The sequence below is a fragment of the Prionailurus viverrinus genome, chromosome E3 (assembly GCF_022837055.1).
Source record: "Prionailurus viverrinus isolate Anna chromosome E3, UM_Priviv_1.0, whole genome shotgun sequence".
Classification (NCBI taxonomy): domain Eukaryota; kingdom Metazoa; phylum Chordata; class Mammalia; order Carnivora; family Felidae; genus Prionailurus; species Prionailurus viverrinus.
Genome location: NC_062576.1, coordinates 17,334,951 through 17,407,039, shown reverse-complemented (window position 1 = coordinate 17,407,039; position 72,089 = coordinate 17,334,951). Strand labels below are relative to the sequence as shown.

The 72,089-nt window shown below is 40.1% G+C and overlaps 1 protein-coding gene across 4 annotated transcripts; it reads left to right on the top strand.

Annotated features, from left to right (window-relative positions):
• The first annotated feature begins 27,200 nt into the window (after positions 1–27,200).
• Positions 27,201–71,383, top strand: ITGAM (integrin subunit alpha M). Of its 4 annotated transcripts, none has more exons than XM_047839111.1 (30): positions 27,201–27,291; positions 28,819–28,927; positions 32,650–32,753; positions 33,068–33,138; positions 33,285–33,402; positions 39,429–39,559; positions 40,000–40,145; positions 40,884–41,037; positions 42,989–43,139; positions 43,777–43,850; positions 45,563–45,692; positions 45,979–46,121; positions 58,231–58,371; positions 58,463–58,672; positions 62,830–62,960; positions 63,055–63,218; positions 65,302–65,456; positions 65,554–65,685; positions 66,195–66,268; positions 66,485–66,626; positions 66,718–66,840; positions 67,341–67,420; positions 67,685–67,768; positions 68,111–68,186; positions 68,707–68,814; positions 69,000–69,083; positions 69,217–69,330; positions 69,417–69,518; positions 69,745–69,855; positions 70,280–71,383. In XM_047839111.1, exons 1-30 carry the CDS (start codon positions 27,264–27,266, stop codon positions 70,346–70,348), a joined length of 3,459 nt encoding a protein of 1,152 aa, XP_047695067.1. In that variant the 5' UTR covers positions 27,201–27,263; the 3' UTR covers positions 70,349–71,383. The 4 variants fall into 4 exon arrangements, with proteins under 4 accessions (XP_047695067.1, XP_047695066.1, XP_047695068.1 ...); XM_047839110.1 differs by having other exon boundaries at positions 58,460–58,672; XM_047839112.1 differs by lacking the exons at positions 45,563–45,692; positions 45,979–46,121 and having other exon boundaries at positions 58,460–58,672.
• The last annotated feature ends 706 nt before the right edge of the window (positions 71,384–72,089 follow it).

The following is a 72,089-nucleotide window of genomic DNA, read 5'->3' as shown; positions in this document are numbered from 1 at the left end:
CTCCCACAAAGCCTATGATATGACTGTTTATCTGACTTGCCTGAAGTTTGACTTACTGCTTGGCAACTGAGGGAGGATGTGGAACAGTCTAGAATGCTTCTGAGTAAGTAACAGGCAACTTTGAGGCCAATACCCCCTTTATGTATCATTGGGATTGTGCTAGCCATATCATTGGTTAACTCAATAATATAATTATAATATAATTATATCTAATGTTGATTGAATATTCACTACATGCACTGTGACGTGTATTATCTCATTTAATCATAACAACAATTCCAAGAAGTTAAGTACTATTATTACCATCATTTTCTAGATGAGGACAAGGACTTAACTTGCTTAATTAAGGTCAAAAAGTCACTTATTGAGATATGATTTTTAACCCCCTTAGTCTGGCCTCAGACCTCAAAGGCTTAATAAGATTGTTAAGAATGGCATTCAAGTGGATCTTTTGTCAGCAGTAAGTGTAATGGAAACAATATTTTGTTATATGTATTTTTCCAGAACCTTCTCAGAAGGTAGATCCTGTGTGTCTAGTTCCTTTAAATGTGGTGAGTCAAGAAAATTGAAGAGGTTTAGACAGAGGTAACTTGTCTGGGTAGGTGGCAGAAAGAGATTTGGAGAGATGGGTCTGGGAGATTATATTGGAAGAGAGGAGCCATGATCCTAGGTGCCATGTGGGGCATGGGAGATTAAGGAGACCCTGCTACCTTCATTCTCTTGAAAGCAAAGCCAAAATACTAGGGAGAAGAAACATGGTAAAGAGGATTTATGAAGTTGAATATAGAGACTTGAGTATGAGCCTTGAAGATCTCTGGGGGAAGAATAGTCCAGTTAAAGGGAGCAACCAATGTGATGGCCTTAAGATGGAAGTGTGCCTGGTATGTCTGAGGAACAGCAAGGAAGCCAGCATGGCTAGAGTGGAAGGAATGAGGAGTCAAAGAGGTGGTGAGCTGAGAGAAGTAAAGGTAGGAGAATGGGACAATATGTGCACAGTCACACAGGGCACTATTGCCATTGACTGAATGTGGGAGAACATCTCCACAATGGTGCCTTGGCCATCTGGCACAGCCACATAGGCCACACAGGCAAAGGCTTGAACCACAGCTTGTCTGATTTTTGGTAGAACGTCTGTGATCTTCCCAGAAGAGAGAATATGGGAGGGCTTTGAGGAGCTGCTCTGGGGCCATCTCCTGCTTGCCTCTCTCCTTCCCTTAGGAGGCCATGATGAGCCAGTTTCTGTGGTCTCCCAGGTTCTGATGAAGTATAAAACTTTCTTGGGTAGAGAATGGAAAAGCGATAAAAAAAAAAGAAAGAAAGAAAATAAAATAAAAAGATAAAGAAAAAAACCCCCAGACAAATAAAGAGAAGTAAAATTTCCTTCTAAAAACTTATATTTTTTTAAAGTTTATTTATTTTGAGAGAGAGAGGGAGAGTGTGTTTGCATGTGCAAGAGCACTAGCAGGGGAGGGGCAGAGAGAGAAGAAGAGAGAGAGAATCCTAAGCAGGCTGTATGGAGCCTGGCAAAGCTTGAACCCACAAACCCTGAGATCATGACCTGAGCTGAAACCAAGAGTTGGACACTTAACTGACTGAGTCATCCAGGAGCCCCTGAAAGCTTATTTTTTTAAAAAATTTTTTTGCCACTTATTTATTTATTTATTTATATGAAATTTATTGTCAAATTGGTTTCCATACACCACCCAGTGCTCATCCCAATAGGTGCCCTCCTCAATGCTCATCACCCACTTTACCCTCCCTCCCACCCCCCATCAACCCTCAGTTTGTTCTCAGTTTTTAAGAGTCTCTTATGCTTTGGCTCCCTCCCTCTCTAACTTTTTTTTCCTTCCCCTCCCCCATGGTCTTCTGTTAAGTTTTTCAGGATCCACATAAAAGTGAAAACATATGGTATCTCTCTTTCTCTGTAGGACTTATTTCACTTAGCATAACACTCTCCAGTTCCATCCACGTTGCTACAAAAGGCCATATTTCATTCTTTCTCATTTCCACGTAGTAGTCCATTGTGTATATAAACCACAATGTCTTTATCCATTCATTGGTTGATGGACATTTAGGCTCTTTCCATAATTTGGCTATTGTTGAAAGTGCTGCTATCAGCATTGGGGTATAAGTGCCCCTATGCATCAGTATTCCTGTATCCCTTGGGTAAATTCCTAGCAGTGCTATTGCTGGGTCATAGGGTAGATCTATGTTTAATTTTTTGAGGAACCTCCACACTGTTTTTCAGAGTGGCTGCACCAGTTTGCATTCCCACCAACAGTGCAAGAGGGTTCCCGTTTCTCCACATCCTCTCCAGCATCTATAGTCTCCTGATTTGTTCATTTTAGCCACTCTGACTGGCGTGAGGTGATATCTGAGTGTGGTTTTGATTTGTATTTCCCTGATGAGGAGTGACGTTGAGCAGCTTTTCATGTGCCTGTTGGCCACCCGGATGTCTTCTTTAGAGAAGTGTCTATTCATGTTTTCTGCCCATTTCTTCACTGGATTATTTGTTTTTCAGGTGTGGAGTTTGGTGAGTTGTTTATAGATTTTGGATACTAGCCCTTTGTCCGATATGTCATTTGCAAATATCTTTTCCCATTCCGTTGGTTGCCTTTTAGTTTTGTTGATTGTTTCCTTTGCAGTGCAGAAGCTTTTTATCTTCATGAGGTCCCAATAGTTCATTTTTGCTTTTAATTCTCTTGCCTTTGGGGATGTGTCAAGTAAGAAATTGCTGCGGCTGAGGTCAGAGAGGTTTTTTTCCTGCTTTCTCCTCTAGGGTTTTGATGGTTTCTTGTCTCACATTCAGGTCCTTTATCCATTTTGAGTTTATTTTTGTGAATGGTGTAAGAAAGTGGTCTAGTTTCATGCTTCTGCAGGTTGCTGTCCAGTTCTCCCAGCACCATTTGTTAAAGAGACTTTTTTTTCTATTGGATATTCTTCCCTGCTTTGTCAAAGATTAGTTGGCCATACATTTGTGGGTCCAATTCCGGAGTCTCTATTCTATTCCATTGGTCTATGCATCTGTTTTTGTGCCAATACCATGCTGTCTTGATGATTACAGCTTTGTAGTAGAGGCTAAGTCTGGGATTGTGATGCCTCCCGCTTTCGTCTTCTTCTTCAATATTTGGCGGTTTTGATTGGGATTGCATTGAATGTGTAGACAGCTTTGGGTATTATTGACATTTTAACAATATTTATCCTTCCAATCCATGAGCACGGAATGTTTTTCCATTTCTTTGTATCTTCTTCAATTTCCTTCATAAGCTTTCTATAGTTTTCAGCATACAGATCTTTTACATCTTTTGCTAGGTTTATTCCTAGGTATTTTATGATTCTTGTGCAATTGTGAATGGGATAAGATTCTTTATTTGTCTTTCTGTTGCTTCATTATTATTGTATAAGAATGCAACTGATTTCTGTACATTGATTTATATCCTCCGACTTTGCTGAATTCATGTATCAGTTCTAGTAGACTTTTGGTGGAGTCTATCAGGTTTTCCATGTATAATATCATGTCATCTGCAAAAAGTAAAAGCTTGACTTCATCTTTGCCAATTTTGATGCCTTTGATTTCCTTTTGTTGTCTGATTGCTGATGCTAGAACTTCAAACACTATGTTAAACAACAGTGGTGAGAGTGGACATCCCTGTCATGTTCCTGATCTCAGGGGGAAAGCTCTGTTTTTCCCCATTGAGGATGATATTAGCTGTGGGCTTTTCATAAATGGTTTTATGATGTTTAAGTATATTCCTTCTATCCTGACTTTCTCGAGGGTTTTTATTAAGAAAGGATGCTGAATTTTGTCAAATGCTTTTTCCGCATTGATTGACAGGACCATATGGTTCTTATCTTTTCTTTCATTAATGTGATGTATCACATTGATTGATTTGCGAATGTTGAACCAACCGTGCAGCCCAGGAATGAATCCCACTTGATCACTGTGAATGATCTTTTTATATGCTGTTGAATTCAATTTGCTAGTATCTTCTTGGGGATTTTTGCATCCATATTCATCAGGGATATTGGCCGGTAGTTCTCTCTTTTTGCTGGATCTCTGTCTGGATGGCAATCAAAATAATGCTGGCTTCATAGAATAAACCTGGAAGTTTTCCTTCCCTTTCTATTTTTTGGAAGAGCTTGAGAAGGATAGGTATTATCTTTGCTTTAAATGTGTGGTAGAATTCCCCAGGGAAGCCATCTGGTCCTGGACTCTTATTTGTTGGGAGATTTTTGATAACTGATTCAATTTCTTCACTGGTTATGGGTCTGTTCAAGTTTTCTATTTCTTCCTGTTTGAGTTTTAGAAGTGTGTGGGTACTTAGGAATTTGTCCATTGCTTCCAGGTTGTCCAGTTTGTTGGCATATAATTTTTCATAGTATTCCCTGATAATTGTTTGTATCTCTGAGGGATTGGTTGTAATAATTCCATTTTCATTTGTGATTTTATCTATTTGGGTCATCTCCCTTTTCTTTTTGAGAATCCTGGCTAGAAGTTTATCAATTTTTTCAAAAAACCAACTCTTGGTTTCATGGATCTGCTCTACAGTTTTTTTTTTAGATTCTGTATTGTTTATTTCTGCTCTGATCTTTATTATTTCTCTTCTGCTGAGTTTGGGGTGTCTTTGCTGTTCTGCTTCTTGTTTCTTTAGGTGTGCTGTTAGATTTTGTATTTGGGATTTTTTTTGTTTCTGGAGATCGGCCTGGATTGCAATATATTTTCCTCTCAGGACTGCCTTCACTGCATCCCAAAACGTTTGGATTGTTGTGTTTCCGTTTTCATTTGTTTCCCTATATTTTTAAATTTCTTGTTTAATTGCCTGGTTGACCCATTCATTCTTTAGTAGGGTGTTCTTTAACCTCCATGCTTTTGGAGGTTTTCCAGACTTTTTCCTGTGGTTGATTTCAAGTTTCATAGCATTGTGGTCTGAAAGTGTGCATGGTATGATCTCAATTCTTTTATACTTATGAAGGGCTGTTTTATGACCCAGTATGTGATCTCTCTTGGAGAATGTTCCATGTGCACTCGAGAAGAAAGTATATTGTGTTGCCTTGGGATGCAGAGTACTAAATATATCTGTCAAGTCCATCTGATACAATGTATCATTCAGGGCCCTTGTTTCCTTATTGATCCTGTGTCTAGATGATCTATCCATTGTTGTAAGTGGAATATTAAAGTCCTATGCAATTACCACATTCTTTTTTTATACATATGAAATTTATTGTCAAATTTGTTTCCTACCACATTCTTATCAATATGGTTGCTCATGTTTGTGATTAATTGTTTTATATATTGGGGGCTCCCATATTCGGCGCATAGACATTTATAGTTGTTAGCTCTTCCCACTGGATAGACCCTGTAATTATTATATAATGCCCTTCTTCATCTCTTGTTACAGCCTTTAATTTAAAGTTTAATTTGTCTGATGTAAGTATGTCTACTCCAGCTTTCTTTCGACTTCCAGTAGCATGATAGATAGTTTTCCATCCCTTCACTTTCAATCGGAAGATGTCCCCAGGTCTAAAATGAGTCTCTTGTAGACAGCAAATAGATGGGTCTTTTTTTTTTTAAAATCCATTATAATATCCTATGTCTTTTGGTTGGAGCATTTAGTCCATTTACATTCAGTGTCATTATTGAAAGATATGGGTTTAGAGTCATTGTGATGTCTGTAAGTTTCATGCTTGTAGTGATGTCTATGGTCCTTTGTGGTCCTTGGAACATTTCACTCACAGAACCCCCTTAGGATCTCCTGTAGGACTGGTTTAGTGGTGATGAATTCCTTCAGTTTTTGTTTGTTTGGGAAGACCTTTATCTCTCCTTCTATTCTGAATGAGAGACTTGCTGGATAAAGGATTCTCGGCTGCATATTTTTTTCTGTTCATCACATTGAAGATTTCCTGCATTCCTTTCTGGCCTGCCAAGTTTCAGCAGATAGGTCTGCTACTATTCTTATGTGTCTACCTTTGTAAGTTAGAGAATATTTAGACCTAGCTGCTTTCAGAATTTTCTCTTTATCCTTGTATTTTTTCAGTTTCACCATGATATGTCATGCAGAAGATTGATTTAAGTTACGTCTGAAGGGAGTTCTCTGTGCCTCTTGGATTTCAATGCCTTTTTCCTTCCCCAGATCAGGGAAGTTCTCAGCTATGATTTGTTCAAGTACACCTTCAGCCCTTTTCTCTCTCTCTCTCTCCTTCTTCTGGAATTCCTTCTGGAATATCCATGGATATTGTTCTGTTTGATTGCATCTCTTAGTTCTCTATTTATTCCCTCATACTCCTGGATTTTTAAGCTCTCTTTTTCTCAGCTTCCTCTTTTTCTATAATTTTATCTTCTAATTCACCTATTCTCTCCTCTGCCTCTTCAATCCAAGCTGTGGTCACCTCCATTTTATTTTGCACCTCATTTATAGCATTTTGTAGCTCCTCATGACTATTTCTTAGTCCCTTGATCTCTGTAGCAATAGATTCTCTGCTGTCCTCTATGCTTTTTTCAATCCCGGAGATTAGTTTTATGACTATTATTCTAAATTCTTGTTCTGTTATATTGCTTAAATCGTTTTTGATCAATTCATTATCTGTCACTGCTTCCTGGAGTTTCTTTTGAGGAGAGTTCTTCTGTTTCATCATTTTGGGTAGTCCCTGTGGTGGCTCCAAACTGCAGGGCATTTCCCCTGTGCTGTCTGGAGTAACTTGTGTTGGTGGGCGGGGATGCATACCCAATGTCTGTCCCTAGCCCACCACTGGGCCACAGTCAGACTGGTGTGTACCTTATCTTCCCCTCTCCCAGGGGCAGGACTCACTGTGGAGTGGTGTGGCCCCTGTCTGGGCCACTTGCACACTGCCAGGCTTGTGGTGTTGCTTCGATGGGATCTGGCCAAGGGCATATTAGCCGGGGTGGATCCGCTAGGTGCACAGGGTCGGAAGAGGCAGGCTTAGCTCACTTTACCATCGGTGGTCCCCTGAGGGAGGGGCCCTGCAGCACCAGGAGGGAGACAGGCCCATGGGAGGGATGGATCCACAGAAGCACAGTGTTGCGCATTTGCGTGGTGCAAGCAAGTTCAGTGATGGGAACTGGTTCTCTTTGGAATTTCGGCTGGAGAATGGGAGAGGGAAATGGCGCTGGCCAGTGCCTTTGTTCCCCCACCGAGCTAAGCTCTGTCTTCATGGGCTCAACAATAGCAGAGCTGTTGACTTTTAACATTCCAGATGTTAGGTCCCACTGCCTGTCAGAATTCACGGAGTCCAGTTCCTCCACTTTTGCAAGCCAGACTTCGGGGGCTCTGCCTTGCTGGGCAGGCTGCCCCTCCACCTCCCTGGCTCCCTCCCGCCAGTCCGTGTAGCACACACCACCTCTTTGCCCTTCCTACCCTCTTCTGTGGGCCTCTTGTCTATGCTTGGCTCCTGAGAGTCCTTTCTGCTAGTCTTCTGGTGGTTTTCTGGGTTATTTAGGCAGATGTGGGTGGAATCTAAGTGATCAGCAGGACGAGGTGAGCCCAGCCTCCTCCTACGCCACCATCTTCTTGTTTCTCCCAGTTAAAAAAAAATTTTAATGTTCATTTATTTTTGAGTGAGAGATAGAGTGTGAGTGGGGGAGGGGCAGAGAGAAAGGGAGACCCAGAATCTGAAGCAGGCTCCAGGCTCTGAGCTGTCAGTACAGAGCCCCACCCAGGGCTTGAACCCACAAACTGAGAGATCAAGACCTGAGCCAAAGTCAGACACTTAACCGACTGAGCCACCTAGTCATCCCTTTAGTTCCTTTAAAAAGTTATTTATTTTGAGAGAGAAGAGAGTGAGAGTGCACACATGTGTGTGTGACTGTGAGCCAGGGAGGGGCAGAGAGAGATACAGTGAATCCCGAGCAGGCTCTGTGCTATCAGCACAGAGTCCAATGTAAGGCTAGAACCCATGAGCCATGAGATCATGACCTAAGCCAAAATCAATTCTCATACACTTAACTGATTGAACCACCCAGGCGCCCCTGAATTTCTGATTCCTTAAATTGTAAAGTTAGGATATTGATTTCAGGTCTTCCTTTTATTTTAATGTGTTTATAGCTATAAATTTTCCCTTAACACTGCTTTCATGTCGTCCCATTTTAAGTTTTGATATGTCGTGTTTTTGCTTCATTCATCTCTAAGTATTTTAAAATTTCCCTTGTAATTTCTTCTTTGACCCATTGTTTGTTTAAGAGTGTATTGCTTAATTTTTTTACAAATTTGTGAATTTCCCAGTTTTCCTTCTATTGTTGATTCTAATTTGCTCCCATTATGGTTGGAAAAGATACTTTGTATAATATCTATCTTTTAAAATGTATTGAGAGTGGGGTTTCTGGCTGGCTCAGTCAGTATAGCACACATCTTGGGGTAGTGAGTTCAAGCCCCATGTTAGGTGTAGAGCTTACTTAAAGAAATCTGTTGGGACTTAAGGGGCACCTGGGTGGCTCAGTCAGTTGAGTGTCCAACTCTGGATTTTGGCTCAGGTCATGATCTCATGGTTCCTGGATCAAGCCCCGTGTTGGGCTCTGGGTTGGCAGTGCAGAGCCTGCTTGGGATTCTCTCTCTCCCTCTCTCTCTCCCTCTCCCCTGCTCTCTTTCTTTCTCTCAAAAATAAATACATAAACATTAAAAAAATAAAGTGAGTCTTTTATGGAAAGCACACAGCATATAGTTGGATCCTGTTTTTCAAATCCATTCTATAATCCTTGTCTTTTGTAAAGAGGTTAATCCATTTACATATGAAGTAATTACTGATAAAGAGGGACTTACTTCTGTCATGTTGTTGTTTATTTTCTTTATGTTTATGACTTTTATATCCTTCATTTTATGCATTACATTTTTTGGGTTTATTTTATTTTATTTTTTTTTGCAGTGAAACATTTAAATTCCATTCTCATTTCCATTTTTGTATATTGTATACATGGGGTTTGGTTACCATGGGGATTACATTTAACATCATAGTTATAACATTTTAATTTTAATTAAAAAATTTTTAATGTTTATTTATTTTTGAGACAGACAGACAGAATGCAAGTGGGTTAGGGGCAGAGAGAGAGGGAGACACAGAATCCGAAGCAGGCTCCAGGCTCTGGACTATCAGCACAGAACCCACTGCAGGACTTGAACTGTGAGATCATGACCTGAGCCGAAGTCAGATGCTCAACTGACTAAGCCACCCAGACACCCCTAATTTGAATTTATACTAGCTTCACTTCAGTAACATACTAAACCCTGCTTTTATATAGCTCCATTCCCATGGAATTTGGCTTACTTGTTTATTTATTTATTTAGAGAAAGAAAGAGTGGGGGAAGGGCAGAGGGAGAGAGAGAGAGAGAGAGAGAGAGAGAGAGAGAGAAAGAGAAAGAAAGAAAGAAAGAAAGAAAGAAAGAAAGAAAATGTTAAGCAGGCTCAATGCCGAGTGTGGAGCCTGATGGTAGGGCTCTATCTCATGATCATGAGATTATGACCTGAGCTGAAATCAAGAGTCAGATGTTTGAGGCACCCAGATGCCCTCCACCCTCCATTTTGCTTATTTATGTCACAAAATTACATCTTTATACACTGCATGACCAAAAAATAGACTAATTTTTTTAACTTATTAATAGACTAATTAATAGACATGTTTTTAACTATGTATTAGTTTCCTAAATTATGTAGAAAATAAAATGTGGCATACAAACCAAAGCTAGTAATACTAGCCTTTAGATTAGTAGTTTACAAAGTGCATCAATCTCTTAAATTGTGTAGAAAACCAAAAAAAGGAGTTACACACCATTGTTACAATAACACTAGTGTTTACTACTGCATGTATTTACCTTTAACTGAGATTTTCATTTCTTCATATGACTTCAAGTTGTTGAGTAGTGTATTTTCACTTCTTTTTTTAAAGTTTATTCATTTTGAGAGAGAGAGAGAGAGAGAGAGAGAGAGAGAGAGAGAAGGGGAGGGGCAGAGAGAGAGAGGGAGAGAGAACCCCAAGCAGGCCCCCTGCACTTATCATGGAGCCTGATATGGAGTTTGACCCCACTAACCATGAGATCATGACCTGAGCTAAAACCAAGAGTCGGACCAAGAGCCCAGGTGCCCCTAGTGTCCTTTCATTTTAAACTGCAGGACTCCCTTTAGCATTTGTTTCAGGGTAGATCTAGTGGTAATGAGCTCCTTCATCTTTTGTTTACCTGGGAATGTCTTGATTTCTCCTTCACTTTTTTTTTAATGTTTCTTTATTTATTTTGAGAGAGTGTGTGTGTGAGCAGGGGAGGGACAGAGAAAGAAGGTGAGACAGAATCCCAAGCAGGCTCCATGCTGTCAGAGAAGAGCTTGACACAGGGCTCAATCCCCCGACTGAGATCACCACCTGAACCAAAATCAGGAGCCAGATGCTCAACCAACTGAACCACCCAGGCACCCCTCTCTTTGACTTTTGAAGGACAGTTTTGTGGGATATAAAATTCTTGGCTTAAAATTTTTTTCTTCCAGTACTTTGAAAATATCAGCCCAATGCCTTTTGGCCTCCAAAGTTTTTGATGAGAAATCTGCTGAAATTTTATTTAATATCCCTTCTTTGTGATGATTCACTTCTCTTTTGCTGCTTTCAGACTCTCTTGTCTTTGGCTTTTGACAGTTTGATTATAATATGCCATGTATGAGTCTCCTTGAGTTCATCCTGCTTGGAATTTATTGAGCTTTTGTAATATATATATTCATGTCCTTCAAAAAATTGGGAATTTTAGCCATTATTTCTTCAGAAAATCTCTCTGACCCCCTCTCTCGTCTTCTGACACTTCCACAATGTGTATATTGGTCTGCTTAATGATGTTCCACAGGGGGCTATCTGGGTGGCTCAGTTGGTTAAGTGTCCAACTCTTGATTTTGACTCAGGTCATGATCTCATGGTTTGTGAGATTGAGCCCCAAGTTGGGCTTTCCAATGACAGCAATCAGTCTGCTTGGGATTTTCTCTCTCTTCTCTCTGCTCCTCTCCCGCTCTCTCTCTCTCAAAAATAAACATTAAAAAAAATCATGTTTCACAGATCCTGTACACTCTTTTAACTTTTCTTCAATTTTTTGTTGTTTCTCAGACTCAGTAACTACAGGTTATTGTCCTACCTTTAAGTTTGCTAATTCATTTTTCTGTCTGATCAAACTTGCTTTTGTAACTTTCTAATGAATTTTACACTTCAATTAATGCACCTTTCAGCTCTAAAATTTCTTTTTGGCTTCCTTTTATTGATATTTCCATTTTGTTTATATATGTATAATATAATATACATATGTATTATATAATATAATATACATATATATAACATACATATATATTATACATATGTATATATATGTATGTATATATATATATACATACATACATATATATGTAATTTCTTTACTTTCTTTATGTTTTCCTTTAGTTATTTGAGCAATTTTAAGCAGTTGTTTTATTTACTTATTTATTTATTTAAATCCAAGTTAGTTAACGAGCACTGCAGTATTGGTTTCAGGAGTAGAATTTAATAAATTATCATTTATATATAACACCCAGTGCTCATCCCAACAAGTGCCCTCCTTAAGGCCCATCACCCATTTAGCCGTTCCCCCCACCCAATGTCCCTCCAGCAACCCTTGTTTTTTTTTTTCTCTGTATTTTAGAATCTCTTATGGCTTGCCTCCCTCTCTGTTTTTATCTTATTTTTCCTTCCTTTCCCCTATGTTTATCTGTTGTGTTTCTTAAATTCCATATATGAGTGAAATAATATGGTATTTGTCTTTCTCTGACTGACTTATTTCACTTAACATAATACATTCTAGTTCTATCCATGTTGTTCCAAATAGCAAGATTTCATTCTTTTTGATCACTGAGTAATATTATATTGTATAAATAAATAGTTATATTTATTTATTTTTGAGAGAGAGAGAGAGAGAGAGAGAATGAGTGTGAGTGAGCAAGAGGTGGAGAGAGAGAGAGGGAAAGAGAGAGAGAGAGAGAACCCCATGAGGGGCAGAGAGAGAGAGAGAGGGAGAGAGAGAGGGAAAGAGAGAGAATCCCAAAGTGGGACTCAAGCTCACCTGATAAGGAGCTCAAACTCATGAACTGTGAGACCATGACCTGAGCTGAAGTTGGATGGTTAACTGATTGAGCCACCCAGGCACCCCTATATATCACATCTTCTTTATCCATTCATCTGTCGATGGACATTTGGGCTCTTACCATAATTTGGCTATTGTTGATAGTGCTGCTATAAACACTGGGGTACATGTGCCCCTTCGAATCAGCATTTTTGTATCCTTTGGATAAATACCTAGTAGTGCAATTGCTGGGTTGTAGGGTAGCTCAATTTTTGATTTTTTGAGCAGACTCCATACTGTTTTCCAGAGTGGCTGCACCAGTTTGCATTCCCACCAACAGTGCAAAAGAGTTGCCCTTTTTCCACATCCTCGCCAACATAGGTCATTGCCCTAGTTGTTAATTTTAACCATTCTGACAGGTGTGAGGTGGTATCTTACCGTGGTTTTGATTTGTATTTCCTGATGATGAGTGATGTTGAGCATATTTTCATGTGTCTGTTAGCCATCTGGATGTGTTCTTTGGAAAAATGTCTGTTCATATCTTTTGCCCATTTCTTCACTGGATTACTTGTTTTTTGGGTGTTGAGTCTGATAAGTTCTTTATAGATTTTGGGTACTAACCCTTTATCTGATATGTCATTTGCAAATATCTTCTTCCATTCTGAAAGTTGCCTTATAGTTTTGTTGATTATTTCCTTCTCTGTGCAGAAACTTTTTTTATTTTAAAGTTTATTTTTGAGGGAGAGAGTGCAAGTGGGGGAGGGCAGAGAGAGAGAGAGAGAGAGGGACAGAGGATATGAAGTAGGCTCTGTGCTGAAAATAGAGAGCTCGGTGCAGGACGTGAACCTATGAACCGTGAGATCATGACCTGAGCTCAAGTCAGACACTTAACTGACTGAGCCATCCAGGTGCCCCTAGATGCCTTTTATCTTGATGAGGTCCCAATAGTTTGTTTTTGCTTTTATTTCCCTTGCCACCAGAGACGTGTCTAGTAAGAAGTTGCTGCTGCTGAAATCAAAGATGTTGCCTGTTTTCTCCTGTAGGATTTTGATGGCTTCCTGTGTCACATATAGGTCTTTCATCCATTTTGAATTTATTTCTGTAGATGGTGTAAGAAAGTGGTCCAGGTTCATTCTTCTGCATGTCACTGTCCAATTTTCCCAACATCATTTGCTGAAGAGACTATCTTTTTTCCATTGGATAATCTTTCTAGCTGGCCATACATTTGTGGGTCCATTTCTGGGTTCTGTATTCTGTTGCATTGATCTATGTGTCTGTCTTTGTAGCAGTCCCATACTGTCTTAATGATTAAAGCTTTGGAATACAGCTTGAAGTCTGGAATCGTGATGTCTCTAGCTTTGGTTTTCTTTTTCAGGATTGCTTTGTCTATTCAGGGTCTTTTCTGGTTCCATACAAATTGTAGGATTGTTTGTTCTAGCTCTGTGAAGAATGCTGGTATTATTTTGATAGGGATTGCATTGAATGTGTAGATTGCTTTGGGCAGTGTTGACATTTTAGCAATATTTGTTCTTCTGATCAATGAACGTGGATTTCCCCCCATTTCTTTGTGTCTTATTCAATTTCTTTTATAAGCTTTCTATAGTTTTCGGCATGCAGATCTTTTACCTCTTTGGTTAGGTTTATCCCTAGGTACTTATGGTTGGTTTCTGGTGCAATTGTAAATAGGATTGATTCCTTGATTTCTCTTTTTGCTGCTTCATTATTGGTGTATAGCAATGAAACTGATTTCTGTACATGGATTTTTATATCCTGTGACTTTGCTGAATTCATGTGGCAGTTCTAGAAGTTTTGTGTTGGAGTCTTTTGGGTTTTCCACAGAGTATCATGTCATTTGCGAAGAGTGAAAGTTTGACTTCTTACTTGCTGATTTGTATGCTTTTTATTTCTTTTTATTGTCTGATTGCTGAGGCTAGGACTTCCAACACTATGTTGAACAACAGTGGTGAGAGTGGACATCCCTGCTGTATTTCTGACCTTAGATGGAAAGCTCTCAATTTTTCCCCATTGAGGATGATATTAGCTGTGGGTCTTTCATATATGGCCTTTACAATTTGAGGTATATTCCTTCTATCCCTACCTTCTTGCGAGTTGTTATCAAGAAAGGATGCTGTATTTTGTCAAATGCCTTTTCTACATCTATTGAGAGGATCATGTGGTTCTATCCTTTCTTTTATTAATGTGATACATCATTTATGGATATTGAACCACCCCTACAGTCCAGGAATAAATCCCACTTGATCATGGTGAATGATTCTTTAATGTATTATTGGATTTGGTTTGCTGTTATCTTTTGAGAATTTTTGCATCCATGTTTATCAGGGAGATTGGTCTGTAATTCTTCTTTTTAGTGGGATCTTTGGTTTTGGAATGAAAGTAATGCTGGCCTCATGAATGAGTTTGGAAATTTTCCTTTCATTTCTACTTGTTTTGGAACATCTTCAAAAGAATAGGTGTTAACTGTTATTCAAATGTTTTTATTAGAATTCCTCTGGGAAGCCATCCAACCCTGGACTCTTGTTTGTTGGGAGATTTTTGATTACTGATTCAATTTACTTACTGGTAATGGGACTGTTCAAATTTTCTACTTCTTCCTGTTTCAGTTTTGGTGGTTTATATTTCTAGGAACTTGTGCATTTCTTCCAGATTGCCCTATTTGTTGGCATATACTTACTCATAATATTCTCTTATCATTGTTTGTATTTCTGTGGTGTTGTGATATCTCCACTTTCATTTATGGTTTTATTTATTTGGGTCCTTTCCTTTTTCTTTTTGATAAATCTGACTAGGGGTTTACCAATTTTGTTAATTCTTTCAAAGAACCAGCTTCTGGTTTCATTGATTGGTTCTACTGAGTTTTTTTTTTTCTTCAATATTATTCATTTCTGCTCTAATCTTTATTAGTTTCCTTCTTCAGCTGGTTTTGGGCTTTATTTGATGTTCTTTTCCCAGCTCCTTTAGGTGTAAGGTTAGGTTGTGTATTTGAGACATTTTTTTTCCTTCTTTAAGAAGGCTTGGATTGCTGTATACTTATGATTGCCTTTGCTGCATCCCACAGATTTTGGACTATCATGTTTTCATTTTCACTGACTTCCATGTACTTTTTAGTTTCTCTTTTATTTCTTGGTTAACCAATTAGTTCTTTAGCAAGATGTTCTTTAATCTCCAATTATTCATGATCTTTAAAAATTTTTTCTTGTGGTTGATTTCAAGTGTCATAGTGTCATGGTCTGAAAATGTGCACGGTATGATCTCAATCTTTTTGCATTTTTTGAGGGCTGATTTGTGACCCAGTATGTAATCTATTCTCAAGAATGTCCCATGTGCACTCAAGAAGAATGTGTATTCTGCTGCTTTAGGATGAAATGTTCTTAATATATCTGTTAGGTCCATCTGGTCCAGTGTATGGTTTAAAGTCATTGTTTCCTTGTTAATTTTTTGCTTAGATGATCTATTAATTTCTATAAGTGGGGTGTTGAAATCCCCTACTATAGTGGTATTATTATTTTTTAAATCTTTATTTATCTTTGAGAGAGAGAGAGAGAGAGAGAGAGAGACAGAGCATGAGCAGGGGAGGGGCAGAAAGAGAGGGAGACACAGAATCTGAAGCAGGTTCCAGGCTCTGAGCTGTCAGCACAGAGCCCGACATAGGGCTTGAACTCACAGAGCACAAGACTGTGACCTTAGCTGAAGTCGGACACTTAACCAACTGAGCCACCCGGGTGCCCCTATTATTATGGTATTATTATCAATGAGTTTCTTTATGTTTGTAATTGATTTATATACTTGGGTTCTTGCAAGTTGGGGGTATAAATATTTGCAATTGTTATAAATCTTGGTAGATAGACCTTAATTATGATATAAAGGCAATTGTTTTTTTTTTTTAATGCTCTCCTTTTGTTTTTTTAATTTTTTTTAACCTTTATTTATTTTTGAGACAGAGAGAGACAGAGCATGAACGGGGGAGGGTCAGAGAGAGAGGGAGACACAGAATCCGAAACAGGCTCCAGGCTCTGAGCCGTCAGCACAGAGCCCGACGCGGGGCTCGAACTCACGAACCGCAAGATCATGACCTGATCCGAAGTCGGACGCTTAACCGACTGAGCCACCCAGGCGCCCCATAAAGGCAATTGTTTTAAAGTGTCTAGGTCTACCATCTGGTCTTCCTCTGGAATAGTTTCCTTTTTTTTCCCCTTTGAATTGGGCCATACTTTCTAACAATATAGTAGCTCTGGAAATCAGATTCTTTCCCTTCCCCAGGGTTTGTGTTCTCTCTGTCTCTCTCATTCTCTCATGTTGTAGGCTATCTCTGTGTCAGGGATCAGCTTGAGGTATTAATGTCCTCTTTGGGCACTTATGGTGACTTTCCAGACTCTTCCATGTAGCAGTTTCTTTTTTTTTTAATATGAAATTTATTGTCAAATTGGTTCTATACAACACCCAGTGCTCATCCCAAAAGGTGCCCTCCTCAATACCCATCACCCACCCTCCCCACCCTCCCACCCCCCATCAACCCTTAGTTTGTTCTCAGTTTTTTTTTTTTTTAATTTTTTTTTCAACGTTTATTTATTTTTGGGACAGAGAGACAGAGCATGAACGGGGGAGGGGCAGAGAGAGAGGGAGACACAGAATCGAAAACAGGCTCCAGGCTCTGAGCCATCAGCCCAGAGCCTGACGCGGGGCTCGAACTCACGGACCGCGAGATCGTGACCTGGCTGAAGTCGGACGCTTAACCGACTGCGCCACCCAGGCGCCCCTGTTCTCAGTTTTTAATAGCAGTTTCTTTTGAATGTCCTAGTTCTTAAATGGCTGGCTCCCCCCAAAAAAAGAAAAGGAGAAAAAATGGAGAAGAAAATGTCAGGAGCCCTTTAAATCTCCTGGATTTTGCTTCAGTCAGAGATGGAGGGGCTTGCATATCTGTGGAGGATGGAAATCCAACATGGCTGCCTGCCTGTGTCTGAAACTCTGAGATCAGAAGCTGCAATCAACAATCAGAACACTCCTGCAAGCTGCATGCAAGCTGCTCCTGGAACATAAACACAGCTTCCTGCTGCCAGACTGTGGGAGATGGGAGATCCATAGCTGCTGCAATAATAAGAAATGAAATAGATTGAAATTAGCCACAAGTGTATACATAGACTCCAGAGTTCCTATACAGTCCCACCAGACAGATCATGCCATTACAATTGCTGTCTAGGTAGGGAGAAGAATTCCTCGTTCTCCCTACTTTGCTATCTTTTGGAATCATCATTCTGTTTCAATTAATTTTGAGGGGATCTTTATTAGAACCAGCCACTGTTCTGTGCACTGGAAATAGAGTGATGAGCAAGACACACAAGAGTCTCTGCTCTTAGAGAGGTTATATATTATAGTTGGGAGTCAAACAATAGAAAAACTAAATAAATACATAATTTCATTTCATGATAAGTGCTATGAAAAAATACTTGAGTATCTGTAGCAGACATCGTAGTTTCTCCACTCACATCCCAATCAGTGTTTAACATTCTTATGTAATCTAGTCAGATTTCTAGCTATCATTGCCTGCAAGTGCTTGCCTGACCGTTCTTTCTGTTTCTTGGAGTCTCTATGTGGGTGTAGGTCAGGCAGGTTGGGAGTACCAGAGAATTAGGCTACCACAGAGAACACCCCTCAACCAATAGCTGATGTGAATTGTGGATAAGAATTTAGACCCCTTGCCCTTCAGGTGGATAACTTTGAGGCATGTTTATTTATTTATTTATTTATGTGTGAAAAGAAACTTATTTGCATAATATTATTGAATACAAAAGAAAACATACAACTTGGCTGTGAAGACCAAACACACATGACATAACTAACAATAAACAATATGGTGGAAATTTGTAAACAAGAGTTAAATAATTAAGAATAGTAAAGTCTTGACTATCAGGATGTTTTAGACAATTATCAGCTAGTTGAATTTTCCAGATAACTGAATTGTATTCCTTTCAGAATCCAAAAGAATTTTATTTTACTCATTATCCTTTCCAAATATTTATGCAATCCCTTGACTTTTTAAATAGAGTTAGCTAACATGATGCAATCTAAAATTAACGTTATCTACCCTCTCCCATGCAAGTACTAACCAGGCCCGACCCTGCTTAGCTTCCGAGATCAGACGAGATGGGGCGCGTTCAGGGTGGTATGGCCGTAGACGACCCTCTCAAAATAATACCAGCATTCTTCACAGAGCTAAAACAAACAATCCTAAAATTTGTATGGAACCAGATAAGACCCTGAATAGTCAAAGCAATCCTGAAAAAGAAAACCAAAGCTGGAAGTATCACAGTTCCGGACTTCAAGATGTACTACAAAGCTGTAATCATTAAGACAGTATGGTAGTGGCACAAAAACAGACACATAGATCAATGGAGCAGAATAGAGAATCCCCAAATGGACCCACAAATGTATGGCCAACTAATCTTTGACAAAGCCTGAAAGAATATCCAATGGAATAAAGACAGTATCTTCAGCAAATGGTGCAGGGAAAACTAAACAGTGACATGTGGAAGAATGAATCTGGATCACTTTCTTACACCATACACACAAAAAAACTCAAAATGGATAAAAGACATAAATGTAAGACAGACAGCCATCAAATTCCTAGAGGAGAAAGCAGGTAAAAACTTCTCTGACCTCAGCTGCAGCAACTTCTTTCTCAACACGTCTCCAAAGGCAAGGGAAACAAAAGCAAAAATGAACTATTGGGACCTCAAAATAAGAAGCTTCTGTACAGCGAAGGAAATAGCAAAACTAAAAGGCAACTGACAGAATGGGAGAAGATATTTGCAAATGACATTAGATAAGGGGTTAGTATCCAAAATCTATAAAGAACTTATCAAACGCAACACCCAAAAAAACAAATGGTCCAGTGAAGAAATGGGAATAAGACATGAATAGACACTTTTCCAAAAAAGACATCCAGATGGTTAACAGGCACATGAAAAAATGCTCAACATCTCTCATCATCAGGGAAGTACAAATCAAAACCACAATGGGATACCACCTAGCACCTGTCAGAATGGCTAAAATTAACAACTCGGGAAATGACAGATGTTGGCTAGGATGCAAAGAAAGAGGAACCCTTTTGCACTGTTGGTGGGAATGTAAATTGGTGCAGCCACTCTGGAAGACAGTATGGAGTTTCCGCAAAAAATAAAAAATTTAGCTACCTTATGTCCCAGCAACTGCACTATTAGGTATTTATCCAAAGAATACAAAAATGCTGATTCAAAGGGGCACATGCACCCCAATTTTTACAGCAGCACTATTAACAATAGCCAAAGTATGGAAAGAGTCCAAATGTCCCAAATGTCATCTACAGATGAATGGATAAAGAAGAGGTGGTATATATACACAATGGAATATTACTTGGCAATCAGAAAGAATGAAATCTTGCCATCTGCAACAATGTGGATGGAACTAGAGTGCACTATGCTAAGCAAAATTAGTCAAAGACAAATATATGATTTCATTTATATGTGGAATTTAAGATATAAAACAGATGAACATAGGGAAGGGAAGCAAAAATAATATAAAAACAGGGAGGGAGACAAAACATAATAGACTCTTAAATACAGCAAACAAACTAAGGGTTGCTGGAGGGGTTTTGGGTGAGGGCATGGCCTAAATGGACAAGTGGCATGGAGGAGGGCACTTGTTGGGATGAGCCCTGGGTGTAATATATATAGGTGATGAATCACTAGATTCTACTCCTGAAATCATTATTACTCTATATGCTAACTAACTTGGATGTAAATTAAAAAAAATAAAAAGAGATAATAAAAAAATAAAATTCACTTTACCTAGAAAAAACACAAAATCCTTCTTTAATCTCACTAATTATAATATGGGTATTTCTTTTTTAAATTTATCAGTACATGTAGTAATCCTAAGCAGCAGGCACTGTTCTTAGTATTTAACATATCTGCTAAATCAGTTTCTTATTATTTTTTTAAAATATAATTTATTCTCAAGTTAGCTAACATACAGTGTATACAGTGTGCTCTTAGCTTCAGGAGTAGATTCCCACAGTTCATCACTTTTCTCTTTCTCAATTTTGAGAGAGAGAGAGAGAGAGAGAGAGACAGGATGCGAGCAGGGGAAGGGCAGAGAAAGAGGGAGATATAGAATCTGAAGCAGGCTCCAGGCTCTGAGTTCTGAGCTGTCATCCCAGAGCCTGATGTGGGGCTCAAACAAATGAACTGTGAAATCATGACCTGAGCTGAAGTCAGATGCTTAACCCACTGAACCACCCAGGCATCACACAATTTTATGGTATTCTTCCTATTCCCACTTCCCCACCAGTGTTTCTTGCATCACCTCCCAAATAAATTACTTGCACTTGGATCCTTGTCTCAGGGTCCATTTTTAGGGGAACCCAAGCTAAGATTTTATCAAGAGGGGGCCTGGGGATGGATGGGAAGGAATGACAGGGACCCTATAAATAGGTGCCCACCTGTGGTCACTTGGTCAGGTGCACACCCATTGCCGAGTCATTGAGAAAGTCTCCGTGGTTTGGATAGCTATTCTGAAATTTTATCTATGCCTTTATACATAGTGGACGCTTGGCCCTGCTCAGGGCAAAAAAGGGCCCTCATGTCTGAGCTATAGCAACTTCCTGTGGTGGTCAGAGTGTGAAAGCTTTTTTTTTTTTTTTTTAAAGCTTATTTATTTTTGAGAGAGAGAGAGAGAGAGAGAGCGCTAGAGCACATATGAGCAGGGGAGGGGCAGAGAGAGAGGAAGAGAGAGATTCCTAAGCAGGCTCCAGCTCAGTGCAGAGACTGATGTGGGGCTAGCACTCATAAATTGTGAGATCGTGACCTGAGCTGGAACAGAGCGTGAAAGCTTTTACCAAAACAAGCCAAGCATATTCATGAAACTACTCCTCCACACCCTGATATTCTCTCATCCAGAGCTTATGGTCTTATTCCTCTTTCTTCAGCTCCTTTTCCTGTTAATAGGTATAGGCACTTTGTTGTTTTAAATTATTTACTGGTGTTTTTATTTTCTTTCTGATCATAAAAGTCATTTTTTTTTGGTATAAAAAATTTAAATACAAGAGAATTACAGAAGAAAATTCATAAACCACAATTCTTTGACACAACTCACATTGAGAAGTGGGATCTATGTCCCCTCTCCTTGAATGTGGATGAGATCTGTGACTGCTTGACCAATAGAATATGGTGGAAGTGACTCTGTGACAGTTTCCAAGTCAAAACCTTATGAGGCTTGACACTTTCAATTATTGTTTTTTGGAATACTTATTCTTGAATTCTAATCACTGTGCTGTGAAAAGCCCAAGGAATATAGAGAGGCCACATGAAGGTACTTCAGTTTACAGCCCCAAATGAGCTCCCTGCCTGCACCACTGCCAGTTATGTGAGTGACCAATTTTGAAAGTCCAGCCCAACTGAGCCTTGGATGATTCCAGCCTTAGTCATGATCTGACTGAAACCATGTTAGATTTTATGAGAACAGCTGAAGCTAGACAGTGCACAGGACAATGAGACAATGAGTTGCTGTTTTAAGTCACAAAGATTTGTAGTGGTTTGCTACACAGCAATAAATGATTGGAACAAACTCGTAATCCACTGTCTAGAGATAACCATTATTAACATTTTGCTTTTCTTACACACACACACATTTTTATCTTTTTGAAAAGTTAGTTGTTAGTTAATTTAAAACGTTTATTTATCTATTTTGGGAGAGAGAGAAGGAGGAGCAGAGAGAGGGAGAAAGAGAGAATCCCAAGCAGGCTCTGCACTGACAGCACAGGGCCTGATGTGGGGCTCTAACTTATGAATGATGAGATCATGACCTGAGCTGAAACTAAGAGTTGGATGATTAACTGGACAATTAATCAACTGAGCCACCCAGCAGCCTCCATACATATATGTTAAAATAAGTTAATTAATTAATTAATTAGTTTTGAAAAAGAGGGAGAGAGAGCAGGGGAAAGGCAGAGGGAGATAGAGAATCTTAAGCAGGCTCCATGCTTAGTGGGCCCAATCCCATGACCCTGGGACCTGAGCCAAAATCAAGAGTTGGATGCTCAACCAACTAAGCCATCCAGGCACCCCTAAATAAATAATTTTAGAAAAAAATGAACAGAGGAGTGGCTGAGTGGCTTAGCCGGTTAAACGTCAGACTCGTGATATCTGCTTAGGTAATGATCTCATGGTTTGTAAGATGGAGCCCCGAGTTGGTCTCTGTGCTGAGAGCATGGAGCCTGCTTAGGATTCTCCCTCTCCTGTTTCTCTGCCCCTCCCCGACTCATGTACAACCGCATATTCTCTCTCTGAAAATAAATAAATAAATAAATAAATAAATAAATAAATAAAATATTTAAAATATTTAAAAAATGTACAGATTTTTAATGGATTTTTAAAATTTATTTTTATTTTATTTTATTTTTTCAATGTATGAAATTTATTGTCAAATTGGTTTCCATACAACACCCAGTGCTCATCCCAAAAGGTGCCCTACTCTATACCCATCACTCACCCTCCCCTCCCTCCCTCCCCCATCAACCTCAGTTTGTTCTCAGTTTTTAAGAGTCTCTTACTCTTTGGCTCTCTCCCACTCTAACCTCTTTTTTTTTCCCTTCCCCTCCCCCATGGGTTTCTGTTAAGTTTCTCAGAATCCACATAAGAGTGAAAACATATGGTATCTGTCTATCTCTGTATGGCTTATTTCACTTAGCATCACACTCTCCAGTTCCATCCACGTTGCTACAAAGCGCCATATTTCATTCTTTCTCATTGCCACGTAGTATTCCATTGTGTATATAAACCACAATTTCTTTATCCATTCATTGGTTGATGGACATTTAGGCTCTTTCCATAATTTGGTTATTGTTGAGAGTGCTGCTATCAACATTGGGGTACAAGTGCCCCTATGCATCAGTATTCCTGTATCCCTTGGGTAAATTCCTAGCAGTGCTATTGCTGGGTCATAGGGTAGGTCTATTTTTAATTTTCTGAGGAACCTCCACACTGCTTTTCAGAGTGGCTGCACCAGTTTGCATTCCCACCAACAGTGCAAGAGGGTTCCCATTTCTCCACATCCTCTCCAGCATCTATAGTCTCCTGATTTGTTCATTTTGGCCACTCTGACTGGCATGAGGTGACATCTGAGTGTGGTATTGATTTGTATTTTCCTGATGAGGAGTGACGTTGAGCATCTTTTCATATGCCTGTTGGCCATCTGGATGTCTTCTTTAGAGAAGTGTCTATTCATGTTTTCTGCCCATTTCTTCACTGGGTTATTTGTTTTTTGGGTGTGGAGTTTGGTGAGCTCTTTATAGATTTTGGATACTAGCCCTTTGTCTGATATGTCATTTGCAAATATCTTTTCCCATTCCATTGGTTGCCTTTTAGTTTTGTTGTTTGTTTCCTTTGCTGTGCAGAAGCTTTTTATCTTCATGAGGTCCCAATAGTTTATTTTTGCTTTTAATTCCCTTGCCTTTGGGGATGTGTCAAGTAAGAAATTGCTACAGCTGAGGTCAGAGAGGTCTTTTCCTGCTTTCTCCTCTAGGGTTTTGATGGTTTCCTGTCTCACATTCAGGTCCTTTATCCATTTTGAGTTTATTTTTGTGAATGGTGTGAGAAATGGTCTAGTTTCAATCTTCTGCATGTTGCTGTCCAGTTCTCCCAGCACCATTTGTTAAAGAGACTTTTTTCCATTGGATGTTCTTTCCTAAAGATTAGTTGGCCATACATTTGTGGGTCTAGTTCTGGGGTTTCTATTCTATTCCATTGGTCTATGTGTCTGTTTTTGCACCAATACCATGCTGTCTTGATGATTACAGCTTTGTAGTAGAGATTAAAATCTGGGATTATGATGCCTCCTGCTTTGGTCTTCTTCTTCAAAATTACTTTCGCTATTCGGGGCCTTTTGTACATGTGCATATTCTCTCTCTGAAAATAAATAAATAAATAAATAAATAATAAATAAATAAAATATTTTAAATATTTTAAAAATGTACAGATTTTTAATGGAATTTTTTTTAAGAGGACAAATATTTATTTGCTCTGGTTATTAAGCAGGTAGGACTAGGGGCAAGAGAAAATGTGTTAGAGATAGAGTGAAAAAATCATTGGCTTGGGGAATCACATTAGTAGTCATATACAAGGTGCAGTTTGGTGTTCTATATATTTCATGTGTGACTGAATAAAGGAAACCTCATTTATTTATGTATTTATTTTTAATATTTTTATTATTTATCTTGAGAGAGAGAAAGCACGAGTGGGGGAGGGGCATAGAGAGAGAGAGAGGGAGAGAGAGAATCCCAAGCAGGGTCTGCACAATCAGCACAGAGCCTGACATGGGGCTTGAACCCATGAATAATAAGATCATGATCTGAGCCGAAGTTGGATGGTAAGCCGACTGAGCCACCCAGGTGCCCCAATGCTGCATTTAAAATGGAGTCAGGAGGGGGTGCTCAGTTGGTTAATCTTCCAACTCTCAATTTGGGCTCAGGTCATGGTCTCACAGTTGGTGGTGAGATAGTGAGATCGAGCCCCTGAAATTGAGCCCTGCATAGGGCCCTGTGCTGGGCATGGAACTTGCATAAGATTCTCTCTCTCCCTCTGCCTCTCTCCTACTCACTCATTTTCTCTCTCTGTCTCTCTCAAAAAAAAAAAATGGAGTCAGGAAAGCAGTAAGGGAAGCTCTCACACTCACTGCTCCTGGTCATTTGCAGGCTCCAACAGAAAGGGACTGCATTACACAACAGGAAGACACTTATACTTTATATTTTCTTTCCTTTTTTAAATTTAAATTCAAGTTAGTTAACATACAGTGTAGTTAGTCTTGGCTTCAGGAGTAGAACCCAGTGATTCATCTCTTATATATGACACCCAGTGCTCATCCTGAAAAGTGCCCTCCTTAATTCCCATCACCCATGTAACCCATCCCCACCCACCCAGCTCCAGCAATGCTCAATTTGTTCTCTGTATTTAAAAGTCTCTTGGGGCGCCTGGGTGGTGCAGTCGGTTAAGCGTCCGACTTCAGCCAGGTCACGATCTCGCGGTCCGTGAGTTCGAGCCCCGCGTCGGGCTCTGGGCTGATGGCTCGGAGCCTGGAGCCTGTTTCCGATTCTGTGTCTCCCTCTCTCTCTGACCCTCCCCCGTTCATGCTCTGTCTCTCTCTGTCCCAAAAATAAATAAAAACGTTGAAAAAAAATTAAAAAAAAAGTCTCTTTTGACTTGCTTCCCTCTCTGTTTTTATCTTATTTTTCCTTCCCTTCCCTATGTTCATCTGTTGAGTCTCTCAAATTCCACATAGGAGTCAAATCATATATTTGTCTTTCTCTGAATGACTTATTTCGCTTATCAAAATACCCTCTAGTTCCATCTATGTTGTTGCAAATGGCAAAATTTCATTCTTTTTGATTATCAAGTAGTATTCCATTGCATATATATATACTACATCTTCTTTATTCATCAGTCAGTGGACATTTGGGCTCTTTCCATAATTTGACTATTGTTGATTGCATTGCTATATACATTGGGATGCATCAGCCCCTTCGAATCAGCCCTTTTGTATCCTTTGGATAAATTACTAGTTATACTTTATATTTTTTTCCTCCTAAAAGATTTTTTCCTTGCTGACCAACAGCCCAGTCAGTGAGAGAAAATGTCCCAACTCAGGAATGAAAAGCCACTATACTTTGAACTCCCAGTTTACTCCAATGGAGTTTTTGTTTATAACTGCCTTTCCCAACTCATTTCCTTCCTCTATAAAAGAGCTTTCCTGTCCTTTGTTTTTGGGACTTGGTTTTGCCATAGCTTGTAAGTCCCAAATCACAATTTCTATTATTCCTGAATAAACCCAGTTTTGCTGGTAAAGTAACTGACAGTTTTGTTTTGAAGGTTAACACATGAAATTATCTCTTTGAAAACAGATTTAGAAGTGAGTAGTCATGATGGAATGTAAGGATGTATCACAGAGTGAGACATCATTCAACCATCCCTCTGTTGTTGGCTATTGAAGCAATTCTAGTTTTTTGTTATTAAAAACAATGCCACAGTGAACAAGCTTGTAAATACATCTTTGTACTTCTCAACTATTTTTTAGGATAAATTTCTGGAAGTGAAAATTCCTAGACAAAGTGTTTGAGGCTTTTTTTTTTAAGCAAAATAATATTTAAAAAGCACTGGGTTTCTCTGTACCTGACTTGTCCTTTCTGATGGCTATAAAAGGAGGACAGCTGTGGCTGAAGGGTACTCCTATTTCCTTGGGCAGGAGGGAAGGACATTTTGCAAAGTGTACTTTCAGAGAGACACAGTGTGACTGTCCACATATGCTTGGTCTGTATTAATATTAGTTTAGACACATGTTCCAGGAGGCAGACCCTAAGTTTCTTCAGCTTGCTTTTCTTTTTTAAATATATATATATATATATATATATATATATAAAATATTTATTTATTTTAGAGAGAGAGAGGATGAGCAAGAGGCAGGGGAGAGGGGTGGAGGGAGAGAATCTTTTAAAAAAAATTTTTTTTAACGTTTATTTATTTTTGAGACAGAGAGAGACAGAGCATGAACGGGGGAGGGGCAGAGAGAGAGGGAGACACAGAATCGGAAGCAGGCTCCAGGCTCCGAGCCATCAGCCCAGAGCCCGATGTGGGGCTCGAACTCACGGACCGCGAGATTGTGACCTGGCTGAAGTCGGACGCTTAACCGACTGAGCTACCCAGGCTCCCTGAGGGAGAGAATCTTAAGCAGGCTCCAAGTAAGCAGGCTCCACACTCAGTGCGAGCCTGTCACAGGACTTGATCCCAGGACCCTGGGATCATGACCTAAGCCAAAATCAAGAGTCAGATGGTCAATGAGCTGAGTCACCCAGGCACCCCTCAGGTTGCTTTTCATAATGCTTGGCCAACCCTAGAAGCGGGTGGGCAAAGAATACCTTTGGGACAGTGATCTTGTTGGTTTGGGCCAGGAATATGGTTAGGGAGGGAGCACAGGCTGTTTGTAGTCCAAGGAAGAAGGTTGAGCAGGACTGTGCTCACTAAGCCCCCGCCCTCTTCCTTTGAATCTCTAATAGACTTCTGCCTCCTACTTCTCCTTTTCTGTCCTTCCTGTCTTTGGTGGCTTTCTTGAAGTGGCTCAGTGGTGCATCCAGCTCCACAGTTTCTGCTCCCTCCAGCTATGACTCACAGAGTTCTTCTGTTAACAGGTACCCTAGGGACTTGGTGGTGGTGGGGTGATCAGAGTGAGGAGACGGGGACCTTTTGAGTCTCTGAGTGGAGAGAGAGGGCACAGAATATCTAGGAGTTAGATGGGGGGAATTTGAGGAAGGACAAGGGATTTAAGAAGCAGAGAGAACTAGACCAAGATGGGATGACCAGGGAAGCTTGAATGAATATTTGAATTTACAGACAATGCAATGGGGCTTGGCTGTCCCCTTCACTTTACAGATGAGGAAACTGAGGTCCCAGATAGGTGGAATGATATGCCCAAAAGTCAACATATATTGGATTCTCAGAGTGTTTCTTGGATTCCATTTTACCATCTCCACTTTGTCTACAGTTCTATTTTCCAAGGAACCAGGTGTAAATGTTTGTTGAATGACCAAAATGATTCAAATCTGCTTCCTTTCATGCCTGTGCTTTGTGGAGAATGAGCCAAATAAAGGAAAAAAAAAATGCTTGAGAGTTGCATACGAAGGAAATTGCCTAATAGAGAGTCTTTAAGAACTTGTTAGGCAAATCAGCAGGGTAGGAGCATAGGGTGGAGCTCAGAGAGGGACTGATTGTACCCCATATTAGTGGTCTTTGGGCCAAGAGTCAGCAAAGTAACTTATGCCTGTGGCCATAAGGCATGGATTCCCCTACCTGTTTTTGTACTGTGAGCCATAGGTCTCAGGTGAACATTTGCAATTGATTCATGATAAGGAAAGCTAACTCTGAATCCTGGTGAAGTGACACGTTATTTTCCCAAAAGAATTCCATTTGTCTCATTAGTAAATTTATATTACAAAAAAGCTGTACTCAATTATTATATTTTGAATTTCCCTAGTGAAAAATTTGTGGAAATACATTTTCTCTCTTGTTGTGTAAGTACTTACCTAATGTACTCTACTAGCTTCTTGGCCCACAAAACCTAAAATATTTACTATCTGGCCCTTTATAGAAAAAGTGTGCCAACCTCCACTTCAGACAGTTGGACAGTAAGACAGTTGGACCTGGGAGGCAGATATCTCCATGCTGGGTTAGGGTGAATCCCAGCAGGTAGATGCACAGAGCAGGAGGGCAAGTTGCTTTTTTAAAAAATTTATTTATTTTTATTATTATTAGTGTTATTTTTATTTTTATAAAGAAAGGCAGACTGCCACGTGCAGCGCCTCATTTGGATGTGTCTGGAGTCTTGGAAGCTTGACTATCCTACGTTCTCCTACAAATGGACCTTGAGAGCTTGTTTGGAGGTTCTAGCATGGGAGTGCAGCTACTCATATACTTGTGGCGGAAGAACGGTCCTCCTCTGTCAGGGAAGGTCGTCCTCTTCGACCGAGCGCGCAACTTTGGGAGGGAAGCACATGGAGCGGTGAGGGAGGAAGGAGACACCCGCCTAGCCAGTCAAATCAGCCGAATCAACCCTGGCAATCAATGGGGTGACAGATGTCGCAGCCAGATCACCCTCACATCCAAGTTGCTTTCTTATCTCCTTATGTCCTCCTGACCCTCAGGCTTTCTCCTCCTTCTAGCCTTGGCCTTATTATGTCATGGGTTCAACCTGGATACTAAGCATGCAACGCTATTCCAAGAGAATGCAGCGGGCTTCGGGCAAAGTGTGGTCCAGCTTGAGGGATCCCGGTAAGGACCACATGTGGAGGTCTCTGTATTACACTTCTCTTTAACACTTATATACTTGAAAAAAAAATCACAATTTTGTGGATTTTTTTCTTGATTTACTTTTTGTATAGGTAATACAGATAGAGAGTTCTAAATTCAAAAGATCCTAAAGAGTGCAATAGTAAAAAGTCTCCTCAGCACATACTCCCTTCCCCCATTCTTTACCCAGGAGGTTCCCTGTTAAATGGTTTCTTGTGGGTCCTTGCAGAGTCTATGTTGTGTGTACCTCCAAATTTCCTTAACTCCCATTCCCCACACAATTTGTAGAACACATTGTATTCAAACTACTGCTGCCTATTTTTGTAAATAAATTTTATTGATCCCATCCTCATCCCAACTTGCTATTCGTTGTTTATGGACACTTTGGAGCTACAATGGGAGAATCAAGAGGCTTCAACAGGGAGTATATGGCCTGAAAAGCCTAAAATATTTGCCTATATAAAAAGAATTATGGAAATAGTATTATCTTTCCACAAAAAGTTTGCCAGCCTCTGCTCTATTCTGAGCTTCGCATTTTTTTTTCTTAATAGAGCTTGGTAATTTTCCCAGATACATGCATAAAAACTTTACCCATTCTTAAAAAATTTTTCTTAAATGTTTATTTATTTTTGAGAGAGAGAGCACAAGCAGGGGAGAGGCAGAGAGAGAGAGAGAGAGAGAGAGAGAGAGAGAGAAGGAGACACAAATCTGAAGCAGGCTTCAGGCTCTGGTGAGCACAGAGCCTGATGTGGGACTAGAACCACAAACCATGAGATCATGACCTGAGCTGAAGTTGGACACTTAACCAACTGAGCCACCCAGGTGCCCCCTAACTCATTCTTTTAAATTCTTGCATCATATTCTATTATTTTGAGGTACTATAGTTTACATTGATATTACATTTAAATCTCTTCTTAAAAGACATTAGATTGTTTCCAAATTTTTGTGATGTGAAAAATGCTGTCCTTTTGTACATGTGTGAGTATATTTGGAAGCAAATTCCTAGAACTAGGATTCCTGGATCAAAGGAATGCATATCTGATGTTAATAGATGTTTCCAGATTACCCTTGGTGGAGGTGGAAACAGTTTGCACTTACACCAGAAATTTATGGAAACACTTACTTCCCCAACCACCTGCCAACCCAATGTGTAATCAAACTTCTTGATCTTTGCAAATTGAATAGGTTAGATATGGTATCTCAATTTAGTTTTAAATTGCATTTATTTATTTATTTATTTATATTTATTTTTGAGAGAGAGAATGTGCAGGTGCTCATGTGTGTGAGTTGGGAAGGGGCAGAGAGAGAGGGAGACAGAGGATCTGAACTAGGCTCCTCACTGTCAACGCAGAGCCCTGTGTGATGCTCTAACTCACAAACTTTGAGATCATGACTGAACAGAAGTCAGACTCTTAGCCACCCAGGTGCCCCTTATTTTTATTTTTTATTTTTATTTTTTAAAGCGTTTATTTATTTTGAGAGACAGAGCAAAAGAGCAGGAGAGGGGCAGACAGAGAGGGAGACAGAATCCCAAGCAGGGTCTGCTATGTCAGGGACTCAAACTCATGAACTGTGAGATCATGACCTGAGCTGAAACCAATAGCTGGATGCTCAACTGACTGAGTTACCCAGGAGTCATACAGGTGCCCCTTAAATTGCACTTGTTTTTAAATGAGAAATGTATTTCCTTTTCTGTGAACCTTTTTCTTATTTATTGCCCATTTTTCTATTGTTTTATTTCTTTTTTCTTTATTGATTTGTAGGAGCTCTGACTATATTGAGGAAAGTAGTCTGTGGCATGAGTTGCTAATCTCCCTCTCACCAGTTTATTGTTTGTCCTTTAACTTTGTATATGGTAGTTTTTCACATACGGAAATTTAGAAAAAAGTTTTTGTTCTCTATAGTTAAGAATCTGTTTCTTGGTTTGCCTTTCTCTTTTTTTGTCCCTTCGCTTATTGCTTGGTTTCTTAAATTCCACATATGAGTGAAATCATACAGTATTTGTCTTTCTCTGACTTATTTCACCTAGCATAATAGTCTCTAACTCCACCCATGTCGTTGCAAACAGCAAGATTTCATTCTTTTTTATGGTTATTAATATTCCATTGTGTATGTGTGTGTATATACATATATATGTGTATATATATATCATATTATCATCATCATCATCTTTTTTTTTAATTTTATTTTATTTTATTTAAAAAAATTTTTTTTTTCAACGTTTATTTTTGGGGCAGAGACAGAGCATGAACGGGGGAGGGGCAGAGAGAGAGGGAGACACAGAATCGGAAACAGGCTCCAGGCTCTGAGCCATCAGCCCAGAGCCTGACGCGGGGCTCGAACTCACGGACCGCGAGATCATGACCTGGCTGAAGTTGGATGCTTAACTGACTGCGCCACCCAGGCACCCCTAAGATTTTATTTTTAAGTAGTCTCTACACCCAGTGTGGGGTTTGAACTCACAACCCAAGATCAAGAGTCACACACTCCACTGACTGAGCCAGCCAGGCTCAGAATACACCATATTTTCTTTATCCATTCATCAGTTGATGAACAATTGGATTTCTTCTATAATTTGGCTATTGTAGATAATGCTGCTGTAAACATTGGGATGCATGTATCCCTTTGAATTATTGGTTTTGCATTCTTTGGGTAAATATCCAGTAGTGCAATTGCTGGATCGTAGTATAGCTTTATTTTTAACTTTTTGGGGAAACTCAATACTGTTTTCCAGAGTGGCTGCACTAGTTTGCATCCTACCAACAGTGTGTGAGGGTTCCCCTTTCTCCATATCCTCACCAATACCTGTTGTTTCTTGTGTTTTTCGATTTTAGCCATTTTGATAGGTATAAGGTGATATCTCATTATTTTTTTAATGTTTATTTATTTTTGAGAGAGAGAGCATGTGCACAAGCAGGGGAGGGACAGAGAGAGAGGGAGGGAGACAGAGGATCGGAAGCATGCTGACAACAGAGAGAACTCACGAACCACAAGATCATGACCTAAGCCAAAGTCAGATGCTTAACCAACTGAGCCACCCAGGTGCCCCCAAGGTGATATCTCATTGTAGTTTTGATTTGCATTTCCCTGATATCACATACAGAAATTTATTCAAAATGACTGAATTTAAAATGGTTGAATTTATTCATCAAACATTTTTCTTTAAATTCCAGTATAGTTAACATACAGTGTTATATTAATTTCAGGTGTACAATATAGGATGCAACAACTTTTTTTTAAATTTTTTTTTAATGTTTATTTATTTTTGAGACAGAGAGAGACAGAGCATGAATGGGGGAGGGGCAGAGAGAGGGAGACACAGAATTGGAAGCAGGCTCCAGGCTCTGAGCCATCAGCCCAGAGCCTGATGCGGGGCTCGAACTCACAAACCATGAGATCGTGACCTGAGCTGAAGTCAGACGCTCAACCGACTGAGCCACCCAGGTGCCCCAGGATGCCACAACTTTTTAATGACTTCTTGGTTTTGTGTCATTCTTAAAGAGGCCCTTCCCCTTCCAATATTTAAACTTTTCCCATTTTTTTTCTTTGCTGAATCTTCCTCCTATTTCAGGGAATTGGGAAATACTGAGGGTTGTCTCTTCTCACTTTCCTTTGAGTGGCAGAACTTCCATGGTCTCCTTCTTTCCCACATGCCATGGTTTTCTCTTGTCCCTGTAGTGATCTTTTCCTAACTCTCCCCCCAGGTTGGTGGTTGGAGCCCCCCAGGAGATAAAGGCTGCCAACCAAACAGGTGGCCTCTACCAGTGTGACTACAGCATGGGCAAGTGTGAGCCTATCTCCCTGGAGGGTGAGTCACTGCCCCTCCCTGGGATCCAGGGCTAGGCTTCCACCTGTGTGTACACCTGAACTTGCCAGGCATTCCTTTTGTTCTGAGCGTCTGTAGTTGGGGGCCCAGGCATCCAGTTCATCAGTCTCTGTGCTGTATGCAGACTCTACCTCAGATACTTTCAGGCACCCCCTTCATGTTCCTTTCCTGTGACTTAGGTTCACCTTGATCTGTTTAGTCTGCATGTCTCCCAGGTTAAAGTGACCGCTGTTGACCTTAACATAGCCCATTTTATGCCCCTGAAGGTGACCATGTATATATATATGTCTCCTCAGTCCCCCTGGAGGCGGTGAACATGTCTCTGGGCCTGTCTCTAGCATTTGCCACCAACCCTTTTCGACTGCTGGTGAGTTGTCCTGGGTCATGGGATTGTTCTGAAAGAAGGAGTCAGGGGCTTATGGCTGCTGGGGCTGGGGTCTGTGGAGGGTGGCGATGCTGAGGTAAAAGGACAGGAAGCAGGAACAGCCCCTCCCACATGCAACCTTCCCCCAGGCCTGTGGTCCCACTGTGCACCAAACTTGTAAGGAGAACACCTATGTGAATGGCTTATGCTTCCTGTTTGGATCCAACCTACGGCAGCAGCCCCAGAGATTCCCAGAGAGCCTCAGAGGTAGGTGGCCTTTGGCAAAGAATACAGATGGGTAGTGTGAGCATAAGGGCAGGACTGGGATGGGGACTATTCACAGCCTGAGGGGTGACTTAGGGATCTAGGTGCAGAAGTGGGAGGCAACTAGGTTCCAACAGAGATGGTAGGAGTTGATGCTAGGATTTTGCACTTTAAGAAAAGTCCTGATATATAAATATAAATATAAATATAAATATGGAAAGTCCTGATATGCCCACTCATCTTTGTGAGATGATGTCCCAACCATTGTCCTTAGAATAAGTGCCTAAGTCTCCTAATCATAGCCTTTGAGGCTCTGAATGGTATGGCTTCTTCAACTTTTCTCCCATCCAGTCTACCTCAGCCACTGTGCTCCAGCCACTCTGGCTGCCTTTCTTCAAGAACAACACCAAGTTGTCCATGTCTTAGGGCCTTTGCACTCACTATTCCTTCAGCCTGGAATGCTCTTCCCTCAGATCTTACCTGGCAACCCATTATTGTCAACTCAGCTCAAATGTCACTTCTTCAAAGAGGCCTTTTCTGAGTGGATCTTTTCCATCATCACTCCCTACCACATTGTCCTACTTTACCATTTTAATACTTGTATGTACATATTTTACTTGTTTATTTTATATCCTTTCTTCTGGAATGCAGGCTTCATGATAGCAAGGATACTACTGTCCAGCTTGTTCATTGTTCTATACTCTCATATCTATTGCTGCTTAACAAATTGCCCCTGAACTTAGTAGCTAAAAACAATAAATGTTAATTATATTACAGTTTCTATGAATCAGGAATCTGGGCATGACTTAGCTGGGTAGCTCTGCCTTAGGGTTTTTTTTGTGAGATTGAAGTTAACTTGTTAAACTGGAGCTGTGGTCTCATCTGAATGCTTGACTGAGAAAAAGATCCACTTCCAAGCTCATTTACCAGATTGTTGAACTGAAGGCCTCTGTTTTCACTGGCTGTTGCTGGAGGCTTCTCTCAGTTGTTTGTCACATGGGCTTCCCTATAAATAATCTCATAACTGCTCCCCACAGAGCAGCTGGCTTCCTCCAGAGTGAGTAAACAAGGGATTAGGAGAGCAAGAGGGAGAGAAAACACCCAAGGAAGAAAACACAGTAGTTTCATAATCTAATCTCAGAAGTAAAAACACATTACTTCTGTAATTTTATATTTCTTTGAATTGAGTCAAAAAGTCTAGCTCACACTCAAGGGAAGGGACTATGCAAGGGTGTTATTTCCATGAGGTGAGAATCTTGGGGACCACCTTAGTGACTACCTACCACATTCTTGTTCCCCAAACATTTGTTGACTGAAAGAGTGAGTGACTGACTGAATCTTTTTTTTCTAAACTACTTTTTGCCACTTATTTCTTCAGCTGCTTGGCCTTCTTTTTCTTGTCTTCAAGTTGGTTCTGGAAACAAGGGCAGATATATCTTCCTTTTGTAAGTTTTTTTTTTCTCTCAAGCTCTGCTCCTTTGTACTTTACTCTCAAAAGATAACCTTCCTTCTTCACAAAGAAAATCAAAGTTGCCAGGGATGAACTCCCTCCACTTACCCCTTCTCCTTGTTCAAATTTTGCAATGGTATCACCCTTGCTTTTAGAGAAAGACCTGTCTCTCCACCTTTCCATGAATCACTCTTTTCTCTGGGCTTTTGAGGCTCTCTCACCTCACCAACTTGAAATCCACATCCTAAATCTTTCATTCTCTCTAGGAGCTTAAATTTCTACCCCTCTTTTGAATGTAAACATGCTCATGCTTATCCATATCTTAAAATCAATCAACCACCAAAATTACTAGCACTAAAAATACCCTTCTCTCTCCTTGATCTCCTCTATATCTTCTGCCATTTCTCCTTACCTTCACCACCACACTTCTTGAAAGGGCTCTCTCTCCTTGTTTCCATTTCCCCCATATCACCATTCTTCACCCTCTGACATCTGGCTTCTGCTCAACCATCATATAAATCTTCCTCTTGCAAACGGCATTTATGATTCCCTAAATGCCAAATCTCTTTTCTGCCCTCATATTTACTGACTTTTCTGATGTGACTTACAGGTCATCTCTTCTTTCCCAAAAAACTTGGCTCTAGATTTCTCCCTTCTCCTCCCTTCCCCTCCTCCTTTCCTCTCCCTTCCCCTCCCTTCCCCTCCCTTCACCTCCCCTCCTTCCTCTCCTCTCCCTTCCTCTCCTCTCCCTCCCCTTCCCCTCCCCTCCCCCTCTCCTCCCCTTCCTTCTCCTCCCCTCTCCTGCCTTCTCCTCCCCTCCCCTTCTCTCTTCTGTCTTTGCTTCTCCCCCTGCCAAGGGCTTCTGTTAAGCTTCAGCTCCAGGCAGCCTTCCTCTGCCTTCTTTGCATGCATAGGGGTACCATGTTACAGCTTCTATTCTTGTCCATGTGTTCTTCCTGCCCAATCACATCCAGTTCTGTGGCTTCAGCTCCACCCTCACATTTCTCTCTTCTGTTCTCACTCTCAGGATTCAATACTTTTCTTTTACAAGTATTTTTAAAAGTATTTTTAGGGTGCCTGCGTGGCTCATAGCTTAAGCATCTGATTTTGGCTCAGGTCGAGATCTTATGATTCCTGAGTTGGAGTCCCGCATCAGGTGAGCACGATCCCCTCTTTGGGTGACCTTGAGCCCCAATTTGGATGAGCATGAGCCTCACTTTGGTAAAAGAAAAACAAAAACAAAAAAGCAAAAAAAAAAAAAAACCCGCAAGCCCCACTTTGGGTTAGCCCTGTTTCTCTCCTTCCCTCTCTCTCTCTCCCCCTCCCTCTATCTCTCTCTCTGCCCCTCGCTCACTTGTGACACCCCCTCTAAAAAAATAAAATAAAAAACATCTTCAATTCTTTAAAAATGATTCAAAATTCAAAAAGTACTAAAGGACACACTATAAACATTTCATTGCCAGTTTCTCGTCTTATTCACAAGCATATACATATCTAGAGTCTTCATTTTGTGCCACAAATGGTGGCACATTCTGTACACACTTGATCCTTTCCAGTTAACATATCTTTGAGATTTTCAAACATTTTTTTGATTAATTTTCTTTGTATATTTTCTTTTTTTTTTTTTAAATTTTTTTTTTTCAATGTTTATTTATTTTTGGGACAGAGAGAGACAGAGCATGAACGGGGGAGGGGCAGAGAGAGAGGGAGACACAGAATCGGAAACAGGCTCCAGGCTCTGAGCCATCAGCCCAGAGCCCGACGCGGGGCTCGAACTCCCGGACTGCGAGATCGTGACCTGGCTGAAGTCGGACGCTTAACCGACTGCGCCACCCAGGCGCCCCTGTATATTTTCTATAGTTAATTTTCTTTGTATATTTTCCATATAAATGTTAGAATCTGTTTATTTATTTTTAAAAAGCCAACGCTTTTTTTGGGCAATTTAATTTTTTTATAGATCATACAGTAAAATTGACCTTTTTCTTTTAGTGTACAGTTCCATGAATTTTAAAGTATTTACGGGTTTGGATAAAAAACTAACGTGAACATGGGGTGCCTGGCAAGCTCAGTCAATACAGCATACAACTCTTGATCTTAGGGTTGTGAGTTTGAACCCCGTGTTGGTTGTAGAGATTACTTAAAAATAAAATCTTAAAAAAGACAACATGAACAGAAAACAAGAGTTATATTACTCCTTTAAAAAATCCTTCATACTATCTTTTTATAGTTAGTTGCTTTCTCCCCCTCCACTCTAGTACCTGGCACTCACTAATCTGTTCTCCATCACTGTACAGTTTGTCTTTTCAAGAAAGCTACATATATGGAATTAAAACCTTTTGAGATTGGCTTCTTTCGCTAGTATAATACACTTGCATTTCATTCATGTTGTTGTGTGTATTAGTAGTTCTTTCCTTTTTTAAATTGCTAAGTAGTATTCCATTGCATAGATTTACCACACTCTAGGACATTTGTGCATGTTCAGAGACAGTCAGTGGTTGTGACAGGTTCTGGTCAGTTTCTTTTTCTTTTTAAAGCTTTTAAAATTTATTTATTTATTTATTTATTTTAATTTTTAAATGTTTATTTATTTATTTTTATTATTTTTTATTATTTTTATTAAATATAATTTATTTTCAAATTGGTTTCCATACAACACCCAGTGCTCATCCCTCCTCAATGCCCATCACCCACTTTCCCCTCCCCTGCCTCCCATTAACTCTCAGTTTGTTCTCTGTATTTAAGAGTCTCTTGTGGTTTGCCTCCCTCCCTCTATGTTTGTAACATTTTCCCCCCTTCCCCACCCCCATGATCTTCTGTTAAGTTTCTCAAGATCCACATATGAGTGAAAACATATGGTATCTGTCTTTCTCTGACTGACTTATTTCACTTAGCATAATACCCTCCAGTTCCATCCACGTTGCTGCAAATGGCAGGATTTCATTCTTTCTCTTGCCAAGTAGTATTCCACTGTATATATAAACCACATCTTTATCCATTCATCAGTTGATGGACATTTAGGCTCTTTCCATAATTTGGCTATTGTTGGAAGTGCCACCAACTGAGCCACCCAGCAGCCTCCATACATATATGTTAAAAGAAGTTAATTAATTAATTAATTAGTTTTGAAAAAGAGGGAGAGAGAGCAGGGGAAAGGCAGATGGAGATAGAGAGAATCTTAAGCAGGCTCCATACTTAGTGGGCCCAATCCCATGACCCTGGGATCATGACCTGAGCCAAAATCAAGAGTTCGATGCTCAACCAACTGAGCCATCCAGGCACCCCTAAATAAATAATTAAAAAAAAAATGAACAGAGGAGTGGCTGAGTGGCTTAGTCAGTTAAACATCAGACTCGTGATATCTGCTTAGGTAATGATCTCATGGTTTGTGAGATGGAGCCCCGAGTTGGTCTCTGTGCTGACAGCATGGAGCCTGCTTAGGATTCTCCCTCTCCTGTTTCTCTGCCCCTCCCCAACTCATGTACAAGTGCATATTCTCTCTCTGAAAATAAATAAGTAAATAAGTAAGTAAATAAATAAATAAATAAATAAATAAAATATTTAAAATATTTTAAAAAGTACAGATTTTTAATGGATTTTTAAAATTTATTTTTATTTTATTTTATTTTATTTTATTTTATTTTTTCAATGTATGAAATTTATTGTCAAATTGGTTTCCATACAACACCCAGTGCTCATCCCAAAAGGTGCCCTCCTCTATACCCATTACCCACCCCCCCTCCCTCCCTCCCCCGTCAATCTCAGTTTGTTCCCAGTTTTTAAGAGTCTCTTATGCTTTGGCTCTCTCCCACTCTAACCTCTTTTTTTTTTCCTTCCCCTCCCCCATGGGTTTCTGTTAAGTTTCTCAGAATCCACATAAGAGTGAAAACATATGGTATCTGTCTATCTCTGTATGGCTTATTTCACTTAGCATCACACTCTCCAGTTCCATCCACGTTGTTACAAAGCGCCATATTTCATTCTTTCTCATTGCCATGTAGTATTCCATTGTGTATATAAACCACAATTTCTTTATCCATTCATTGGTTGATGGACATTTAGGCTCTTTCCATAATTTGGCTATTGTTGAAAGTGCTGCTATCAACATTGGGGTACATGTGCCCCTATGCATCAGCACTCCTGTATCCCTTGGATAAATTCCTAGCAGTGCTATTGCTGGGTCATAGGGTAGTTCTATTTTTAATTTTTTGAGGAACCTCCACACTGTTTTCCAGAGTGGCTGCACCAGTTTGTATTCCCACCAACAGTGCAAGCATCTTCTAAATTTTGTTGTTTCTTTTTCACTGTATTTCTTCCTTCAGCTCTGTGATTCTATTTGCATTCCTTGAAAAGTTGTTTATTTTTTGTTGTTATTCAAAAGTAACATTGACATATTCTACTGATGCCTTCCTCATGGTGACTGCCATCTTGAGACTGTGTCCATGTTTTTATTAAGCTTGGAGCATGGGTTGCATATTGTTTACTTTTTATTTTCACTGCTTAGTAGAGGGTTGACATGGAAAAGAATTAATCCCAGTCTCTAATACTTAATCAGTTCATGCTCTTTCTCCTGTTTCCCAAGAGTGCCCTCGGCAAGACAGTGATATTGCCTTCTTGATTGATGGTTCTGGTAGCATCATCCAGAGCGACTTTCAGAAGATGAAGGATTTTGTCTCAACTGTGATGGGTCAATTCAAGAAATCCAAAACCTTGGTGAGGGCAAATGGGTTGGTTAAGAAATAGTTCATATAAAGCTGGAAAATCCATGGCAACCAGTCTGCCACTTTTCTCTTTTACTTCTATTGCAAAATTGCCAATTAATCATGTTTTCTTTCATGATCCTCTTTCCTGCTCTTTCTGGATGCAGCCTCAGCATTCTTCCAGCCCTCTGTAAAGCAGGCCGCTCTGACTAATTGATAAGGGTTGGCATGGGAGATGAAACTTACCTGTCATCTCTGGCTGAGTTCTAGTATTTAGAGGTGGGAGCTGATGGCAGATCTCTGTCCTGGTGTGGCAGAAGAATTGGGGGCAGTGTAGAATTTGGAGGGATTTGGAGACTTGAGTGTTTCAAGATTTATGTAACATTTCCTAGGAGGTGGGCAAGTGTGAGGAGGGACACTTTCTCCAGTGTAATACCAGATGCCTGTTCCCAGTTTTCTTTAATGCAGTACTCTGAAGACTTCCAGACTCATTTCACCTTTAATGAATTCAAGAAAAACCCTAACCCATCATTGCTGGTGAGGCCAATAAAACAGTTGCGTGGGCGGACACACACTGCCACAGGAATCCGCAAAGTAGTGTAAGTTCTTTGCTTAGGATGGAAGGAGGAGGTGATTTTTTTAGTTGGGATTTGAAGAATGAAGGCAGTTGTTCAGACAGGGACGGGGTAGAAGATATTTATGGTGGAGGGAACAGCATGAGTAAAGGTGTGGAGGAGGGACTCTGCATTGTATGTTCATGAAATACAAGTTGTGAGTAAAGGTAGGAGTGAAGGGGAGACGTGAGGGTAAAGCTAGAGGGTGGCCACAGAGATTAGTTGAGGTCAGGTCCCTTAAGGCAACTGAAAAGCCAGTGGGGATCCACTGAAGGTTTTAAGCAGTGGGGAGACGTCACCACATCTTGTTTTGGAAAGTTCACTCTGGTGTGTGTGTGTGTGTGTGTGTGTGTGTACGTGTATAGAGGTGAGGGTGGGGATTGGGACAAAAGTATAGGAAGGTGAGCTAGAGACCCATTGCATCAAACCAGGAAAGGTTTGTGAGGGCCCAATTAAGCTTAAAAATTTTGTTTTAATTTAAAATAGTTTAAAAAATCAATATATGCAAAATTATATAAATGCAGTGAAGATTTCATTTCCTTCCACTCTTCTACCTTCTCCTGTTGCCTTTCCAGGTCATGGGGCAGCCACATCTCAGTGTTCATTCCAAAGGAGCCCAAACCCCTCCTAGCTACATCTGAGCCAGTGACTGCTGATGCTTCCTCCTTAGCATTAAGAGTATCTCTATTCACATTTGACTTTTCTTTCCTCTTCCCTGGACAGAAGAGAATTGTTTCAGAGCAGTAGTGGAGCGCGGGAGAAAGCCTTTAAGATCCTAGTAGTCATCACGGATGGAGAAAAGTTTGGCGATCCCTTGGAGTACAAGGATGTCATTCCTGAAGCAGACAAAGAGGGGATCATTCGCTATGTCATTGGGGTAGGAAATGTGGCTCTTTGGCCTGAGCTTCTGTGGCCTGATGCTTCTACTTGGATACACCCTCCCTTCAATTTGTAAATATCAGTTAAACCAAGGTAGGGCAAGGTCACTGCTAGCCCACATGAGCCTGTGTCAGTTAATTATTGTTACAATGATGCAGTACAACAAATTATCTCAGATTTCAGTCCTTTAATTTTTTTAACAATTTATTTTTATTTTTGAGAGGGAGGGAGAGAGAGAGAGAGAGAGAGAGAGGGAGACATAGAGTCTAAAGCAGGCTTTAGGCTCTGAGCTGTCAGCACAGAGCCTGATGCAGGGCTCAAACTCATGGGCTGTGAGATCATGACTTGAGCCAAAGTCGGATGCTCAACTGACTGAGCCACCCATGCGCACCAGAATTCAGTCCTTTATTTAAAAAAAAAATTTTTTTAGGGGCGCCTGGGTGGCTCAGTTGGTTAAGCGTCCGACTTCGGCTCAGGTCATGATCTCACGGTCCGTGAGTTCGAGCCCCGTGTCAGGCTCTGGGCTGATGGCTCAGAGCCTGGAGCCTGTTTCAGATTCTGTGTCTCCCTCTCTCTCCGACCCTCCCCCGTTCATGCTGTCTCTCCTTGTCTCAAAAATAAATAAACGTTAAAAAAAATTTAAAAAAATAAATAAAAAAAATTTTTAAAAACGTTTATTTATTTTTGAGACAGAGAGACAGAGCATGAACGAGGGAGGGGCAGAGAGAGAGGGAAACACAGAATCAAAAGCAGGCTCCAGGCTCTGAGCCATCAGCCCAGAGCCCGACACGGGGTTCGAACTCACAGACTGTGAGATCATGACCTGAGCCGAAGTCGGACGCTTAACCGACTGAGCCACCTAGGCGCCCCCAGAATTCAGTCTTTTAAAACAATAAGTAAGTCTGTAGTTGAGCTGGACAATTTTTCTGGCTTTGACTAGGCTCACTCTTAAATCTGTAATCATTTGAAGGTTGCTTGGCAGCTTTGCTGATCTTGGCTGGGCTCTCTCCATTTTTGAGGGTTGCCATCTATGTCTGTCTGCTGGACTGGAATGACTGGAACAACTGGGGTAACTTGGCTCTGCTGCTCCCAGTATCATCTTACAGTGGGCTAGCCTGGGCATGTCCTCATGGTGAAGGCAGGGGAACAAAAGAGCAAGTGGGGGCACCTGGGTGGCTCAGTCGGTTGAGAGTCTGACTTCAGCTCAGGTCATGATCTCATGGCTTGTGGCTTCAAGGCCCCTGTCGGGCTCTGTGCTGACAGCTCAGAGCCTGGAGCATGCTTCAGATTCTGTGTCTCCCTCTCTCTCTCCACCCCTCCCCTGCTCATGCTCTGTCTCTCTGCCTCTCAAAAATAAATAAACATTAAAAAAACAATAAAAAAAGAGCAAGTGGAAATGTTTCAAGCACTTTTTTTTAAAGCATCTGTCTGAATCATGTATGATAATATCCATTGGCTGAAGCAAGACACATAGCCGGACCCAGAGACAACAAGCAGGGCAGATTGCTCTGCCATAAATAGGAGGATACAGCAAAGTTTTGGGGGAAAGGGCTTGGATATAGGAAGAGGTATAGAGTTGGGGATCAGTGTAATCAAACTACCACAGTACCTTGTATGACACAGAAAAAAGTATCATCATGGGTGCATGGGTTGGCAAGTAGGAAACCCCTTCATATAGAGAAAAAGACTCCCTTTACTCTGGGGAGAGGTCAGCTCCATACCAGGAGGCATAGCACAATAAAGGGACCAAAAGCTAATTTCTCCCTTGACAGAATGTTATGTGCAGTGCATAACCTGCCCTACTATACTTGGTAGCCCTGTCCCTATTCTGGTGCATTTCTTCATCTGACAGATATTGTTTCAGATTCTTTTCCCACAGAATTTTCTTTGCTGGATGAGACTGATACCCCCAGATGATGTCTGACTTGGCCTCTATTCCTTGATAACAGGTGGGAGCTGCTTTCAACAGTCCCAAAACTCGTGAAGAGCTTAATACCATTGCATCAAAGCCTCCTCGTGATTATGTGTTCCGGGTGAATAACTTTGAAGCTCTGAAGACCATTCAAAACCAGCTTCAGGAAAAGATCTTTGCAATTGAGGGTAAGCTAAGGTTCTATATTCCTGTAGCAGCTCCAGAGGCAGCTCCTTATCTCCAAACATGCATTTCCTCTTTAGTAGCTAGAACCTCTTAACCCTTGATATCCTCTCAGCATTAACTCTTTCTCCATTTCCTCTAGTTCCCAGCAACTCTGGCCTCACTTGGCCATTTCCTTTGAAATCAAAGAATGTAGACTTTATATTTACTTTGTAAGCCTTGGCTATAGGCTGAAAAATTGGAGGATAAGGGAGCCAAATCTCAGATAGTATTTTTCAAAAAATTTAGATATGCTACCAACATTTGTCCGTTTGAGTCACTGCTGTATTTCCAGTGTCTAGAATAGTGCCTGGTACATAGAGAGTTCTCAATAAATGTTTATTGAATAAATTAATTCAAAAATTAGGGAAAGGTTCATACACAATCTGGATTTATGGTTTCTCTTGAAAAGTTGGAAGGTTAGACTGCATTCCTACTTGGCAAAAAGAAGGTGGGACCAAATTGCCACCTTCTCTTTAAAAGGAGTACATGCTTTCTAGTGCAACATAGCTCCCATGTGACTCTCTTTTTGTTTGGTCAACATAACATTTGAGTTTCCAGCTCTTCTGCTTTCTTTAATGTAGAAAGTGCTCCTCCTCACAGGTACTCAGACAGGAAGTACCAGCTCCTTTGAACATGAGATGTCTCAGGAAGGCTTCAGTGCTGCCATCACCTCTGTAAGTGGTCCTTTATTAAATTGTGATGGGGCAAGAAGAAGGGGGTGAAGAGGTGCAAGGGTATGGTGGCTTTTATCTGCAATTGGTATTTGTTGGGAGGCATGTCTTTGATGGGGAGCAGTGGTCCCTTTTCTTTTCCTTATCAGACCTTTTTTTTTTTTAAATGAGATATAGTGGACATATGGTATTATCTTTAGGTATACAACATAATGATTTGATGTATGCATGTATTGTGAAATGATCAACACAATAAGTCTGATTAATATTCATCACACATTTAGGTAAAAAAATTATTTTTCTTGTGATGAAAACTTTAAGATTTATATTCTTAGCAACTTTCAAATACCAATACAGTGTTATTAACTATACTTACCAGGGTGTACATTATACCCCAGACTTTATTTTATAACTGGAAATTTGTACCTTTTGACCACCATCACCATTTTGCCTACCTTGCCAACAAATTGCCTTTGGCTACCACCAATCTGTTCTCTGCATCTATGAGTTTAGTTTTTGTTTTGTTTTAGATTCCATATATACGTGAGATCATACCATATTTGTCTTTCTCTGACTTGTTTTGCTTAGCATAATGCCCTCAAGGTCCATACATGTTACAAATGGCAGTATTTCCTTCTTTTTTATGGCTGGTTAATATTCCATTGTATTATATATAACATTTTCTTTATCTGTGCTTCAGTGGACACTTAGATTATTTCCATGTCTTGGTTATTGTAAATAATGCTTCAGTGAACATAGGGTGCAGATATCTTTTTAAGTTAGTGTTTTCATTTCCTTCATTTCTTTCTTTCCTTTTTCATGACAGTCATTCTAACAGGTGTGAGGTGACATCTCATTGTGGTTTTGATTTGCATTTCCCTGATGATTAGTGATGTTGAGCACTGGCCATCTGTTTATCTTCTTTGGAAAAATGTCCAGATCCTCTGCCCATTTTTAATCAGAAATTTTTTGCTATTGAGTTGTAGGAGTTCTTTATATATTTTTTATATATCAACCCCTTACCAGAGATATGATGCACAAATATTTCCTCCAATTCTGTAGGTTACCTTTTCACTTTGTTGATGGTTTCTTTTGTTGTGCAGAAGATTTTTAGCTTGATGTAGTCCTATTTGTTTATTTTTGTTTTTGTTGCCTTTGCTTTTGGTGTCAAACCCAAAAAAATCCTTGCCACGATCAATGTAAAGTTGCTTACCACCAGTTTTATTCTTGGAGTGTTATGGTTTACAGTCTTATGGTCCTTTTTGAATTGCTTTTTGTAAGTGATGTGAGATAGTGGTTCAGTTTCATTCTTTTGCATGAGACTTTTCACTTTTCCCAATCCCATTTATTGAGAGACTGTCTTTTCCCCATTGCATATTCTTGAATCTTTTGTTGTAAATTAATTGACCATATATGTATGGGTTTATTTCTGGGATGTCTATGTATTCTGCTATATTTATCTATATGTTTGTATTTATGCCAATACGATACTGTTTTGATTACTATAATTTTGCAATATAGTTTGAAATCAGAAAACATGATGCCTCCAGCTTTGTTCTTCTTTCTCAGAATTGCTTTGGCTATTTGGGGTCTTTTGTAGTTCCATACAAATTTAGGATTGTTTGTTCTATTTCCATGAAAAATGCCATTGAAATTTTGATAAGGATTGCACTGAAGCTCTATGTTGCTCAATCTTGTTCTACCTTCTTTCCCAGAATAATCTCTTGCTAGGTGCTGTGGGAAGCTTTGACTGGGCTGGTGGAGCTTTTCTGTATGTGTCAAAGGACAAATTCACCTTCATCAACACAACCAGGGTAGATTCAGACATGAATGATGCTTACTTGGGTAAGTGGAGATGGCAGGGTAACTCTAAGAAGGGGTCTTGATAGGGCATACCTCAACTAGCATAGACATCACTGGATCTTTCAAAGGCCCTTGGAATAAATTTAAAGACAGAAATTTCAAAATTTCATTTTAGTTATGTTAAAAAAGGGGGATATAGTGCAGGGTCCAGTTATCCCAACCTACTAAGCATGGGGCTACTGCAGTGCCCCTACTCTAAGGATAGGTCTCCTAGAAGGGGCTGAGTCTGTGAAGGAAAGCACTTATCCTCTCAGATCACCATCTTCAGGTTATGCTGCCGAAGTCATATGGAGGAGCAGGGTGCAAAATCTGGTTCTTGGGGCACCTCGATATCAGCACACTGGCCTGGTGGTGATGTTTAGAGAGAATGCTGGTACCTGGGAGACCAACACTGTTATCAAGGGTAGCCAGGTAAGTGCAGAGTATGTGGAGCATAAATGTGCAGAGGCACCCTGGGGGCTTGACATTCCAGTATGGGCATCACCAGGTGCTATGTGTATCAGAGTTTTATAAAGGAGCTTTCAGAGGGCTTTGAGCTGGACAGTCACAAGAATAAGAATGTTGTGTTTTCACTTTTCTAACTACAATAAATAATGACACTTGACTTGTGCAGAGCTTTCTGTGAGTCTCCCTGTGCAAAGAGCTGGTATTTAACCAGTACATAACCAGTATAGCCATATTAATTATTAGAATATGGAAAAATTCCATATCTGTCAATCAATAGATGCTTTCCTTAGATTAATGCTTTCTTCCCCCTCCCTTGCACTCTGGTCTCTTCCTCATTATTCTTTGAACTTCCCCATGATTCAACAACTATGAGGTGAGACAGGGCATCTCAGGGGAGCTTTTGGACCTACTTCATCTAAGCCCATAGTCAGTGCCTGAGCAATCCTAACAGTTTAATATTTTGATTTTTTAAAATGTTTATTTATTTTTGAAAAGGAGAGAGAGACAGAGTGTGAGTGGGGGAGGGGCAGAGAGAGAGAGGGAGACACAGAATCTGAAGCAGGCTCCAGGCTCTGCACTGTCAGCACAGAGCCTGATGTGGGGCTTAAACTCATGAACCATGAGATCGTGACCTGAGCCGAAGTAGGACCCTTAACCCACTGAGTCACCCCGGTGCCCCTAGCAGTTCAATATTTTGAATATCACCCTGAAAAAGCAGTGTGGTTGCATCTTATGTGTGGCATCATATGTGGTGTGAGACACAAAAGTTTCTAGTTCAAATTATCCTTGAAAATTCCTGAAATAGGGTTGCACTCATGTGTCTGTAGTTCTGTGTGTATTCCTTTCATTTTTATCACTGGCTCACTTTGGTCTGCAATTAATGCATCATATGTGGATACCTGATTGCTCTGATACCTGAACAGCTTGTCATAATTCTTTGCCATAGTCAAATTCTTCATATGGTCTTTTCATAGTTTTTATCAACACATAAAACATAGGCATCAGTGCCTGACACATATAAGGGGTAGGGTGGGGGAGAATACATAGGGGAATTCTAGGAAGTCAAGTGTGAATGTGATGCTACTTCTCTGTTTTAAGTGTGTGTGGTCCAGAATTACATGGAGAAGCCTGGATGGTCAACTCTTTTACCATACACAGGTATTACACATACAAATTAGAATCAAGGATGATGAATACTAAACTGGGACAGTCTGAGTGTTATGAGAGTAAATGGGAGGGATATCCACACAAGGATGTTAAGGAAAGTTTCCTAGAGAAAGTGACAATTGATGTGGAAGAACTAGAGAAATGAAGAATGTGGAAAGAAGAGGGCCAAAGGAAGGAGAGAGCATGAGACACAGTTCAGAGTGTATGTATTGGGGTTTGGGGAGTGTGGGTGAAAACACTGGGAAGAACTAGATTAATGTCAAATCTATCACTCCCTCCATTTCTAATGAAATCAGCCTGGTCCATGCCATCATTTCCGTGGACCTAGCTTTAGGTTCCTGTGGGTCTCCCAAAGTCTTATGTTTCCTCTCTTTAATCCATAGAGGGAGAGTGAACTTTCTAAATGAGAAACTGTTGATATCAATCTTTAAAACACTTTGTTGACTGCAGACCAATATTTAATAAAAATTTAAATCTATAAAAATGATAATGCATCACAACCAAGTGTAGTTAATCCCATGAATGCAGGGCTTGTTCAATAATGTTCCAGAAATGGACAAGCTGATTATAAAGTTCACATGGAAATGCTAGGGACCCAGAATAGTCAAAATATTTGAAAAAGAAGAATTTCCAATGTCAAAACCTACTACCAATCTACAATAATCAAGACAGTCTGGTATCAGTGTAAAGATAGACCTACAGGTCAATGGAATAGGACGAGGGGTCCAGAAATAAACCTATACATCTATAATCAATTGATTTTTGACAAAGGTACCAAGTTCATTCAATAGGGAAAAATAATCTTTTCAACAAATGGTGTTGGGATAACTGGATATCTCCTACCTCAAAATATACAAAAATTAATTCAAAATAGATCAAAGACCTAAATGTAAGAACTAAAGCTATAAACTTCTTGGACTCATAGGTAAATTTTTGTAATTTTAGATTTGGCAGTGGTTTCTTAGATATAACACCACAAGAACAATAAAACAAAGAAAAAATAGATAAATTTGGCTTCATCAGATTGAAAACTTTTGAGCATCAAAGGACACTATCAAGAAAATGAAAAGGATGGAAGAAACTATTTATAAACCATATATCTGATAAAGATCTGGTATTTAGAATATATAAAGAACTCTTACAGCTCAACAATAAAGAGACAAAACATGCAATTTAAAAATGGGTATAAGATTTGAACAAACATTTCTCGAAAGAGGATATATACAAATGGCCAATAGGCACATGAAAAGATGTTCAACATTATTAGTTTTTAGTGAAAGACAAATCAAAACCACAATAGAGATATCACTAGAATGACTATTTAAAAAAATAAAAAATAACAAATATTGGTGAGGATGTGGGGAAATGGGAGCCCTCATGTACTGCTGGTGGGAATGTAAAATAATAGAATCTTTTTGGAATACAGTTTGGCAGTTCCTCAAAAAGTTAAATATAGTTTTACTACATGACCCAGAAATTCCCTTCCTAGATTAGATATATAGCTTCCCCCCAAACAAAAATAAATGTTCAAATAAAAACATGACTGTTCATAGCAACATTATTCATAATAGTCAAAAGGTGAAAAAAATCTAAATGTTCATCAACTTTTGAAGAGGTAAAAAAAATGTGGTACATCTATACAATGAAATACTATTTAGTTATAACAAGAATGAAGTGTTGACACATGCTACATGGGTAAACCTTGAAAATTTTATGGTAAGTGAAAATAACTTGTCACAAAAGTCTACATATTGTATGATTTCGTCCATCTTAAGTGTCTGACTTAGACAAATTCATAGAGCTAGAAAGTAGATTAATCGTTGCTGGGGAAAAGAGGAAAGAAGGAATTGGAGTTGATGCTAACAGAAAGGGTTTCTTTCTGGAGTGATGGAAATGTTCTGGAATTAGTGCTGATGGTTACACAACATAGTTTATGAACTAAAAACAACTAAATTTTAAATGGTGAATTTTATGTTATGTAAATTTTATCTCAATTAAAAAAAGCTATTCTGAGAAAAAGAGCAATCAATGAAATTTACCATAACAGCAGACTTAAAGAAGAAAAAAAAATCTTAATAGATACAGAAAAAGAATTTGACAAAATATAACATTCACTCATGATGTTTAGTTCTCAGCAAACTAGGAACTAACATTTTTTGAGTTTTGTAAAAAAAAGTACAGCGAGCATCACACTAAAAAATAAAAGAGAACTTTTCCCCCCTAAAATTGGAAATAAGAATATTCACCTTCATAAGTAAGTAAATGAATAAAGAAAGAAAAGAAAAGAAAAGAAAAGAATATTCACTTTTACCACTCCTATTCAGTCTTGTACTGACAGATGTAACCAGTGCAACAAGACAAGAAAAAGGGGAAAAAAAGCATACAGAGTGGAAAGGAAAAAAATAAAACTGTCTTATTTGCGGATTACCTGTTGCATGGAAAATCCTAAAGAATCTACAAAAAAAAGCTCCTATAATTAATAAGCTATTTCATTAAGTCATACAGAGAAAGACAAATACCATATGTTTTCATTCTTATGTGGATCCTGAGAATCTTACCAGAAGTCCATGGGGGAGGGGAAGAAAACAAAAAAGAGGTTAGAGAGGGAGAGAGCCAAAACATAAGAGACTCTTAAAAACTGAGAACAAACTGAGGGTTGATGGAGGGTGGGAGGGAGGGGAGGATGGGTGATGGGTAGTGAGGAGGGCACTTTTTGGGATGAGCACTGGGTGTTGTATGGAAACCAATTTGACAATAAATTTCATATTAAAAAATAAGCTATTTCAGTAAGTTCTTAGGTTACAAGATGAATATATAAAAATCATTTGCATTTCTATACTACCAATGAACATTTGGAAATTTATTTTTTATTTTTATTAACTTGTTTTATTTTTTATTTTTTAAAATTTACATCCAAATTAGTTTGCATATAGTGCAACAATGATTTCAGGAGTAGATTCATTAGTGCCCCTTACCCATTTAGCCCATTCCCCCTCCCACAACCCCTCCAGCAACCCTCAGTTTGTTCTCCATATTTATGAGTCTCTTCTCTTTTGTCTCCCTCCCTGTTTTTATATTATTTTTGTTTTTCTTCCCTTATGTTCATCTGTTTTGTCTCTTAAAGTCCTCATATGAATGAAGTCATATGATTTTTGTCTTTCTCTGACTAATTTCACTTAGTCGTAATACCCTCCAGTTCCATCCACGTAGTTGCAAATGACAAGATTTCATTCTTTTTGATTGCTCCATTGTACATATATACTCCATTGTACATATATACCACATCTTCTTTATCCATTTATCCATCGATGGACATTGGGCTCTTTCCATATTGGGCTATTGTTGATAGTACTGCTATAAACATGGGGGTTCATGTGTCCCTTCGAAACAGCACACCTGTATCCCTTGGATAAATGCCTAGTAGTGAAATTGCTGGGTCATAGGGTAGTTCTATTTTTAGTTTTTTGAGGAACTTCCATACTGATTTTTAGAGTGGCTGCACCACCTTGCATTCCCACCAACAATGCAAAAGAGATCCTTTTTCTCCGCATCCTCGCCAACATCTGTTGTTGCCTGAGTTGTTAATGTTAGCCATTCTGACAGGTGTAAGGTGATATCTCATTGTGGTTTTGATTTGTATTTCCCTGATGATGAGTGATGTTGAGCATTTTTTCATGTGTCGGTTGGCCATCTGGATGTCTTCTTTGGAGAAGTGTCTATTCATGTCTTTTGCCCATTTCTTCACTGGATATTTGTTTTTTGGGTGTTGAGTTTGATAAGTTCTTTGTAGATTTTGGATACTAACCCTTTATCTGATATGTCGTTTGCAAATATCTTCTCTCATTCTGTCGGTTGCCTTTTAGTTTTTCTGATTGTTTCCTTCGCTGTGCAGAAGCTTTTGATTTTGATAAGGTCCCAGTAGTTCATTTTTGCTTTTGTTTCCCTTGCCTCCAGAGACGTGTTGAGTAAGAAGTTGCTGCAGCCAAGATCAAAGAGGTTTTTGCCTGCTTTATCCTCGAGGATTTTGATGGCTTTCTATCTTACATTGAGGTCTTTCATCCATTTTGAGTTTATTTTTGTGTATGGTGTAAGAAAGTGGTCCAGGTTCATTTTTCTGCATGTCACTGTCCTGTTTTCCCAGCCCCACTTGTTGAAGAGACTGTCTTTATTCTCTTGGATATTCTTTCCTGCTTTGTCAGAGATTAGTTGGCCATACATTTGTGGGTCCATTTCTGGGTTCTCTATTCTGTTCCATTGATCTGAGTGTCCGTTCTTGTGCCAGTACCATACTGTCTTGATGATTACAGCTTTGTAGTATAGCTTGAAGTCTGGGATTGTGATGCCTCCTGCTTTGGTTTTCTTTTTCAAGATTGCTTTGGCTATTTGGAGTCTTTTCTGGTTCCATACAAATTTTAGGATTATTTGTTCTAGCTCTGTGAAGAATGCTAGTATTATTTTGATAGGGATTGCCTTGAATATGTAGATTGCTTTGGGTAGTATCGACATTTTAACAATATTTGTTCTTCGTATGCAGGAGCATGGAATCCTTTTCCATTTCTTTGTGTCTTCTTCAATTTCTTTCATAAACTTTCTTTCAGTGTATAGATTTTTCACCTCTTTGGTTAGATTTATTCCTAGGTATTTTATGGTTTTTTGTGCAACTGTAAATGGGATTGATTCCTTGATTTCTCTTTCTGTTGCTTCATTGTTTGTGTATAGGAATGCAACCAATTTCAGTGCGTTGATTTTATATCCTGCAACTTTGATGAATTCATGAATCAGTTCTAGCAGTTTTTTGGTGGAATATTTTGGGTTTTCCATATAGAGTATCATGTCATCTGTGAAGAGTGGATGTTTGACCTCCTCCTGGCTGATTTGGACGCCTTTTATTTCTTTGTGCTTTCTGATTGCAGAGGCTAAGACTTCCAATACTATGTTGAATAACAGTGGCGAGAGTGGACATCCCTGTCTTGTTCCTGACCTTAAGGGGAAAGTTCTCAGTTTTTCCCCATTGAGGATGATATTAGCGTTGGGTCATTCATATATGGCTTTTATGATCTTGAGGTATGCTCCTTCTATCCCTGCTTTCTTGAGGGGTTTTATCAAGAAAGGATGCTGTATTTTGTTAAAAGCTTTTTCTTTATCTATTCAGAGGATCATATGGTTTTTGTCCTTTCTTTTATTGATGTGATGAATCACATTAATTGTTTTGTGGATATCGAACCAGCCCTGCATCCCAGGTATAAATCCCACTTGGTCGTGGTGAACATATTTTTTAAATGTATTGTTGTATTTGGTTGGCGAATACCTTGTTGAGGATTTTTGCATCCATGTTCATCAGGGAAATTGGTCTATAGTTCTCCTTTGTAGTGGGGTGTCTGTCTGGTTTTGGAATCAAGGTAATTCTGACTTCATAGAAAGAGTTTGGAAGTTTTCCTTCTGTTTCTATTTTTTGGAAGAGCTTCAAGAGAATAGGTGTTAACTCTTTCTTAAATGTTTGGTAGAATTCCCCTGGAAAGCCATCTGGCCCTGGACTCTTGTTTTTTGGCAAATTTTTGATTACTAATTCGATTTCCTTACTGGTTATGGGTGTGTTCAAATTTTCTATTTCTTACTGTTTCAGTTTTGGTAGTGTATATGTTTCTAGGAATTTGTACATTTCTTCCAGATTGCCCATTTTATTGGCATATAATTGCTCATAATATTCTCTTATTATTGTTTTTATTTCTGCTGTGTTGGTTGTGATCTCTCCTCTTTTATTCTTGATTTTATTTATTTGGGTCCTTTCCTTTTTCTTTTTGATCAAAGTGGCTAGTGGCTTATCAATTTTGTTAATTCTTTCAAAGAACCAGCTTCTGGTTTCACTGATCTGTTCTACTGTTTTTTCGATTTCGATAGCATTAATTTCTGCTCTGATCTTTATTATTTCCTGTCTTCTGCTGGTTTGGGGTTTTATTTGCTGTTCATTTTCCAGCTCCTTAAGGCGTAAGGTTAGGTTGTGTATCTGAGATCTTTCTTCCTTCTTTAGGAAGGCCTGGATTGCTATATACTTTCCTCATATGACCGCCTTGCTGTGTCCCAGAGATTTTGGGTGGTGGTGTCATCATTTTCATTGACTTCCATATACTGTTTAATTTCCTCTTTAACTTCTTGGTTAGCCCATTCATTATTTAGTAGGATGTTCTTCAGTCTCCAAGTATTTGTTACCTTTCCAAATTTTTTCTTGTGGTTGATTTCAAGTTTCATAGCATTGTGGTCTGAAAATATTCACCATATGATCTCGATCTTTTTGTAGTTACTTAGGGCTGATTCGTGTCCCAGTATATGGTCTATTCTGGAGAAAGTTCCAAGTGCACTGGAGCAGAATGTATATTCTACTGCTTTGGGAAGAAATGTTCTGAATATATCTGTTAAGTCCGTCTGGTCCAGTGTGTCATCCAAAGCCATTGTTTCCTTGTTGATTTTTTGATTACATGATCTGTCCATTGCTATGAGTGGGGTGTTGAAGTCTCCTACTATTATGGTATTACTATTGATGAGTTTCTTTATGTTTGTGATTCATTGATTTATATATTTGGGTGCCTCCACATTTGGCACATAAATGTTTACAATTGTTAGGTCTTCTTGGTGGATAGACCCCTTGATTATGATAAAATGTCCTTCTGCATCTCTAGATGCAGATTCTAGATTGTCTGATACAAGTATGGCTACTCTGGCTTTTTTTGTTGACCATTAGCATGATAGATGGTTCTCCATCCCCTTATTTTCAATCTGAAGGTGTCTTTAGGTCTAAAGTGGGTCTTGGAAACAGCATATAGATGGATCTGGTTTTATTATCCATTCTGTTACCCTATATCGTTTGATTGGAGCATTGAGTCCATTGACATTTAGAATGAGTACTGAAATATATGAATTTATTGCCATTATGATGCTTGTAGAGTTGGAGTTTCTGGTGGTGTTTTCTGGTCCTTTCTAAACTTTGTTGCTTTTGGTATTTATTTATTTATTTCTCTATCATCTATCTATGGTTTTTTTTCCATCTTTTCTCCCCTCAGAGAGTCCCCCTTAAAATTTCTTGCGGGGCTGGTTTAGTGGTTACAATCTCCTTTAACTTTTGTTTGTCTGGGGAACTTTTTATCTCTCCTTCTATTTTGAATGACAGCCTTGCTGGATAAAGAATTCTTGGCTGCATGTTTTTTTTGATTCAACACATTGAATATATCCTGCCACTCCTTTCTGGCCTGCCAAGTTTCTGGGGATAGGTCTGCTGCAAACCTGATCTGTTTCCCTTGTAGGTTAGGGACTTTTTTTCCCTTGCTGCTTTCATGATTCTCTCCTTGCCTGAGTATTTTGTGAATTTGACTATGATATGCCTTTTTGATGGTCGGTTTTTGTTGAATCTAATGGGAGTCCTCTGTGCTTCCTGGATTTTGAGGTTTGTGTCTTTCCCCAGGTTAGGAAAGTTTTCTGCTATTATTTGCTCACATAACCCTTCTACTGCTATTTCTTTCTCTTCCTCTTCTAGGACCCCTATGATTCTGATGTTGTTACTTTTTAATGAGTCACTGATTTCTCTAATTCTTTTTTTTTTCAACGTTTATTTATTTTTGGGACAGAGAGAGACAGAGCATGAATGGGGGAGGGGCAGAGAGAGAGGGAGACACAGAACCGGAAACAGGCTCCAGGCTCTGAGCCATCAGCCCAGAGCCTGACGCGGGGCTCGAACTCACGGACCGCGAGATTGTGACCTGGCTGAAGTCAGACGCTTAACCGACTGCGCCACCCAGGCGCCCCAATTTCTCTAATTCTTAAATCATACTCTTCTGCCTTAATCTCCTTCTTTTTTTCTACTTCATTATTCCCTGTAAGTTTGTCTTCTGTATTGCTGGTTCTCTGTTCTGCCTCATCCATCCTTGGCGCCACTGCATCCATCCATGATTGCAGCTCAGTTATAGCATTTTTAATTTCATTCTATTTTTTTTTACTCATTTTATCTCCACGGAAAGGGATTCTAATCTATTTTTGACACCATCTAGTATTCTTATTATCGTGATTGTAAATTCTAGTTCAGACATTTTGCATGTATCTGTGTTGGTTAAATCCCTGGCTGTTGTTTCTTCATGCTCTTTCTTTTGGGGTGAATTCCTTCATTTTGTCATTTTGAATGGAGAAAATGAATTAATGAGGTAGAAAAATTAAAATAAAAAAATTAAAGTTAAAAATATTAAAATTAAAAAATTAAAACACGCACACACACACACACACAAATATAATAAATGATGCTAGATCCTAGGTGTGTTTTGGTCTGGGTGTTGACAGTGGTTTGACAGATTAGAGAAAAAAAGTGAGGGGAAGGAAATCGTTTGAGAATTTGAAAAAATGAATACAGTGAAGTATGCTAAAATGAGATGATGGGAGTAAAATGGAATTTGAAAAAATTTACACAAAAGTAAAGAATATAGTAGGAAAAAATTAAACAAAAACATTTTTAATAAGTAAAAATGAAAATGAAATTTTCTCTTTATGTATTCAAGAAAAAGAAAAGAAACAAAAAAGAAAAAAGAGAAAAAAATCATTTGAAAATTTGAAAAAGTGAGTACACTGTAGTAGACTAAAATAAAATGATGGAAGTAAAATAGAATTTGAGAAAACTTACATAAAAACAAAAAAATATAGTAAAAAATTAAATAAAAATATTTTTAATAGAAATTGAAAATAAAAATGAATTTTTTCTCTTTATTCAAGAAAAAGAATAGTGTAAAAGAGAAAAAACAAAGAAAAAGAAAGAAAGAAAATTGAACAGATGGACCTACTAACAGATTGAAATAGGACTGATATTACTTTGTTTTCCCCTATACATTAGACCATGTAGCGCTTTATAGTCCATAAACTAAGCAGGCGGTGAGACTTGTGTTCTTGAAGAGTGAGGTTGACCCAGTTGGGCGGGACTCAGTGTAACATCTCCATTCTCCATTAGATGGCGCTGCTAGCCTACTGGGGTGGATTGGTGTTCATGCGTGGGAGCGGTGAAAATGGCATAACCCAGCTACCCAGTCTCTAGTATGGGAACTCTGTTCTCTCTGATTAGCAATCGCATGCCATTAATCATTATGGAAATGCAAATTAAAACCACAATGAGATACTACTACATACCTATTAGAATGATTAACATAAGGAAATAAATTGGTAATACCAAGTACCGGCAAGGGTATGCAATAACTAAAACATTGCCATCTGAATGAAAAATGGCATGCCTACTTTGGAACCAGTTTGTCAATATCTTATAAAGTTCAATATGCAGTTACCATATTAGTAATCCCACTTTTAGGTATTTATGTAAGAGAAATAAAAAGAGATGTATACATGAAAAACTGTATGTGAATGTTTCTACTGGTGGTATTCATAATTGCCAAAAACTAGAAACAATCCAAGTGTCCCTCAACTGGAAAATGAATCAACAAACTGTGGTACATCCATACAATGGAATATCAGAAATACTGGAAATTTAAAGGAATGGACTACTGATAGAACAACATGACTACATCTTAAATGCTTTATTATACGTGAAAGGAGCCAGACGTGAAAGGTTACATACTATATAATGGCATATATATAACATTCTGGAAAAGCCAAAACTATAGGGACAGAAAATCGAGCAGTGGTTGCCAGGAGTTGGTGTTTGAAGGAAGTGGTTGATTACAGTAGGGTATGAGGGAATATTTTAGGAGTGGTGAAACTTATATATTTGATCATTGGTGGTGGTTACATGACTTTATGTGTTTTCAAAACTTATAAAACTATACTAAAAATGCTGAAATAGGCGTGTCTGGGTGGCTCAGTTGGTTAAGTGTCAGAGTCTTGATTTCAGCTCAGGTCATGATCCCAGGGTTGTGGGATCGAGCTTCATGTTGGGCTCCTCGCTGAGTGTGGAGCCTGGTTAAGCTTCTCTCTGTCTCTCTTCCTCTGCCCTTCTCCCCTGCTTGTGTTTTCTCTCTCTTAAAAAAAAAAAGCTTGAACTTTATTGTATGCCAGTTATACCCTAATCAACTTAACCTAAAGACAAAAAAATCCTATTGACTCTTTAGGTTAAAGCTTAAATGCCTTTATTGGGACATTAGTGAGGTCTCCTTCAATTGTGTGTGGGGCAGAAATCAGATTGCAGTGAGTCATGTGTGACGTCCCCTGCACTTTTCCTTCCTAGAACTTGCCCCCGTTTGAAATTGCTAAATACTCCTCCCTGTTTATCTGTTACTATTTCCCTCTGCTCCACTCTGCTGTACTGAGAGCTCTGGAGGAACTGTTTTTCCACTACACAGACTTATGCTCAGCAAATAGCAAATACTTGCTGTTGAATGAATGAATGAATGAATGAATAAAAGGATGAATCTTGTTGATGAATTCTACATATTGACATTAAACATATTTTTTTAGAACATACTTTAAAAATTATTTTAAAAGATAGACAGTACTTCTCAATATCATGCAAAAAAAATCCTGTAGCAATAGTTATTTTTAATCTAAGCCAGTTGATTCCTTACTAGCAGGACAGTCAGCTTTGAATTTTTTATCCCCATCCCCACCCACAGAGATTTACAATATATTGCAAAGATATCCTGTGTGCTCTTCCAGGCTTTTCTGTGTAGTTTCCAATCCAACTTCTTCTTTGCTATATTAATCATCTCCTTGGAACACCATTTGGGGTAAATCCTCAGCCAATGCCCATCAACTCTATATTTTTCTCTAGCTAGCAGTACACTCAAATGAGAATTTGAATCATATGGAAGATCACATCTGCTCCAAAGGGCTTTCCCTGGCTGAAATTATTTTTCTTCACAGGAAGAAAACACTCACACTTTGATTTTGGTGGCAAGAGATATATGTGTGATCCTGGACTCATCTCTTTCAGATTGGCTCCTACTTTGGGGCCTCCCTCTGCTCTGTGGACATGGACAAAGATGGCAGCTCTGACCTGGTCCTTATTGGGGCCCCCCATTACTATGAGCCGACAAGGGGGGGCCAGGTGTCTGTGTGCCCCTTGCCTCGGGGGGTGAGTAGCTGATGGGGTCTGGGCTGGGTGGGGCCTGGGCATGAGCTGGGAGTTGCCCAGGTTGGGACCTGACACTGTTTTTGTTCAGCAGAGGGCTAGATGGCAGTGTGAGACTGTTCTCCATGGGGTTCAGGGCCACCCTTGGGGCCGTTTTGGGGCAGCCCTGACAGCGCTGGGAGATGTGAATGGAGACAAGCTGACAGATGTGGCCATTGGGGCCCCAGGAGAGCAGGAGAACCGGGGTGCTGTTTACCTATTTCATGGAACCTCAAGACCGGGCATTAGCCCTTCCCACAGCCAGGTGAGGCCAGGTCACTGTCCCTGTCATGACAGTAGCCTCTTTGCTGATATGTACTTTTCTTTCTTTCTTTCTTTCTTTCTTTCTTTCTTTCTTCTTTCTTTCCTTGTTTGTTTCTTTCTCTCTCTCTTCCTTGGTGTCCTTCCTTTCTTTTTTAACATTTATTTATTTTTGAGAGAGAGAGACAGTGAAAAGTGGGGGGAGAGGCAGAGAGAGAGAGGAGGACAGAAAATCCCAAGCAGGCTCTGCACTGTCAGCATAGAGCCCCATGCTTGGCTTGAACTCATGAACCATGAGATCATGACCTGAGACGAAGTCTGGCACTCAACCGACTGAGTCACCCAGGTGCCCCTCTGTCTCTTTCTTAAAATTTTTAAAAATGTTTTATTTATTCTTGAGAGGGGGGAGGGGCATAGAGAGGGAGACACAGAATCCAAAGCAGGCTCTAGACTCTGAGCCGTCAGCACAGAGCCCAACACAGGGGTCAAACCCACAAACCGTGACATAATGACCGAAGTCGGGCACTTAACTGAGTTACACAGGTGCCCCTTTCCCTTTCTAATTAAGCATCCTCAGAGCTGCCAGATCAATTCTCCCAGTACTGGATTTTTAGAATCTTCAAAAATAATAACACACTTCATAGAAATTCTTACCACAACTATAGGAGGTGCATGGGGGCACAATCACCCCCTCTTCACAGATGAGGAGATTAAGGCTCAGAGGTGGTAAGTGGTTGGCTGGGAGTGTTGGGATGCAGGCTTTCCTTTCTTCTGAATCTCAATCTTGGTAGAGTGACCAGTAGTCCTGGTTTGCTCAGATCTGTCCCAGTTTTAGTGCTCAAAGTCTTGAATCTCAGGAAACCCCTACAGTTGGTCACCCTATAGGACTACATGTTCATGGGTTGGTGACCTATACAGCCACACAGAAGGGCCCTGCACTTGGTTTAATGCTCTGTTCATGCTGTCTTGAAATTCTTAATTTTGAACAGGGTGTTCTGCATTTTGTTTGTTTTTTTGTTTTTTGTTTTTTGTTTTGGTACTGGGTCCTGCAAATTATGTAGTCCATCTTGATGGTTGGTCACCTGAAATCTTGGTCACCACAACTGGTTTCCTCTCTAAAATGGCTCCTTGCTTCTTGCTAGATGGAGCCCACTGTTTGGAGGGATCCCAGAGTCTGGTTCTCTCCCATCACTGCCAGCTGAGACCATCTGGTCTTCTACCCTTGGATCTCTGACTTTTTTCCAGCCTTACCTTTTTCTTATGTTCTTTTTCTCTCTGTCCCCCATCGCTTCTACCAAATCCCTCACACCAGAGTTTCAATCATATGAACGCATTAAAATTACTTGAAGGCCTTGGGACACCTAGATGGCTCAGTTGGCTAAGTGTCCGACTTCAGTTCAGGTCATGATCTCACGGTTTGTGGGTTCAAGCCCTGCATTGGTCTCTGTGTTGACAGCTCAGAGCTTGGAGACTGCTTTGGATTATGTGTCTCCCTCTCTCTCTCTGCCCCTCCCTCATTCATGCTCTGTCTCTGTCTCTCAAAAAAAAAATAAACAGTAAAAAAATAAAATTACTTTAAGGTCTTAAAAGGCACAGATGCCTGGGCTCTGCTAATAAGAGCTCCAGTTTAATTGGTCTGGGGCAGTGTGCCAGCTATCAGTAGAGTTTTCCAGCACTATTTAGAAAAATTTCAAATTCACAACAAAGTGAAGGAATTGTACAATGAACACCCATATATTTACAACCTAGAATCTACAATGAACATTTGACTAAATTTATGTTATCACAGATCAAACCTTTTATTCATCCTACTTCTATCCATCAATCAGTCCATCTTGTTGTTTTAAACTACTTTTTTAAAAAAGTTTTTGTTTAGAGAGAAAGGGTGTGTGTGCACATGAGCAGGAGAAGGGCAGAGAGAAAGAGAGAGAGAGAATCCCAAGCAGGCTCTGTGCTGTCAGCATGGAGCCTGACATGGGGTTTGAACTCACAAATTAGGAGATCATGACCTGAGCCAAAACCAAGAGTCATATGCTTAACTGACTAAGCCACCCAGTGCCATTGTCCATCTTATTTTTAATGAATTTTAAAATTCTAATTCAAAATAAGTTGCAATGCCCCTAAATAGTTCAGTATGTTTATCATTAACTAGAATTCAATATTTGCTTACTGTTGTTTTTAGGATAAAGTTTACAGACAGGAAACGTGCAAATCCTTTGCCACTCAGTGATTTTGATAAATGCATACACATGTGTAACCCACACCCTTATCAAGATATAGAACATAATCACCACTCCAAAAAGTTCCCTCCTGCCCCTTTCCAGTTAATTTCTGACCCCACTCCATTCCAGAGGAAAGCACTGTCCTGATTATTTTCCACCATGAGTTTTGCCCATTCTAGAATTTCATATAAATGGAATAGAATGAGATGCAGGCCCCAGTATTTTTAAGACACTTGTTAGTTGCTGCCAGGGATAAGAAGCACTGCCTAACCCACTTCTCTCTGCACCAGGGAGCCTTTTTCTACACACAATTGTATGAATATTGCAATTAGGCCTCTTTTCACTGACACCTGTTGCTTCTCTGTGTCAATGCAGTGTGAAGGCTCTGATTTTACTTTATTTTATTATAAAACCTTGACATGCTCGTATAAATTTATTAATCTAAAGTAAACAGTGAAAGCCCTAGTTCCCTCTCCTTATCTGCATCATAACTCACTTTGCAAAGGAAAACAAAGGTAAGGGGAGGGTGCTTTATATGTACACACACACACACACACACACACACCCCACAGACCCAGGAATTAAAAACAAATGCCAAAAGGATTATCCTCTCCTTTTCTACTGTTTACTATCTTATCCTTTTCTACTGTATGTATTTTTTTACTTGCTTTTTTTTTTATGATTGAGGATAGTATTGGTAGTGTTTGGATAAGTAAATATGCTGTGGATCTCCCAACTGTGTAATTTTACTTTATAGCTAATGACAAAACAAAACTTCCTCCAAACAGAATACAATAAATTTTTCTCAAAAAACGTTGAGGTATAATATACATACACTAAACACATAAATCTTAAGTGATGAATTTTCACATATCTGTGAACCCAAGTAAGCACCATTTAGATTTAGATATAGCATATACCCAGCATCCCATGCTTCCTCATCCTTCCTTTCCGTTAACAAAATTTGTAAAAAGTGTGGTAAAATATATATTACATAAAAGTTTTCATTTTAACCATTTTAAGTGTAAAATTCAGTGGCATTAAGTACATGACAAGATGACTTTTAAATTTTCTTTTTATTTGGTTGTTATTCTTTCAGTGTTATTCTTGCACATAGATTAAAGAGTAAAAATTGTTCTTATATCTCATTATGAAAAATAACAATCACCACACTCACACTGCAACTTCCTCTTCATTTTCCCTTCTCTTGAGGAAACTTTATTTCAGATTTTTCAATTATTGTCTATACTCCCCAATAAGATGATTATTTTGCTGCTTCTTGACTTTTATTTTAGCATTGACTTCCCTCTATGAGAGGTGAGCTCTCTTTCAGAGGGCTTGCCCCCTTGGCCCTTTCACCTCTTTGCCCCATTCCTTACATTTATATGAGAATTTTGGTAGATTGATATTCAGTTGTTTGCATTATTTTGACATGTCAATGATATTAGGTGAGTCAAATAGCATGCTATGTCACTTCTTTCCTTTTTTTAAAAGTTTTTTTTAGATGTTTCATCATTTTGAGAGAGAGAGAGAGAGAGAGAGAACATGAGCAGGGGAGGGGCAGAAGGAGAGGGAGAGAGAATGTCAAACAGGCTCCACATGGTCACCACAGAGCCTGGCGTGGGGTTCAGTCCCACGAACTGTGAGATCTTGACCTGAGCCAAAATCAAGTGTTGGACATTCAACCACCCAGGTGCCCCTGTAATTTCTTTCCTGTAAAACTTTGTCCTGGAAAACCTACGTGATTGATGGAAACTTTGGGTGTCATCTCAAGGCTGTGGTCTAAAGCTGAATGGTTTCCCTAATTCCCTGAGAAGTTATAAGAGATGAGACTTGAGTGGAACCCAGACAATCTGTCCTCTTGGGTCATTCTGGATAACCGAGTTACACACTTCCCTATTCTTTCCCACTCCCTTTCTCTCCTCTTTTCTACCTTCAGCGGATTGAAGGCTCCCAGCTCTCCCCCACACTACAATATTTTGGTCAGTCACTGAGTGGGGGCCAGGACCTCACAATGGATGGACTGGTGGACCTGGCTATCGGAGCCCAAGGCCATGCACTGCTGCTTAGGTAAGAAATTCTTTTATAGCACACCAAATATCTTCCCTTTCAGGAGTGGCTTTGCTGTCTGAAGGCCCCTGATGGTCCTCTGGTGTCCCTACAGATCCCAGCCTGTGCTGAGACTTGAGGTGACCATGGAGTTCACACCCAAAGAAGTGGCAAGGAATGTGTTTGAATGTCGTGCAAAGGTGGTGAAAGGTCAGACTGCTGGGGAGGTTAGAGTTTGCCTTCGTGTCCGCAAGAATACACGGGACAGGCTAAGAGAAGGTGAGGCTGGGTAGGTAAGTCTGAAAGGTTTAAATAACTGGAGATATTGATGGGTGTCCCAGTGCAGTCTTCCCAGCCTTCTGGCAGTCCAGAGCAAACTTCCACAGGCTTCTACAGCCTTTTCGAAGCTTGGCTGGAGTGAGAAGACAGTTCCCTGACTGGGTACAGAGGCCCAGAAAACCTCACCAGAAGTGAGCATGTGGCACTCCTTTATTCTCTCAGTTCTCCAGAGAAACAATGGCCCCACATATGTGAAATAACCAGGATTTTTTTTAAGTCAAGAGATAACTCATTTAAAGGGCAGGTTGAGTTGATGAAGCTAAACACAAGTTCAGAAAACATTTAGGCATGGCATTTTATCACAACTAACTTGACTTTCTCCTTGTCTCTAATCTGAAAGAATGGCATTGTGCTGGGTGTGGGGGAATTATGATGGTACTAGAGAGAAATGAGGGAATAAAATTAGGTTTCTAACAGTAATCTTACTAGGCTGAGGAGACAGCTTTCATGGCTAGACATTAATATAAAAGTGTTGGAGAGTAGAGAATCATGTAGAAGGTGCCCCCAAACCTACACATAAATTCCTGTCAAGTCATAGGCTGACTTCATCAGCAATGTATGTCTAGATCAATACTCTAAGAAACTCAGTAGAAGACAGCAGCCAAAGAGTTGTATAGAAGTTCAGCTCCCTAGTGCTGGGGAAACAGAAATTTGAGAGGGGTATTGGTAAGCAACTTGGTCTTTCTATTGGAACAATGTGTATTCAGACCAGCAACTAAGAGAAACAATAGACAATAGAAATAGACCCACAGGTGATTCAGAAATTGGAGTTATTAGGAATCTAAAAAACAACTACAGTTAATATCTTCAAGAAAAAAAGAGAAAATGATGGAGAACTTCAGAAAAGACCTGGAATTCATAAAATAGAGTAAAATGGAAACTATAGAACTGAAAAATACCCTGACTTAAATTAAAAATTCAATAAATAGATTTGATAGTAGGTTCAAAGTGGAACAAAGAATTAGTGAACTGGAAGGTAAATCAATTGAGAGTATTTAGATTAACACACCCAGAGAAAAGAGGATGAAAAATACAGAAAAAAATCGTAAGACATATGGAGCATGGTGAAAAATTTAATAAACGTAATTTGAAATTGAAAGAAGAGAGAGAATAAGAAAGAAGCAACAAAATAGAGGGAAAATTTTTTCTTTTTTTATTTAAATTTATTTACTTATTTTGAGAGAGAGAGAGAGAGAGGGAGAGAGAGAGAGAGAGAGAGACAGAGAGAGCACAAGCAGGGGGAGAGGCAGAGAGGAGAGAGAGAATCCCAAGCAGACTCCAAGCTGTCAGTATAAGCCTGAAGTGGGGCTCATGTGAAATCATGACCTGAGTCAAAATCAAGAGTTATACCCTTAACTGAATGAGCCACCCAGGGTTCCCAGTAACAATTTTTTTTAAACTGATGAAAGACATCAAGATTCTCTGCCAAAACAAAGCAAGATAAATATAAAGGAAACCATACCATAGTACATTATACCTATGTATATGACATACATTGTACCATTCCAAGGCACAAATTACTGAATGCCAATGACAAAGAGAAAGAAGTTAAACGCAACCAGAAAAATATACTTAGTTTTCTAGTGTGTAACAGAATAGCTACTATTTTTTGAGTACTTTCTGTGTGGCAGGACTGTGATAAATGCTTTATAGACACTATTTCATTTCATTTTCACCACTGAGAAGGTACAATTATCTTCCTCAACTTAAAAATAAAGAATGGACAGGGTGCCTGGGTGGCTCAGTCGGTTAAGCATCCAACTCTTGACTTGGGCTCAGGTCATGATATCAAGGTTTGTGAGTTCGAACCAGCTGGCTCTGTGCTGACAGCATGGAACCTGCTTCGTATTCTCTCTCTCCCTCTCTCTGCCCCTCCCTTGTGTTCTCTCTCTCTCTTAAAAAAATAAGGAATGGAGACTCAAAGAGGTCAGGTAGCATGCCCAAAGTAGAGCTGGGCCTCAAACTCATGCTTGTCTGACTCCAAAGCTGGGATCCTCACTACCATGCTGCCCTGCCCCTTCAGGAGAGATTCAGAGCAACATCACATATGACTTGGCTCTGGAGCCAACTCTCCCACATCCCCGAGTTGTCTTTGATGAGACAAAGAACAGCACACGCAGACAGACAAGAATCTTGAGGCTGAATCAAGAATGTGAGACCCTAAAGCTACTGTTACCGGTGAGCAAGGGTTGGCCACACTACTGGGTCCTCCATGCATGGGGTGGGTTTGGGAATCTAAGGAGGGCAAACCCTCAAACCCCCTACTATCTCTCAGTATTGTGTAGAGGATTCAGTGAACCCCATCATCCTGCACTTCAACTTCTCTCTGGTGGGGAAACCCTTGTCCTTATTCGGGAACCTCCAGCCAGTGCTGGCTGTGGATGCTCAGAGACTCTTCACAGCTTCGGTGAGTTCTGGAGTTGGGGTCCTTCAGGGTCATGGAAGACACCAGAGGCCAAGATTGTTGAAGAACATTTTATTTCATTTCACATAATTTTATTTCAATATTTTATTTTATTTTGACTTAAATTTTAGTTAACATACAGTGCAATATTTGTTTCAGGAGTAGAATTGAGTGATTCATCACTTACATACAACATCCAGTGCTCATCACAACAAGTTCCCTCCTTAATACCCATGATCCTTCTAGTCCATCTCCCACTCACTTCCCTCCATCAACCCTCAGTTTATTCTCTGTCATTAAGATTGTCTTGTGATTTGTTTCCCTCTCTTCTCTCCCTATCCCCTTCCCATATGCTCATCTGTTTTTTTTAAGTTCCACATATAAGTGAAATCATATGGTATTTGTCTTTCTCTGATTGACCTATTTTACTTAGCATAATACACTCTAGCTCAATATTTTATTGTTTCATTTTATTCTTTCCTTTTCTTTCATCATACTTTATTTTTTTGTAGTTTCCTTTTGAGCAGAATTGTGGCAGTGACAACATTTGCCATGATGACCTCAGCATCACCTTCACTTTTATGGGGTGAGTTTCTTTTCCTCACTGCTACCTGAAAACCTGCACCACAACCTGGTGCTCTGTTCTGGCCTCTGAGGGAGCCTGGAACAGAGCAGCTGCTTTGGAGGTGTTTGTGTGGTTGCCCCATCCACTGTCTTCTCTCTCCGAGAGTCTGTGCCACCAGAGTAGACTTGCCACATGGAGGGCCTCAGCGTCTCACGGCCTGGCTTGTTCTTTCCACAGTCTGGATACCCTGGTGGTGGGTGGTCCCCGAGACCTGAATGTGACATTGACTGTGAGAAACCAGGGAGAGGACTCCTACAGGACTCAAGTTACCTTCTTCTACCCACCTGGCCTGTCCTATAGGAGGATGTCAGTGACTCAGGTAGTCAAATCCTTCTCAGGCTCTGACTTTGCTTTCCTTGTCCCCACAGGTTCTGGTTCACATCACCATCTCTGTCTCCCTTGCCTTCCAGAAGCAGCGCTCACAGCGACCATGGCGCCTGACTTGTGAGTCTGAAGACTCCACCAATGGGCCCGAGGCTTTGAAGAATAGCAGCTGCAACATAAGCCACCCCATCTTCCCAAACTACTCAGAGGTCAGGCTGCTGTCCCCCTCTCCCTTTCTCTTTTGTCTTTTTCTGAATTCTTTTCTTATTTTTTAAAAGTAGAGGCTCCTTTTTTGTTTTGAAAAATAGCTTTACTGAGATACAATTCGTATACAAATTCACACCTATTTCAAGCAGACAATTGGGTGGGTTTTTAGTATGTTCACAGAGTTACATATTCATCACCATGATCAACTTTAGAATATTTTATTACCTCGAGAAAAGACGCTGCTCTCCTCAGCCATCAATTCTAGTCCTCTCATTTCTCCAAGCCCTAGGCAACCACTAATGTATTTTCTGTCTCTAGGTTCACCTATTCTGGACACTTCTCATGTATATTTGCAGCATCTATCAATATTTTATTTCTTTTTACTGTTGCATAGTATCCTGTTGTATGGAAGCACCACATTTTATTTATCCATTCTTTAGTTGATAGACATTTAAGTTGTTTCTTCTATTCTTTTCACTGTCTCTCCTCTCTCTAACTCCAGATCACCTTTAATATCACATTTGGTGTGGAATCTGATGCTTTCTTTGGAAACAGACTACTACTCAAGGCCAATGTGACCAGGTGTGCTGTGCCTATCTTACCCCCTTTGAGGCCCCAACCCCCTGCCCAGGATGGACCACTGCCCTCTCCCCACTGGTTCTCTCCTCAGCTTAGTCAGTTATTTATTCATTCATTCAATAAATACCAACTGAGCACTCACCATGTGCCAGGCATTGTGCCAAGTGCTGGTGAGACAGTGATGGACAAGACAGCTGTGGTTCCTGCCCTTACAGAGATTATAATTTAGTGGAAATATACACAGGAAATCTCTCTGTTTCCCTTTAGTGAGAACAACACAACTAAGACCAACAAAACTGAATTCCAACTGGAGTTGCCTGTGAAATACACTGTCTTCGTGGTGGTCACCAGGTACTGGATTCTAGGGCTTTAGCTCTGCCTTTACCATTATGCTGGACATGACCCATTGTGTATTTGTGTGTGTGAGTCTATGCACATGAGTGCCTGTGTATATGTGTTTATATGTGCCTGGGAGTGTATTTGTGCCTGTGTGCATATGTGTGTGTGTAACCCAAGCTAGCACATCCTGTGTGTCTGACACACATCCCCCCCTGCTTACTGCCCCACTGGCACCTTCTCAGGACAGCATTACCCATGTACTTGTTCACTCCCTTACATACTTAGCCCAAGACTCTTTATCAGGACACCTCTGATGTCCTGAAACCTCCTGTACTTTCTTCTTTCTCCCATCAGCCATGAAGTCTCCACCAAATACCTCAGCTTCATAGCCTCAGAGAAGACCAGCCACAGTATAAAGCACCAGTATGAGGTGGGGAGCTGAGAAGGATGACAGGGAGGGAAATCAATGTGCTGGGAATGCAATAATGGGAAATAATGATGGGATACATGCCTCAGGTGCCTACTATGTTCTGGGCTCTGTTCCAAGTTTACTTTCACCCTATACACACAGAACCACACACACAGACACACACACACACACACACACCTCATTTTATCCTTACAATGAGTCTTTGAAGGAGGCACTATCATTATCTCCAGTTCACAGATGGAGAAACTGAGGCTCAGAGAAGTTAACAGAACATGGCCACAGTGTCCCCACTAGTAAGTGGAAGAGACACCACTTATTACCAACCTATCTGGGTCTTGAATGTGTGTTTAAGTGCTACAATTTGCTGCATCCCAGAAAGCATCAAGACGCAGGCTGCTTGGGTCTGTGAGGCCTTATTTAAGTGTACTGGGGTGTCAGGAGTGGGAAGACTGATTCTGGTTGCTGGTGTAAGTGGAAAGGCCAGAGCTCTGAAGTCCACTGCCTTCTTCCCACTGTGCAGGTCAACAACTTGGGACAGAGGAGCCTCCCCATCATTGTGGTCCTCTGGGTGCCTATCAAGCTGAACCAGGTGGCTGTGTGGGACAACCTCCAAGTCACCTTTTCCCAGGTAAGCCCAGCTGGGCTTGAGAAGTGTCCTAACTCCTCCCTCCGTAGCCCTTGTCTTTCCTAAAATCTCTGTTTTATTTTGGAGAGACTTTGACCTTCTCCTGGACTTAGGCCATTTCAGCTTCCTTAAGCCTGGATTCACAAGCCCTCATTTCTCTCTATTCTCATGGTGTCTCTTTTCCTCAGAACCTCTCCAGAACATGCAACACCACGGAGAATTCTCCCCCTCTCTCTGACTTCATGGCAGAGCTTAAGAGGGCCCCAGTGGTGGTAAGAATAAGCCAGACCCAGCACTGTCCCCTTGTTGATGCTCAATACCATCTGTCAACTGAGTGGGCTGGGTGCATGAGCATTTTTGCATCCAATTTCTTTAGTCACTTCTCCCCTTTCTTCCCTTCCCCAGAACTGCTCCATTGCTGTCTGCCAGAGAATCCAGTGTGACATCCCATCCTTCAGCATCCAGGAAAAAGTCAACATTACCCTCCAAGGCAAACTCTCATTTGACTGGTATATCAAGGTATGTGAGGGACAGGACTCAGCTGGGCATGGACATGATATTTCAGAGGGCCCATGGGTCCAGATTCAATCTACTCTCTCCTGTAGACTTCAGCAAACTACCTTCAGGTTGTGACCACGGCAGAGGTCTTGTATGATGATTCGAAGTTTGCCCTGCTTCCAGGACAGGAGGCATTTCTGAGGGCCCAGGTATCTATCTTTGGCACAGAGGGACTATTGGAGGTAGGAGCTGAGGCTGGGCTTGTGGAGATCTCTGGGTAAAGAGCTAGAAAGAGACAGAGGAGGAGGAGTGGGAGGAGGAGTGAAGGCAGAGGGAGGGGCCAGTCATTGGGTTAAGTGGGGGCAGAAGGTCTGACTGGGGAACCCCCTAGAAATTTGGGGTTCCCCTGATGTACCCTCCCTCCCCCTGCTACAGATAGAAACCAAAGTGGAGCCAAATGAAGTGCACAACCCTGTACCACTTATAGTGGGCAGCTCAGTGGGGGGGCTGGTGCTTCTGGCCCTCATCACCGCTGGACTGTACAAGGTATCCCCTCTTCCTGTTTGCTCTCCTCTATCCTCACTGCTTCTTACTCAGCAGCTCATTATTGGGTTCAACTCACACCAAGTCACAGAGTCTCAGTTTCTTCAGCTATGAAATGAGAATATAAATAATACTTTGTGAAGGTAATTGGGTTAATATATATGTAGTGTACTTAGAATGGTCCCTGGTACAGAATGACCACTATGTAAGGATTAATCCTTCTCCTTGTATGTTTTATTTATTTTCACTTTCCTGACTCTAACATCAAAGCCATCTCTTTCTCTGCCCCACTTTCCCCAGGTCTCTTTACACTCTGTCACATTATTCTTTGTGCCTCCTGGCCCCTATGTCTCCCCTCCTGTTCTGCATGGCCTTCACCACTTCCCTGACTTTGGTGGCCCTTACTCCTCTGTCTTTGCCTCCACAGCTTGGCTTCTTCAAACGGCAGTACAAGGACATGATGAGTGAAGCTGGTCCCAATGCCCAGCCCCAGTAACAGCTCCTTCCCCATTGAGTGGCCTCTCCTGCAGCAAGTAGGATTGTGGTTAGACCAGCATGCAGGTCCCCAGGCTGTTGGGCAGACTCCGCTATTAGGAGAGTGGGGTGGTAACATCTCAGTCGAAAAAGAACTGCTTGGGTTTCCATTCATGTGTGTGTGTGTTTGTGCAAGTGTGTGTGAAAGCATGTGCATGAGTTGTGTGTGTGACTCAGATGTCTTTTGCATGGGGATGAGTGCTGTCAGTACAACCTCTCAGGCAGAAGAGAATTGCTTAGGCTTCTTTGTGTGTGGGTGAAGGTGCCATTGGGCCTTCCTCTTGACAGAAGTGATGGCAGATTTTGTGGGTGAAGATAAAGGGAAATGTAACAGATCTTGTTCCTGCTGAAGGAAGCAAGACCTTCTTTCATGGGTGAGGACACATATCTGCAGGATGCTTTGCAGCTGGATCAAGACCACATGGAGGAGCTGTGATGGAGCCAGGATCTGATTAGCCACCAGGAGCCTGTCCACTCATTCCATTCCATACTAGAGCTACATAAGGTCCAATGAGCAATGGTGCACCTCCTTTTATGTATGCATTTACTTATTATTTTAATATTACTTTTATTTTTTGGAAGGGTAAACCCATCGACAGAACAAAAATCAAAAGTTGTCCAAGCATGAATGATGAAAATTTTCCCTTCCATCCTGGTCCCTCTAGCCATTCAAGTCCTTCCTAAGGGGTTATAAGGTTATGTGTTTTGGGGTCTTCTTCACAAAGATTTTAAGCATATGCAAACACACACACATAAGCTTTTTTACACAAATGGTAATAGGTGTTATTTATACTGTTTTGCATCTTGCTTTATTTATCAATATGGCTTAGATGTTTTATATCAAGACAAAGTATTTTTTTTCATTCTTTTTTACAGCTGTGTAGTATCCCATTGTATGGAAAGATCATGATGTATTTAACCAGTTTCTTTTCGGTATATTATTTCCAACCTCTCGCAACTACAAACAATGATGAATTAATAAATTGAATATATGTAATTTTTGCATATGTGTAAAGATAATTTATAGGATATATTCTCAGAAGTTTGGGTTCTCCCAGAAACAAATTCAAGATAAGAATTTGAGTGAAAGAAGTTTATTTAACAGTGGCCCCAAGAAATAGGGGAGGGATGTGAGCTGGGAAGGAAAGTCATCCAGGAAAGTCATCCATTTTCAAGAGGGACCACTCTGAACCCTTGGAGCATAACCCTACTGGGATTTCTGGGAGACAGTGTAGAATGCACACCTCAACATTGCCCCACTTGAAGACAGAAGGAGATGAAATAGTTGACCTTTGAACAACGCGGAGGTTAGGGGCACTGACCCCTCACACAGTTGAAAATCCATGTATGACTTTTGACTCCCCAAAAACTTAATTACTAAGTCTTACTGACATAACATAAATAGTCAACACATAATTTACATATTGTATGTATTATATTGTATTATTTTATGTATTCTTATAATAAAGTAAGCTAGAGAAAAGAAAATGTTATTAAGAAAATCACAAGGAAGGGGTGCCTGGCTGGTTCAATCAGTAGAGCATGAGACTCCTGACCTTAGGGTCATGAGTCCAAGTTCTATGTTGGGCATGGAGCCTATTTAAAATAAAAATTAAAAAAAAATTTAAGAAAAAGAAAATCATAATGAATAGAAAATACATTTACAGTACTATATGTATCTTCATTGGAAAAAATCCACATAA

Excerpts from the sequence above, each read along its gene's own strand:
- ITGAM (XM_047839110.1), top strand. The coding sequence starts at position 27,264 with ATGACTCACAGAGTTCTTCTGTTAACAG. Across the intron at positions 45,693-45,978 it reads CATGAATGATGCTTACTTGG|GTTATGCTGCCGAAGTCATA; the intron begins GTAAGTGGAGAT and ends CACCATCTTCAG. Across the intron at positions 58,372-58,459 it reads TGTGCCCCTTGCCTCGGGGG|CAGAGGGCTAGATGGCAGTG; the intron begins GTGAGTAGCTGA and ends GTTTTTGTTCAG.